General features: G+C 44.9%; 1 protein-coding gene across 1 annotated transcript; it reads left to right on the forward strand.

The window, feature by feature from the left end:
* The first annotated feature begins 19,650 nt into the window (after positions 1-19,650).
* MAML2 (mastermind like transcriptional coactivator 2) lies at positions 19,651-50,549 on the forward strand. The gene is made up of 5 exons (XM_044285396.1): positions 19,651-19,926; positions 20,809-21,401; positions 38,033-38,194; positions 39,900-40,011; positions 47,878-50,549. Exons 1-5 carry the CDS (start codon positions 19,878-19,880, stop codon positions 48,774-48,776), a joined length of 1,815 nt encoding a protein of 604 aa, XP_044141331.1. The 5' UTR covers positions 19,651-19,877; the 3' UTR covers positions 48,777-50,549.
* Positions 50,550-51,431: the final 882 nt, after the last annotated feature.

Here is a 51,431-nt window from a genome sequence, read left to right on the forward strand (position 1 = left end):
ACAGTGACTCCACCAGCAGAATAGTAAGTGCAGCTCTGGAGTATAATACAGGATATAACTTCGGGATCAGTACAGGATAAGTAATGTAATGTATGTACACAGTGACTCCACCAGCAGAATAGTGAGTGCAGCTCTGGAGTATAATACAGGATGTAACTCAGAATCAGTACAGGATAAGTAATGTATGTACACAGTGACTCCACCAGCAGAATAGTGAGTGCAGATCTGGAGTATAATACAGGATGTAACTCAGGATCAGTACAGGATAAGTAATGTAATGTATGTAACACGGTGACTGCACCAGCAGAATAGTGAGTGCAGCTCTGGGGTATAATACAGGATGTAACTCAGGATCAGTACAGGATAAGTAATGTAATGTATGTACACAGTGACTCCACCAGCAGAATAGTGAGTGCAGCTCTGGGGTATAATACAGGATGTAACTTGGGATCAGTACAGGATAAGTAATGTAATGCATGTACACAGTGACTCCACCAGCAGAATAGTGAGTGCAGCTCTGGAGTATAATACAGGATGTAATTCAGGATCAGTACAGGATAAGTAATGTATGTACACAGTGACTCCACCAGCAGAATAGTGAGTGCAGCTCTGGGGTATAATACAGGATGTAACTCAGGATCAGTACAGGATAAGTAATGTAATGCATGTACACAGTGACTCCACCAGCAGAATAGTGAGCACAGCTCTGGAGTATAATACAGGATGTAACTGTCACGCCCATGGTATGGTCGTGACTCCTTGTTCCCCTTTCATTGCAGCATGGCCTGTGAGACTCCTGTTCGTCCGCACCTAGGAGGAACAGGTCGTCTTACCCTGCTCCTAGTTCAGGGCCACCCTGAGGGCTAGTAGGGACCCCAAGGTTTCCGGTGTATGAGCCCTCCCACCATCAGGGTTGGCTCCTACGGCTAGGAGTCAGGGTCAGTATTAGGGACGCGTTAGGAGGTGACCTGCTCCCTGATCCTGTGGTCCTGGCCAAGCAGTGACCAAACATCTTCTGGCACCGCACGGCTGAGGGTTTCCCCCATCCTCAGCCGTGACAGTAACTCAGGATCAGTACAGGATAAGTAATGTATGTACACAGTGACTCCACCAGCAGAATAGTGAGTGCAGCTCTGGAGTATAATACAGGATGTAACTCGGGATCAGTACAGGATAAGTAATGTAATGCATGTACACAGTGACTGCACTAGCAGAATAATGAGTACAGATCCGGAGTGTAAGGCCTCATGCACACGGCTGTTGTTTTGGTCCACATCGATGCGGACCCATTCACTTCAATAGGACCGCAACAGATGCGGACAGCACTCCGTGTACTGTCCGCATCCATTGCTCCGTTCCGTGGCCCCGCTAAAAAAATATAACATGTCCTATTCTTGTCCGCGCTTTGCGGACAAGAATAGGCATTTATATTAAAGGCTGTCCATGCCGTTCCACAAATTGCAGAACGCGCACGGACACCATCCGTGTTTTGTGGATCCTTGATTTGCGGACCGCAAAACACACCACAGTCGTGTGCATGAAGCTTAATACAGGATGTAACTCAGGATCAGTACAGGATAAGTAATCTATGTACACAGTGAATCCACCAGCAGAATAGTGAGTACAGCTCTGGAGTATAATACAGGATATAACTCAGGATCAGTACAGAGTAAGTAATGTATGTACACAGTGACTCCACCAGCAGAATAGTGAGTGCAGCTCTGGAGTATAATACAGGATGTAACTCAGGATCAGTACAGGATAAGTAATGTAATGTATGTACACAGTGACTCCACCAGCAGAATAGTGAGTGCAGCTCTGGAGTATAATACAGGATGTAACTCAGGATCAGTACAGGATAAGTAATGTAATGTATGTACAAGGTGACTGCACCAGCAGAATACTGAGTGCAGCTCTGGAGTATAATACAGGATGTAACTCAGGATCAGTACAGGATAAGTAATGTAATGTATGTGCCCAGTGACTGCACCAGCAGAATAGTGAGTGCAGCTCTGGAGTATAATACAGGATGTAACTCAGGATCTGTACAGGATAAGTAATGTAATGTATGTACACAGTGACTGCACCAGCAGAATAGTGAGTGCAGCTCTGGTGTATAATGCAGGATGTAACTCAGGATCAGTATAGGATAGGTAATGTGATACATGTACACAGTGGGGAAGATTTACTATACGCCAGGTTTTTGACACAATTTATCATCAATGGGAATTTTGTAAAATGCTACCAACTTCTTAATTTATTAGAGGCATTAGAACAACAGGGTGAGGACTGCTGAAATGTCACCGCAATGTTTCAATTGCCCATTTCAAAAAATCCAGCCATGTTGGATCTGTTGCAGCGGCGGCACGGTGGTTTGCAGTCAGATGGGGATCATTCCTTATTTCACCTACATCTCACTGGGAAACCATCGGAAGAAACGAGACTCCATAGATTAACCGCCCACTTTTTACTTCCAGCTTCCCTACACAGACCTCATACGCATAAGACACATCTACTTCTCTTTATTTCTTGCTCTTTGCAGTAGGTTAACAGGTCTCATTGAATGCACATCCACTGCAAAGACATAACCCCGAGATCCAAAACAGCTTTTGCTGACAGGCAGCGAGGTAGGAAAAAAAAATGGAAATGAATAAGCAACCCACCAGCCGTTTGTCATAAACAATGTATTTTGGGGGGGATGATCCCCACGTTGTAGGTGCTTGCTTCCCGTAGTGGGGAAGTGAGCGCAAGACTTGAGAATGTTGCCATGTTGTTAGAGGGTGTTTTGGAAGTCGGCGCTTACTTTCATGGGAATGAAACGTGTTGCCAAGCCAAGATGCCTTAGTTTTCCCTGGAGGCTACTTCTCAGCTGGAAAGAAGGGGGAGGATTATTGTGAGAAGTCCAAGCAGGCAGCTATAAAGCTCTGGCTCTGTATCAGTGCATGTCAGTAGTAGTAGGAAGAGCGCAGCACTGCAGGGCTCGCTTCTGCTCTAGTGCATGTGGTATTCATTTATTGAAGCTTCGTTATACAAGGTCCAGCCTTAAAAATGCTCCCTGGGTCTACTTAACAGCGAAATAAGTAAAAGTATCAAGAATTAAGATGAATTTAGCTTTAAGTCAATGCTCTTCGTAAACGTGTCCTGGTCCTCGTCGCTTTAAGACCTGAGCGGTTTCCCCCCCCTCCGGGTTCAGACTGTACCTCCGTAAAACACAATCTGTTCATACAGACCTGTGAGAAGAAAACTAGTTTTGGCTTTTATCATGGAGGGCACATCGACGGGCCGCAACATCATGGGAACTGAGCGTAGTCCCATGCGACCGGCTGTCGTGTCCAATCAAAGCGTCGAGAGTCAAGGGGTTAAAATAACAGCCCAAAAAATAATAATTTAAAATCACTTCCCTTAGAATTCTGTAAGGAGTATAAATGTAGCAGCGCTAAGATAGTTTAAGAAGCCACCCTCAAAGAGTTAAGTAAGAAACTCGCCTCTGCTACATCTGCATGCCGCGCTATGGCATGGCTCGCCATAATGATTTCATACTTTTTTTTTTATTGGTTTGCAGGGCAAGCCAGCCACAAGAGCAGATGAAATCAGAGCCTCCTCTCACGGTACTAAGTTGTGGGAATGTTTTGTAGCATGTGTGGCCGGAATATGAACGCACCGAAAGGGAAGGATGGGAAATAGGGGGGAACAAAATGAAGTGATGATATAATGGGGAGGGGGAGACCACATGGGGAGCAAAAGATGATGGGCTAGCATCTTCAAGACTCAAGAAGGGATTAAGAGTAAGCTTCCAGGATCCTCTCCTCAGCTGCTGACTCTTTAGGAATGCCTGCTGTAGGGGTCGTGTAGTACCTGTTAGGGTAAATACACACGCAGCGGATTTGGGCTGAGGAGCCCATTCATCAGTATAGAATGAAGCCAGGATATGGCTGTGTGTATAAGATGGGCACTGGATGCCCCCAGAAATCAGCTGTAATCTGTGAAAGAACGTGGTAGTAGTGTTCATTTTCCCTGCAGCTCCCCCACAGGTCAAATGAAGCATTACACGATTCTCACTGAAATCACTGGGCTAACTGTGCCATATACAGAGGTTCTGGGTCCTCCAGAGTGAGGAGCACTCCTTATAGCGGCTCTTGCTGCTGAATGAGAGAAACCAGAATAATGAATTGGTGGGGGTCCGATGCCTGGGACTCCCATCGATCGAAAAAACAAGTGCTGTGTTCCCCCATGAATGGATAGGTAGTTGCACATGTCCGCTGCTGCACAGTATCCCCGATCTTGTGATTGGATAGAGGCCAACTGCTGGATTGGGGATAAATAGAGTCCCTCGAGAAAGTATTCTCCCCCTTTTGGTGGTCTTCCTGTTTTTTGTTGCGTTACAACCTGGAATTGAAATTGATTTGGGCGGTTTTTACAATTTTCTTAACACAACATGCCTAACACTTTAAAAGTGCAAATATATTTTTACTGAGACACAAACAATAAGATAAAAAAAATGTGCATAAGGCTATACTTTTGTGAAGCAATTACAGATGTAGTCACTTGTCTAGACACTGGGATTATTGCCCATTCTTCCAGGTAAAACTGCTCCAACTCTTTCAGGTTAGATGGTTGTGTTGGCGTACAGCATACTTCAAGTCAATCCACAGATTCTCCATTGGATTGACGTCAAGACTTTGGCTAGGTCATTTCAAGACATTGACATGTTTTCCCTTCCACCTCTGTAGTGTACCTTTAGCAGTATGTTTAGGGTCATCGTTTTACTGGAAGTAAACCTCCATCCCAGTCTGAAATCTCTGGCAGAGTGAAGCAGATTTTCATTTAAAACCGCCCTGTATCTACCGCCATCCATCTTTTCTTTAATCCTGAGCAGCTTTCTGGCACCTGCTGATGAAAATCATCTCCAGAGTATGATGCTGACACCAACATGCTTCACTGTGGGGATGAGGATCTTGAGGTACAGCTTAGTGTTCCTGTGGACAGATCCTTCCATCTACTCTGTCTATTGTACAGCTTATAGTGGTCCTATGGCCAGATACTTCCATCTACTCTGTGGAGGGTACGGCTTATAGTGGTCCTATGGACAGATACTTCCATCTCCTCTGTGGAGTGTACGGCTTATAGTGTCCTATGAACAGATCCTTTCATCTCCTCTGTCTAATGTACGGCTTATAGTGGTCCTATGGACAGATCCTTCCATCTACTCTGTGGAGTGTATGGCTTATAGTGTCCTATAGACAGATACTTCTATCTCCTCTGTAGTGTATGACTTATAGTGTCCTATAGACAGATACTTCCATCTCCTCTGTGGAGTGTACGGCTTATAGTGGTCCTATGGACAGATACTTCCATCTCCTCTGTGGAGTGTACGGCTTATAGTGTCCTATGAACAGATCCTTTCATCTCCTCTGTCTAATGTACGGCTTATAGTGGTCCTATGGACAGATCCTTCCATCTACTCTGTGGAGTGTATGGCTTATAGTGTCCTATAGACAGATACTTCTATCTCCTCTGTAGTGTATGACTTATAGTGTCCTATAGACAGATACTTCCATCTCCTCTGTGGAGTGTACGGCTTATAGTGTCCTATGGACAGATCCTTCCATCTCCTCTGTGGAGTGTACGGCTTATAGTGTCCTATGGACAGATCCTTCCATCTCCTCTGTGGAGTGTACGGCTTATAGTGTCCTATGGACAGATCCTTCCATCTCCTCTGTGGAGTGTACGGCTTATAGTGTTCTATGGACAGATCCTTCTATCTCCTCTGTAGAGTGTACAGTTTATAGTGATCCTATGGACAGATCCTTGCATCTGTCCTATGGACAGATACTTCCATCTCCTCTGTGGAGTGTACGGCTTATAGTGTCCTATGGACAGATACTTCCATCTCCTCTGTGGAGTGTATGGCTTATAGTGTCCTATGGACAGATCCTTCCATCTCCTCTGTAGAGTGTACAGTTTATAGTGATCCTATGGACAGATCCTTCCATCTCCTCTGTAGAGTGTATGGCTTATAGTGTCCTATGGACAGATACTTCCATCTCCTTTGTGGAGTGTACGGCTTATAGTGTCCTGTGGACAGATCCTTCCATCTCCTCTGTGGAGTGTACGGCTTATAGTGGTCCTGTGGACAGATAGTTCCATGTCTTCTGTGAAGTGTACAGCTTTTAGTGGTCCTATTGACAGATCCTTTCATCTCCTCTGTAGAGTGTACTGCTCATAGAGGTCCTTCGATCTCATAGCTATCTATCTAGACAAATGTAGAAAAATTCCACGGAATTCACAAATAATTCCAACCATTCCCACCATTCCCACCAGCTGTCTGGTGATTAAAAAACACTTTTTTAAATTTAGTTTATTTGGTAGTGTCATGGAATTTTTCTACATTTGTCTTTTTGGTTGGTGGATCGCCTCTTCAGCCGCTGACATACCGTACCCATTTGACCGCTGTGCTGCTCATACCATCTCTTGTTATTATCTATCTATCTATCTATCTATCTATCGCTTTAATCACAAGGACTGTCTCGCTGAGGGCCCCTATGACCCCACCATGCCTGCTGTAGCGTTCTGGGTTCAGTATAGTGCTGACAGGCCACATTCCTGATCCGTATACCTCCTTACACTGCAGCACTTTACAGTAAAGCTCGGTAATTTATAAGCACATTTATGAGCGTTACTTTTCCACTCATTTTTATTTAATTGGATCAGCACTTTTATTGAACAAATTCCACCAGCTAATGTACTCATTAAATCCGGCAGTGCCCGGTAACACCGCCATGTACAGGGAAAGGAGCTGTTGCTGCATTTTAAGTATGGAAAGGATTTATTTCTTGTTTGGATTTAAAGTCATGTGTAGAAACTGTGCGGTCACAGGGGGAAGGATATAGGTATGTGTATAAGATACGACCCACTTCATGAGGAGAGAGGGGAGATTTATCGCCTGGAATTTCCAACTTACTATTATAGACGACCTGTGAGCTCTTCTGTCATGTCTGCTTTATAATATACTTGTATCCTCTGTCAAACTCTGGTTCATGTGGAATGTAGAGAGTAGAGACTTTCCTCTTTTTCTGCCTGGAAAAGTATGAAGCAATTGATAACTGGGCAGGGGTGTACCCCGAAATCACTGCACGACATAGCAAGAATCTAAATTGGGCCTCCATGCCACATTCATAGCCCCTCACACTATACCTTCCTGGCCAGTATATACAGCAGTGTACTGAGATATAGTATATACAGCAGTGTACTGATATATAGTATATACAGCAGTGTACTGATATGTGAGGTATGAGGTATAATAGATACAGTGTGTACAGATATATAGTATATACAACAGTGTACTGATATGTGAGGTATGAGGTATAATAGATACAGTGTGTACAGATATATAGTATATACAGCAGTGTACTGATATGTGAGGTATGAGGTATAATAGATACAGTGTGTACAGATATATAGTATATGCATCAGTGTACTGATATGTGAGGTATGAGGTATAATAGATACAGTGTGTACAGATATATAGTATATACAGCAGTGTTCTGATATGTGAGGAACGAGGTATAATAGATGCAGTGTGTACAGATATACAGTATATACAGCAGTGTACTGATATGTGAGGTATGAGGTATAATAGATACAGTGTGTACAGATATCTAGTATATACAGCAGTGTACTGATATGTGAGGTATGAGGTATAATAGATACAGTGTGTACAGATATCTAGTATATACAGCAGTGTACTGATATGTGAGGTATGAGGTATAATAGATACAGTGTGTACAGATATATAGTATATACAGCAGTGTACTGATATGTGAGGTATGAGGTATAATAGATGCAGTGTGTACAGATATCTAGTATATACAGCAGTGTACTGATATGTGAGGTATGAGGTATAATAGATACAGGGTGAACAGATATATAGTATATACAGCAGTGTACTGATATGTGAGGTATGAGGTATAATAGATACAGTGTGTACAGATATATAGTATATACAGCAGTGTACTGATATATAGTATATACAGCAGTGTACTGATATGTGAGGTATGAGGTATAATAGATACAGTGTGTACAGATATACAGGGAGTGCAGAATTATTAGGCAAGTTGTATTTTTGAGGATTAATTTTATTATTGAACAACAACCATGTTCTCAATGAACCCAAAAAACTCATTAATATTTTTGGAAGTAGTTTTTAGTTTGTTTTTAGTTTTAGCTATTTTAGGGGGATATCTGTGTGTGCAGGTGACTATTACTGTACATAATTATTAGGCAACTTAACAAAAAACAAATATATACCCATTTCAATTATTTATTTTTACCAGTGAAACCAATATAACATCTCAACATTCACAAATATACATTTCTGACATTCAAAAACAAAACAAAAACAAATCAGTGACCAATATAGCCACCTTTCTTTGCAAGGACACTCAAAAGCCTGCCATCCATGGATTCTGTCAGTGTTTTGATCTGTTCACCATCAACATTGCGTGCAGCAGCAACCACAGCCTCCCAGTCACTGCTCATGGAGGTGTACTGTTTTCCCTCCTTGTAAATCTCACATTTGATGATGGACCACAGGTTCTCAATGGGGTTCAGATCAGGTGAACAAGGAGGCCATGTCATTAGATTTTCTTCTTTTATACCCTTTCTTGCCAGCCACTCTGTGGAGTACTTGGACGCGTGTGATGGAGCATTGTCCTGCATGAAAATCATGTTTTTCTTGAAGGATGCAGACTTCTTCCTGTATCACTGCTTGAAGAAGGTGTCTTCCAGAAACTGGCAGTAGGACTAGGAGTTGAGCTTGACTCCATCCTCAACCCAAAAAGGCCCCACAAGCTCATCTTTGATGATACCAGCCCAAACCAGTACTCCACCTCCACCTTGCTGGCGACTGAGTCGGACTGGAGCTCTCTGCCCTTTACCAATCCAGCCATCTGGCCCATCAAGACTCACTCTCATTTCATCAGTTCATAAAACCTTAGAAAAATCAGTCTTGAGATATTTCTTGGCCCAGTCTTGACGTTTCAGCTTGTGTGTCTTGTTCAGTGGTGGTCGTCTTTCAGCCTTTCTTACCTTGGCCATGTCTCTGAGTATTGCACACCTTGTGCTTTTGGGCACTCCAGTGATGTTGCAGCTCTGAAATATGGCCAAACTGGTGGCAAGTGGCAGCTGCACGCTTGACTTTTCTCAGTTCATGGGCAGTTATTTTGCGCCTTGGTTTTTCCACACGCTTCTTGCGACCCTGTTGACTATTTTGAATGAAACGCTTGATTGTTTGATGATCACGCTTCAGAAGCTTTGCAATTTTAGGAGTGCTGCATCCCTCTGCAAGATATCTCACTATTTTTGACTTTTCTGAGCCTGTCAAGTCCTTCTTTTGACCCATTTTGCCAAAGGAAAGGAAGTTGCCTAATAATTATGCACACCTGATATAGGGTGTTGATGTCATTAGACCACACCCCTTCTCATTACAGAGATGCACATCACCTAATATGCTTAATTGGTAGTAGGCTTTCGAGCCTATACAGCTTGGAGTAAGACAACATGCATAAAGAGGATGATGTGGTCAAAATACTCATTTGCCTAATAATTCTGCACGTAGTGTATAGTATATACAACAGTGTACTGATATGTGAGTTATGAGGTATAATAGATGCAGTGTGTACAGATATATAGTATATACAGCAGTGTACTGATATGTGAGGTATGAGGTATAATAGATACAGTGTGTACAGATACATAGTATATACAGCAGTGTACTGATATGTGAGGTATGAGGTATAATAGATACAGTGTGTACAGATATATAGTATATACAGCAGTGTACTGATATGTGAGGTATGAGGTATAATAGATACAGTGTGTACAGATATATAGTATATACAGCAGTGTACTGATATGTGAGTTATGAGGTATAATAGATGCAGTGTGTACAGATATATAGTATATACAGCAGTGTACTGATATGTGAGGTATGAGGTATAATAGATACAGTGTGTACAGATATATAGTATATACAGCAGTGTACTGATATGTGAGGTATGAGGTATAATAGATGCAGTGTGTACAGATATATAGTATATACAGCAGTGTACTGATATGTGAGGTACGAGGTATAATAGATACAGTGTGTACAGATACATAGTATATACAGCAGTGTACTGATATGTGAGGTATGAGGTATAATAGATACAGTGTGTACAGATATATAGTATATACAACAGTGTACTGATATGTGAGGTATGAGGTATAATAGATACAGTGTGTACAGATATCTAGTATATACAGCAGTGTACTGATATGTGAGGTATGAGGTATAATAGATACAGTGTGTACAGATATATAGTATATACAGCAGTGTACTGATATGTGAGGTATGAGGTATAATAGATACAGTGTGTACAGATATATAGTATATACAACAGTGTACTGATATGTGAGGTATGAGGTATAATAGATACAGTGTGTACAGATATATAGTATATACAACAGTGTACTGATATGTGAGGTACGAGGTATAATAGATACAGTGTGTACAGATATATAGTATATACAGCAGTGTACTGATATGTGAGGTATGAGGTATAATAGATACAGTGTGTACAGATATCTAGTATATACAGCAGTGTACTGATATGTGAGGTATGAGGTATAATAGATGCGGTGTGTACATGTATATAGTATATACAGCAGTGTACTGATATGTGAGGTATGAGGTATAATAGATGCAGTGTGTACAGATATATAGTATATACAGCAGTGTACTGATATGTGAGGTATGAGGTATAATAGATGTAGTGTGTACAGATATATAGTATATACAGCAGTGTACTGATATGTGAGGTACGAGGTATAATAGATACAGTGTGTACAGATATCTAGTATATACAGCAGTGTACTGATATGTGAGGTATGAGGTATAATAGATACAGTGTGTACAGATATATAGTATATACAGCAGTGTACTGATATGTGAGGTATGAGGTATAATAGATACAGTGTGTACAGATATATAGTATATACAGCAGTGTACTGATATGTGAGGTATGAGGTATAATAGATACAGTGTGTACAGATATATAGTATATACAGCAGTGTACTGCTATGTGAGGTACGAGGTATAATAGATGCAGTGTGTACAGATATATAGTATATACAGCAGTGTACTGATATGTGAGGTATGAGGTATAATAGATACAGTGTGTACAGATATATAGTATATACAGCAGTGTACTGATATGTGAGGTACGAGGTATAATAGATGCAGTGTGTACAGATATATAGTATATACAGCAGTGTACTGATATGTGAGGTATGAGGTATAATAGATGCAGTGTGTACAGATATATAGTATATACAGCAGTGTACTGATATGTGAGGTATGAGGTATAATGGAGCCTCATCCTCATCAAATCTGCTAACATTGGGATTTCTGTGACCTTGTTCACATGCTCTGGAAAGAATCCAGTTGAATTGCTGTCCTTGCCATAGAATGTTTTGCCTCTCATTGCCGGTGGAACTTTGGCGCGGACAACTGCGCTGGAATTTGCCAGCGGTCTCATAGTTTCTGCCTTCCGTTCATTTCAATGGGAGGCAGTGCTGAAGATAGCAGTGTGTGAATTTAAAGGGGTATTTCCATCACAGACAATGGGGGCATATCGCTAGGATATGCCCCCATTGTCTGATAGGTGCGGGTCCCAGAGGTGGAGAACGGAGAGGGTAAAGGTGGTGGAGGGCTCACCACACATGCGCAGCCGCCCTCAATTCATTTCTATGGGGCCACTGAAAATAGCCAAGCCAGGCTATTTCCGTCGGCCTCATAGAAATGAATGGGAGCGTTGGCCGCGCAAGCGCAGTGCGCTCCATACACTTGTATGGGGAGAGCGGTTGGCGGTAGCCAGACCGGAGTCCTCCAGCGACCACTCTCCCCGCTCCGTTCTCTCACCTATCAGACAATGGGGACATATTTTAACAAATTGCCTCTTCAAGAAAACGGACATGATCTTTAGCGCTGCCTCCCATTGAAATGAATGGAAGGCAGAAACTATGAGGCCGCTGGCAAAATTCGGTGCAGGTGTCCGCTCCAAAATTCAGCCTGCAAAAACTACCGTGTGAATGGGCCCCTCGTGCGGATCCGCAGCACATGAAACTGCACATCCGTGGCAGAAATTCTAGTGTCAGCCTCGGATTTCTGCCGAGATTCCTCTGGCAAATACATGTTGGATTTCGGGAATCTGAGACATGTGAACATACTCTCTGTCGTGTAATCTCCCACAATGCACTGCTCTCTGATGACCCCAGAGCCCCGCAGGATCAGTAGAGGATTGGTGCGGTTACTCCATGTTTTAAGTAGATTTGTATTGTGGAATGCTGTAAAAAATCGAAAAGCGTCTGCAGTGAATTTTATCCAAATGTCGAAATTATATTTAGTTTAACACGTGCCTAGCATTAAAAAAAGCCTAACATGGATAATGGAGAGTCCATATTCTAATTAACAACAAACTCTTAAAAATAGCTTCTTTGGGTTTAAGTCTTGGCAGAATGACCGCTTGGAAGAAGAAAAAAGTTACAAGGATGCAGCAGTTGTCCTGGCTTTCTTCCTGGCTTAGTTAATATCCTCTGTAATGGTAAAAAGTATTGTTACTCAAAGAGGTTATCCAGGATTAGAAAGCATAACTGCTTTCTTCCAAAAACAGCGCCACGCCCGTCTATTGGTTGATTCTGGTATTGCAGCTCCCTTAAGGGGGACGATGTTGAGCTGCAATAAAACACTTACAACAAAATAAAAATAAATATATATCATACACTCCTCAACGCTGAAATTGTAACACCAGGAAGGGAAAGTCATGGAATTATGGAAATCACAGGATCAATAAACATATTAATGATAGGCAGATTGTAAAAAAAAATATGGAAACAAAATACTGAAAACATTTTGATTTTATGCATTATCGAGTATGAGCGCCACACACACAAATACAATCACTTTCACGCCTTGGCATGCTACCAGTGAGGTTATTATTGGCTGTCTGAGGAATGTTTTGCCCCGCCGAATGCACATAGACACGCAAATCATCAAGATCCGCTGCTGGCGGTTCCTTTTGTAATGACCAAACAATGACATCCCAGATGTGTTCGATGGGACACATGTCCAGAGATGCTGCAGGCCACTGTAGCATATGGAGGCTGCTCACAATAGCACAAGCAACATGCGGCCTGGTGTTGTCCTGTTGAAAAACAGCTCCTGGGACACTTTGGAGACATGGCTGCACCACTGGTTCGACAACCAAATCAATGTAACGCTGAGCTGTTAGTGTAACTGAAATGAAGATTAGAGGGGTCCAGCTACATTCCCTTGTGAAAGCCTCTACATGGCTTTGCCCATGTGGTCTCCAGACCAATCTCTGGCTATCACTGCATCCAAGACAAAAGCATGACTCATCACTGAAGAGGCCTACATTCCCGTCTTGCTGTGCACTATTCTAGTCTTTGAGAGCGGTGGCGTGAAGTCAGAGGAACACCTGTAGCTGGACATCTGGCTCGTAGACCAATGTTGTGCAGACACCTTCTGATGATTTGTGTTTGCCGCCCTAGGCTTGGGATGTGACGTCCAATTTCACCTGCAGTAAAGAATTGATCACTGTGTGCCATTCTTCTAATCAGATTATCTGTCCATGCAGAGGTTCATCTCTGTGCACCTCTTGCTGTCATTCCAGTTCTTTTTTGTTCTCCCAACCACCGGGAGACACCGGGACACATTGCTGACATCTCGGCCTGGGTCCGAAGTGATCTGCTGGAGTGATAAACCAAGGTTTCTCAGTTCAAGGATTCAGTCCTTCTCAGTTTGTGATGAGTGGCGATAATGGGCCCATGGACATACAGGAGGCATTGCACAATCATCCCATATGACCGATTGGTTAGGTTTCATGTAGCTAAAAAATGTCAATCTGGCTTTTATGCCCCTCCCACATGCCACAGATTGGAGCTAGGTGCTTGAAAATGTCATCATCTGCAGATCTTAGTGACACCTGCTACTTCCTCGATTTGCATAACCTTACCTCCTGTCCTTCTTGGTGCTGTAATTTCAATGTTGAGGAGTTCATTTTACCTCTATACCTACCTGATACATTGTGAAAATGTAATCTGGTATATTGTGAAAATGCCATCAAGCACTCAAAGTGCCATCAATGCCATCAATACTCATGGCCACTATCCTGCAGTTTTGCACCAAAGCATAACATTTTGTCAAAGATGCATAAACAACTGTCTGAAAGTCTGATCCTGGCAGAGTCTGAGATTCACAAAGCCTTCTAAAAGGTAAAATAAATTTAAGATGCGCAGAGTTCATACATGCCAGTTATTTCCACGTCTGAACGCACTATTCTTCACGTGTTCACTAGAACTGAAAAGAATAAAAAAAATCTTCATCCAGATGTAATCTTTAGAGTCATGGAATTCACAAAAGTCATTTTCTCTAAGACACCCTAAATATGATAATCAGTGACCACATATCCTCTCTGATTGGTATGAAAGGTGGTCCCGCCCCAGGGTCACCGGAGACTGTACAGGGGAACAACACTGGGCTGTGATTGGTAAGACGAGTGATAACATGAATAAAAGTCCCTGTACCCGCCACCCCCAATGAAGTCATATCTGTGGTGGTGCAGTTAGTAGGAATAGGGGACTTAGGACACTCATTCTAGTGATTGTGGTGGCCTCAGTGGTAGGGTCCCTATCGATCTTACATCTCTCACCTATCCTATGGCTAGATGATGAATGTACTACATGGGAAAACCCCTTTAAACCTTCACAGAATATTGGCCAACTGTAGATGCTCTGCTTCCATCTTGTCCACCAGAGCAAGACGTAGACCGGTGCCACCTGGAGCGTAGGGCTTGCTCACACATGGAAGGAAACCACTAAATATCAAACAAAAATCTTCCAAGTAGATGTGAAAATGCTCAGAGATAAAGAATAAGGCGCTCGGCAAAGGCTTGATTGTACTTTGAAAGACAGCCAATGACTTAGTGCACAATTCCCCGAGACCTCTCTTGAGCAACATTCCAAAACCTCCTCACATTCCAATGGAGTCTTTGATCTCATCCACAAATAACCATAAATTGTAGCAAAAGATGTTCTGATGATTAAAATAAGTTTTTGCTACCTTCTTAATGCAGTTGTTATGTCAAAACTTGGACAAGTCATCTGCTAAATGAGCTGAACTGTCTCTTTCATTTACTTAAGCAATTTAAGTTTGAGCAAGACAAAAGGATGCGGCTTAATAGGTTACACTTTATAATTCACCTTTTTCCTAAAATTGCAATCCATAGAACAAACATTGAAGGTGACTTTTTTGGAAAGGACCAAAGTAGAGGAGGACCTACAAAGACGTTCACACTAGGTGGATATACCATAATACTTCTTTGGAGGGCTGGAGAAGAGCTTCACCGTGTCATCGAGAGATCCTAGAATATAATATTGGTGTGGGTCTGAGAGGTGAAACCTACAATGATACCCAGACTGAAGAGTTTACATCTGTTGCAAAACCACCCATTCACATTAAAGGTGACGTCATAGAGGTGGCTCACCTGCTCAGGACCATCCTCTGTGAGCCAGAAAATATATGCTGCTGTGGTAAACTTGAGTTGTCCATATATGACATGGACGGCCATACATCTGAATGGTCACCATGTAATAATACATTTTCTCTGCATCAGTGACTCAACAGCTTCTGAGAGTCAAGACATCTCAGACATGAGCTTGAAGGAGCTTAAAGGGGTTTCCCCATACTTCAGTCTTGATAGCCTATCTTAAGGACAGACGAGGTTGGATTTCCCTGCTGATTAGCTGCTTGAAGAGGCCACAGCGTTTCATTGGGTGCTGCAGCCTCCTTAAAGGGGTATTCCCATCTTGCTATTTCATCTTCACCTGCAGCCAGCTCTGCTGTTCACTTCCTGGTTTCCTGCTTCTAAGGCTGGACGGGCTTAGGCAGTTTGAGTGAAGTCCAGCCATGCCTCCTTATGATATCACACTGAGAACTCAGTCCTTGCGTGCTCGTTCATGTGGATAGTATGAGTCATCAGTCCCCTCTGTGTCACTCCACTGCATAACGTCTTCCCCCTGAATTCCTTTATTGTCGTATATTGTAAGATTGTTGGTGGAATTGGTGGTGCATTTATTCATATAAAAATGATACTCACCGAATTTGAAGTTAGCCTGGTCCTCCAAAATTTCTCCGGCACGTCCTCTCTCTCCATTTCTGTCTCCGAAGTCTTCGGGCATTCCTTTGTGCCGCGTCTAAAATGGAACCGTGCATGCGCAGCTCTGTTGTAGACGCGGCTAAAGGAATAAATGATCAGCGCAAGCGAGGCAGGCCGGACGAGGAGCGCAGCGGTGGGGGAGGCCGTACATGAAGAGGCTTGGGCGACGGAAGCAGAGGTGAACGGAGGGTTAAGTGTGGGAGGGGGGGGCGGGCCGGCTGAGAGGCGCGAGTTGCTAGGACAGCGGGGGGGCGCGGCCACTCCGGTGACGTCAGGAGGAGGCGGTGAGCAGGAGCATTGCGGCCAGGGAGAGAAACGGAGCAGCAGCAGCGTAATGGCGGCGCCGGCAGTTTTAATTGAGGAGATGTTGGAGCGGCTGCGGCGTGAGGCGGAGGTGCGGGGGCCTGGCTGGCTGCAGGAGCAGGTGGGTGCTTGTATGGTTGCTCCTGCTCCTGCGGTTACCCCCACGGTTCGGGCTACCCGGCCGCGGCGGAGCAAACCGCCGGAGCGCCTAAGTCCTGAATGCACCCCCCGGGCCCGGCGCCGAGTAGGGAGCCCCTCTGTGGACCCTCGGCGGCGGAGGGCGGCCGCACAGCCTTCAGCGAGCCGCTCTCGCCGCGGGAGGAATCCCGATACCCGGCGGGGCCCCGAGAGGAGCGGGACGCCCCTTCCCCCGCTCCCTGCAGCGGTGCAATTGGATGCTGGACCTGGATCGGTGGGCTGGCCCAGTCCTTCCTTGAGCGGGCGGTCCACTCAGCTTCTGGGCAATATCCCGGTCCCTCGGACTGCGCTGAGCGGAGGGGTGGATCAGCGCAGGTCCAGAGAAGAGCAGGACAGTGAGGAGGAAGGTCCCCTTGCCGTGGGGGGCGCCGAGGTCTCTTCCCGGTGTCCGTCCAGCGTGGTGCAGAGGGTCGTGCAGGTGGTCCAGGACGAAGAGCCGTCGACGTCCAGGAGCCGTGCCGGTGAAGTGTCCGTGCTGCGGGAGTCCGGATCTGCGGCAGCGGGAGTCACAGCGCCCGTGGTGCCTGGTGAGATTGCTGGGGGCTCCATGTTAGCGCAGGGTTGCCCGGGGGGGGGGTGGGGGGGCCATGGGTGATTTAGGTAAGGGGTTGGGGCAGTTGTTGGGTGGTTTGGCAGGGTGGCTGGCGGGCATGGGGGCGGGCGGTGGGTCTCCTTTGCCGGGTTGGGGGGTGATGCCGGGGTCAGTTGTGGGGCTGCAAGGGGGGGGGGCTGGGTCGGCGTCGGTTGAGACTCAGGCGGGAGGTGAGGGGTCAGTTTTGGGGCGGCAAGGGGGGGGGGCTGGGTCGGCGTCGGTTGAGACTCAGGCGGGAGGTGAGGCGGAGGTGCAGAGGTTGGACGATAGGGCGCGGGGGGAGGTGTATGTGTGCTTTGAGGGCCCTTTGGGGGCTCATTTGAAGCAGGAGGTGAGGGAGAAGATATGGAAGGGGGAATATGTGGAGATATTCTCGCTGCTTCCATTGGAGCGTTTTAACCTGGATAGGGGGAAGAAGGACGAAGGAAAAAAGGAGGATGAGGACAAGCGGCGGCATCGATTGATTCCGCGGACGTTTGCTAATTGGCTACAGGCGTTTGCCATATTAGCAAGTGTCATTGGCGAGCGGTCTCCGGAGTGTTGTTCGGCGCTGTTTTGCTACCAGGATGCTATTGGGGAAGCGTACAGGGTTTATGGTGGCGTGGGCTGGCTCAGGTATGACGAGCAGTTCCGGCAGCGTAAGGCGGTGAGGCCAGATATCCGGTGGGATCACAAGGATATCGGATTGTGGTTGAGGGTGACGGCGCCGCCTAGGGCTGGGCAGTCCTTTCGGGGGGAATCCGGGGGGTCATCCCCGGGGGCCTTGGCAGCGGCGTCCGCAAAGGGGTTGTGTTTCCTTTTCAACGAAGGGAACTGCAGATTTGGTGCTAAGTGCAAATTTAAGCACGAGTGCACAGGGTGTGGGGGGCCCCATGGAGCTAGCCGGTGCTTCAAAGGGGGTAGGCATAAAGGGGGGGACGGGGTTGGAAAAGGGTCGGACGCCGGTTCGGGTGGAAGAGATGCAGGAGTTTCTAGATAGGTATCCGGATCGGGTGGCGGCCGGGTTGTTGGGGGACGGGTTTAGGTTCGGTTTTCGGATTCCATCGGTTGTCACGGCGGGGCCTGTTGTTCTTTGGAACCTTAGGTCCGCGCTGGTTCATGCAGAGGTGGTGGCGGAGAAATTGAGGAAGGAGGTGGAGTTGGGACGGATGGCGGGTCCGTTCAAGGAACCGCCGATTTCAGGATTGATGGTGTCTCCCCTGGGGGTGGTGCCTAAGAAGGAGCCGGGCAAGTTTCGGCTCATTCATCACTTGTCTTACCCTAAAGGTGCGTCGGTCAATGATGGTATAGATCCTGAACTTTGTTCAGTGGCCTATACTTCCTTTGATGCGGCTGTTAGGTGGGTGAGGCGGTGGGGGCGGGGGACGTTGATGGCAAAGCTTGATGTGGAAGCGGCTTTTCGGTTGCTTCCGGTGCACGAAGGGAGCATGGGTTTGTTGGGTTGTTTTTGGGACGGGGAGTATTTTGTAGATCGGTGTTTGCCGATGGGGTGCTCTCTTTCGTGTGCGTATTTTGAGACCTTTAGTTCATTTTTGGAGTGGGTGGTGGTTGAGGTTTCGGGTTGCTCGTCTATTATTCATTACTTAGACGATTTTTTGTGTTTAGGGCCGGCAGGTTCGAGGGTTTGCTCGTTGTTGCTGCACACAGTGCAGTCGGTTTTTGCGCGCTTTGGCGTACCTTTGGCGCAGGAGAAGACGTTGGGTCCGGTGACGGAGTTGTGTTTTTTGGGGATTGTTATAGATACAGAGCGGATGGAGTGTAGGCTTCCGGAGGATAAGTTGGGGGATTGATAGGGCCATTGGGGGTGAGAAGATCAGGTTGCGGGATTTGCAGTCCTTGTTGGGGAAGCTGAATTTCGCGTGTCGAATTATGCCGATGGGTAGAATCTTCTGTAGACGGTTGGCCGCGGCTACGGCAGGCGTGTCTGCGCCTTATCACTTTATTAGGTTGCGTAAGGAATTGAAAGGGGATTTGAGGGTGTGGGCGGAGTTTTTGGGGCAGTACAATGGCAAGTCGTTAGTGATGGAGGAGTTGTGCGACAGTGTGGATTTCGAGTTGTATACGGACGCGTCCGGTGGGGTGGGTTTTGGGGCTTATTGCCAGGGTCAATGGTGTGCAGGAGGGTGGCCGGATGTGTGGGTGAGTCGGGGATGGGTACGGAACATGGCGTTGTTAGAGCTGTTTCCTATTGTGGTGGGGGTTGTGTTGTGGGGCAGTAAATTTGAGAACAAGAAAGTGCGGTTTTATTGTGACAATTTGGGGGTGGTGCAGGCTATCAACAGTTTGTCTGCTTCTTCCCCACCGGTGGTCAGACTTTTGCAGTTTCTGGTGTTACAATGTTTGAGGCTTAATGTGTGGTTGGTGGCGGAGCATGTGGCGGGAGTGTCTAATGCTGTGGCGGATTCTCTTTCTCGTTCGCAGTGGGAGCGGTTCCGGCTTCTCGTGCCAGAAGCGGAGGCGGAGGGTATGGAGTGTCCGGCGTGGCTTTGGGGGATCTTGGAGGAGAAGTGATGGGTTTGTTGAGGGATTCGCTGAGTCCGGGTACTTGGAGAGAGTACGGTAAGGCGTGGGCGACCTGGGAGAGTTGGAATGGGGCGTGGGGGACTGGTGGGGGGGAGGGGGACGTTCGGTTGTTGTTGTTGCTGGGTCAGTTGAAGAGTGAGGGGTGGTCGGTATCGAAGGTGAATCATTTTATTGCAGGCCTGGCGTTTGGTTTGAAGTGGCGCGGGCTTCCGGATTTGACGAAGAGTTTTTTGGTGCGGCAGGTGTTGAAGGGATGGCGGAGGAGTGCGGGCAGGGTGTTGGATAGGAGGCGGCCAGTGTCGTTTGGGCTGTTGCTTCAGTTGGGTGATAAGTTGGGTGTAGTTTGCAGCTCGGCTTGGGAGTTGGGGCTGTTTAGGGCGGCGTTTGCTTTGGCGTTTTTTGGCGCCTTCCGCTTGGGTGAGTTGGTGAGTGGCAGTGTTCACAGAGCGGGTGGGCTTAGGAGTGGGGATGTTGAGTTGGCGGGGGATAGGGTGCTTTCCGTATTCGGCGGTCGAAAACGGATCAGGAGGGCAGGGGGCAGCGTGTTACGTTGTTTTCGGTGCCGGGGTGTAGTATGTGCCCGGTTAGGTGTGCAGGTTTGTATGGCTCGGGGTTCCGCAGGGATGGGGTTCCGTTTCTTAGGCATGAGGATGGGTCCTTTTTGTCTAGGTTCCAATTTTTGGCGGTTTTTAAGAAATGTTTGCAGGGTTTGGGTGTGCCGGTTAGGGACTATTCGGGTCATTCTTTCAGAATTGGGGCGGCGACGGAGGCGGCCAGGGCAGGCGCCAGTGAGGAGGTTATTAAGAGGATAGGGCGGTGGGAGTCAGTGCGTTTTAAATCTTATGTAAGGCCTGCTTTGTTGTAGATGTGTGGCGATGGTCTGGTATGGTGTTAATTGTGTTCTTTTGTTGTTCACAGGTCTAAGGACGGCGGCTTTGGTGTGGATCTTGGGTCACTCGTATGTGTTTTGGGGTGCGATCAGAGCGGATGTCAGACCGAGCGGTCGTCAGTTGGGATTTAGTTCGGAGTTGGCTACGGTTCGGTGGTTGGGTGTGAGAGGTATGTTGTGGGGTGGAGTGCTGCGGGAGGTTCATCGTTTCGTGCGGCTGGATCGTCCTCCCGATGTGTTGGTTTTACATGTGGGAGGCAATGACTTGGGTAGGCGTCCTTTTAGGGAGTTGATTCGGGATGTAAAGTTTGACCTGCTGAGAATTTGGGCGTTGTTCCCCGGGCTGATCACGGTTTGGTCGGATATTGTTCCGCGTAAGGCTTGGAGGGGTGCGAGGTCTGTGGAGAGCCTTAATAAGGCGCGAGTTAAGGTGAATAGGGCAGTGGGACGATTTATGGCGAAGAATGGTGGTGTGGTGGTGCGGCATGAGGTGTTGGAAAAGGGCGTTGGGGAATTTTGGAGAGCGGATGGCGTGCATTTGAATGCGGTGGGGACGGATTTGTGGGCTCTGGGGCTCCAGAGTGGTGTGGAAGTGGCCTTAGGTATGTGGAGGGACGCGCAGGTTTGAGGGGGTCAAGCTGCGCGTTCTTGGAGGCGGGGGAGGTCCTTGAAGTGGAAGAATATGGTGGTACCTGAGGATGGGAGGGCCCCGCGGGAGGGGCTGGACTCTCATTGAGGAGCTAGGAGTACTAATTACGCGTCCATCAGTTGCTGCCTCCGAGCTGGGTTCAACGGCTGGGGGCAAGATGGAGACGCAGGTGTTCCGGTGTTTATGAGGTTATTGGGGCTTCTAGGACCTCCCTCGTCATTGGTTAATTTAAGTTATTATGTTATGTATTTATTTAATAAACGGCTGCTGTGGCCGATTAAATCCAAGCAGTGGTGTTGTGTGTTTATTTCTAGGGGTAAGGTGAGGGTAAGGTAGAAGGTGTTTGGTGTGACTGAGCGAGTGGCCAATGCCTTCTTCATGGCTGCCCGGCGCTGTGCGCATCCATGAATGAAATGGGAGGCTGGCCACTGGATCGCTAAGGATCATCTGCGCATGCGCGGCCCCTGCATTCGGCAGGCAAGATGTGGCCATAACTAGGGAAAGCTGAATGACAACAATGAGGTAGATGGGGATGAATTTTATCAAGAAGGGGGAATTGGCTAATAAATTATATTTACAAAAATGATCACTGTCACATTATAAACAGATTAAACAGTGATTATTGTGATGGGAATACCCCTTTAAAGCATACTAAGCACAGTGCTGTACATTGTATAGTGGCTGTGCTTGGCATTACAGCCCAAACCTGTTCACCTGAATGGGAATGAGCTGCAAATAGGCCATGTGATTGATGAATGTGCGGTCACTTACCGGAAAGCTTCAGCCTCTTCAAACAGCTGATTGGTGGGAGTGCCTGGAGTCGAACCCCCACTGATCAGATATTGATGACCATTAATATTGAACTTCCGGAAAACCCCTTTAATCATAATTGAGATTGCATGTTTTCCAACAGTGGGTTAGCTTTGAGTTTAAACTTTATAACGGGACACCTTTTATAATTCTGGTGTTTTCTTATGTGTCAGTGTGGCCTGGGTCCTACTGCTACCTCTGCACCCCTTCAGGTTTGTCTGTGCAAAGGACTTTGAAGACCAAGGAATTATTTCTTGGCATCGATGGCTCATGTTCACAGCAAAGCCGTATGCACTTACACCTCCACATAGTGTCCCGACAAGTCCATATTACAAAGTCACAGGCTCTGCACCGTCACAAGATATTACTGTGTCCTCCCCTTGGAGCAATCATTCTAGAGGAGAATACATCTATTATGCAGTGTAGTACCAACCATTTAAACCTCTCATCTGTATGGTGGAGAGAAGCTACAAAAAGTGTCCTAAGGTTTCCAAGCATGTTCATTACTATCGATGGTAACTGTAATGTTTCACTTCACCAGAGGTGGCACTGCAGAAAAATTGAACACTTGCTGTTTGATTCCTCTGCAGATTAGAACTGATTGCTGGGGTTTCCAGAAGCCGGACACTCTGTGATCAATTTATTTTTAGGGGACCCTTCTAACAAACTGGGATATTTTTTTAAAGCAAATAACCCATTTATCTAATATCAGAATATAGATATTGATGACCTGTCCATTCAAGTGAATGGAAGCTGAGCTCTATGGCCACTGCACAATGGACGGAGCTGTGCTTCCAGCTCCATCCTCTATGTTTTTTCCGGTGGCAGCTGAGCGGTGGGGGTGCCGGGTGTCGGACCCCCACCGATCTAAAATTAATGACCTTTGTAAAGGATAAGCAATCAATATGTTAAGCCAAGACTTTAATACTGATGACTTATCCTCAGGATAGGTCATCAGTATCTGATCGGTGGTGGTCCGACATCTGAAATTCCTGCTGATCAGCTGTTTAAGAAGGTAGCGGCGCTCACAGTAGAGCCACGGCCTTCTCACAGCTTTTTTCTAGGCCAAGTGATGTCACGAGGCCTAGGCGCATCTCAGTTCCATAGAAGTAAATGGGGCTGAGCTACGATACCAAGCATAGCCGCCATACATTGTATGGCACTGTGCTTGGTGTGCATGGAGAAGGCCACGGCGCTCACAGGAATGCCAGTGCCTTCTCAAACATGGTGGTCCTCGGGGGTCCTGGTTGTTGGACACCCACAGATCAGATATTGATGACCTATCCAGAGGAGAGGTCATCAGTATTAAAGTCTCAGAAAACTCTTGGCTTTGTTCATATCTCATTGAGGGCATACGTTGGAGTAGTGCGTGGAAATATTCCGCAACGTATACCTCAAATGCATACCATACAGTTTCATACATCAGCAAGAGGGCCACAATGATTAAAAAAAAAAGGTAGCTAATTGTATAGGAAAGCGCAGTCTGCTGCACTTTTCTACAATCCTCAACATTGAAATTACAATACCAAGAAGGACAAGCCATAAGGTTCTGCAAATTGAGGAAATAGTAGGTGTCACTAAGATCTCCAGATGATCAAATTGATTTTCAAGCACCTAGCTTTAATCTGTGGCATTTTTTTTTAAACCTAAAAAATTCATCAATGTGCCAGTCATCACCACTTGTCGCAAACTAAGAGGGTCAGAATCTTGGAGCTGAGAGACCTTGGTTTATCACTCCAGCAGATCGTCATGCACCTAGGCTAAGATGTCAGCACTGATCAACGTTGCGTGTCTCAGTGGTTGAGAGAACAATGACAGACTGTGATGACAGCAAGAGGCGCACAGAGGTGAACCTCTGTACAGACAGATTGTCTGATTAGAAGAATGGTGAGTAGTGATCCATTCTGTACTGCAAGTGAAACCGGACTTTATATCCCAAGCCTAGTGTGGCAAACAGAGGGTGCCATCAGAAGACATTTGCACAACATTGGGCTACGAGGCAGATGTCCAGCTACACTGATCTCAAACCACCGCTCTCAAAGGCTCATGGTCCACAGCAGACGGCAATGGAGGCTGGAATGAATGTCTATCCTATTCAGTGATGAGTCCACTTTTGTTTTGGATGCAATGATAGCTGGAGATTGGTCTGGAGACCACGTGGTCAATGCAATGAAGAGGCCTTCACAAAGGAATGTCACACTAGTCCTACTCCCGGGATTATGGTGTGGCATAATGTAGGCAGCTAAACCCCTCTAGTCTTCATTTCAGGTACACCCACAGCTCGGTGTTACATTGATTTGGTTGTGGAACCAGTGGTACGGCCATTTCTCCAAGGTGACCCATGAGATGTTTTTCCCCCTGACGACATCAGGCCCGCATGATGCTCGTGCTAGTGTTCGCAGCCTGCATGGCCTGAACATGCTACTGTGGCCTGCAGAGTCTCCGGACTTATCTTCCATCAAGCACGACTGGGATGTCATTGTTTGGCAATTGCAAACAACGGAAGATTTGCATGCCCAAGTGCATTCTGCATGGCAGAACATTCTTCAGACAACGATTAATAACTTCAATGAGACCATGCCAAGGCGTGTAAACACATGTATTTCTGCGCATGGTGCTCATACTCGATACTGAATAAACTAAGATGTTTTGAATACTTTGTTTTCAGTTTTTATCATTTGCATATCATTAACATGTCCATCGATTCTTTGATTTCCAAAAGTCCATGACTTTTCCTTCTTGGTGATGCAATTTCAATGTTAAGGAGTGTATACAGTAAAAAAAAAAAAAGTATACCACTCTGACATAGGCCAATAGGGATCAATAGTCGGATCAATAGGGATACTTTAGGCGGAACTGTCCCGACACACATGCAGAACGTGTTCACAAAACAAGATGTTAATATAACCTTACAGTGCTGCTGCACAGTTTTTGGGGCAAGAAAAATGCTTATCTTGCTCAGCATTTTTGTAGCTTTTTTGCCCACACATTGTACCACTAGAGTTCTTTTTTTTTTTAGGAAGCTATGCACCCTTTATAATGTCAATTCCTCTGTAGAGCATTATGGGGAAATACATTGGTACAAAAACCACACACATTTTTGATGGCAAAAAAAAATAAAAATGGAAGGCTATGGGATAAAAACACCAGACCCATAGCATGCTACAATTTGAAAAGAAAAACGGCATTGACCCTCAAGGGTGAAGCGATGCCGCTGCAAAAAATTTTATTTTCCCCATACATTTTCATTCAACATCTGGATTTAGCAGTTTTGCCTAAAAAAAAACACTGCAAAAAACATCAGCCTCAAATAAAACGCACCAAAAACTGTAAAAGCCCTCAAAAATGTCCCGAAAAACCTATGTGTGAAACCAGCTTTAGACAGTCTTGATAAATGTGGCTTATGTGGCCTGTTTATTCTATGAACATTGTGAGGTGTTGGTCCCAGCTTTTTTAGGTAACTGAGTAAGTTGGCAAAATAGGTGATATCGTGGTTCCCACACCGCCACCTCTTTGACTCTTATACCATGTCATTAAATTATATAATTTGCCAACCCCTTTAACCACTTGTGAATCGCCCATTGGATGTAAATGTCCAGGCGATCTGTTTCTGAACATTCTTGCAGAGTTAGCGGCTGTACAGAGACTGTGCAGCTGCGGGAGCAGAGAGCCCGCTGTCAGTGATGGTTTTTACTGTCCCTGCCTTCTCCATCACTGTATACACAGGGCTCAGTGAGTGCTATGTATACAAATCAGGAAGCAGCAATGCCACTTGCCGCTCCAGTCCTAGCGATCATGTGATCACTGGGGGCCGGGTATCTGCACAAGCAGCTCTGCAGTGAGGTTATTATGTCTAATGGCTGTATTCCCCTTGTAACTGGAGCTAATATGTCAGCCCCAATTAGATGAGAAATCAGCAGCAGAAAAAAAATATATAATGTTTAAGGCTATGTACACCTTTGGGGGCAATTTTTTTAATTATTGCATTTTACTTATTAAAGCTAAAAATACTTTTTTTAATTGGTCTTAAAAATATGGCGTCCTTTTTCCTGTACAGAGCTAGAATGCTCTAGTTAGCACCATTTGGATTTTCTGTCTCTTCCTTCAGACCAGGAGCAGACGCTCCTTATCTTTGCTCTTTGACATTATAGCTCAGTTCTTATCTTACTGATAATAATGTGGCTTTAATAAGCATTTATGACCTTTTAGTAATTTTGAGATAAGGGTTATTAGATGACCGGCACAAAGAAAAAGTACCAGTCATACAGCTAGAAAAACAGTTAACCCTTTGTGACAAAACAGCTCATCATTTTTAATAAAGGCCAATTGAAAAAATTATTTTTAGCCAAAAATTAGTGACATGCAATCCTAAAAAAAAAAATTGCCTACAAAAGGTGTACCCAGCCTTTAAATGCCCCCCACAGGTCTTGTGTGACACTGTGTATGTGTGTGTGGGGTGGGGAGTGTAAAAAAAAAAATTTTTATAAAATAAATCAAAATACTAGTTAAAAAAAACACACCGCAGCTTCTAGCCCCACCCTCGGCGATCATAACCCATACATCCTCTATATCAAAACTACCGCCACATAAAGGGCACATAATAAAAATGAATAAATAAAAAAATACAATAAAAAATATATTTTATTAGAATTTTGTGTTATGATCTGGTTCACAGGATGGTCCCGCCTGTTGACAGCTATGAGAAGGCAGCATGTAATAAATACCTCTGCTTAGTAGATGCTACCATGAAACCACTCAACCAGATTCCAAGGCTAGCTTCGTATAGCGTGCACATATTTTACGTGAATATATATGCTTCCTCTCTGGCAGGTCCATGTACATTTCTACATTTACATTTTAATAAATCTCCCTTTAATAAGCAATGTTTTCCCCCTGAACAATACAAAGCAGTATATCTTCCTGACCTTCCAGTTAGTGATTTTTGGCCGCCGTACAGAAAAGCTTACTTATAATAATTTCCAAACATCTTTGCCATAACCACAGCTTGACGGCATTAACCATAAAACTCATCTAATCCTATGAATGTATGTGCCATACACAGCCCTGCCAAGGATAGCACAGCCTTGGTGTACGGTTAAGCCTTGCTTTTCCAAGGAACAGGGGTAGAATTCCAGACCCCACATTTCTTGATACCTGACAAGTTTCTACTAAAACGTTTTACGATTGTAATTTTGCAAGAAAACTGTTAATTTTTTCCTGAATTTTAATAATGTAGTAATGAAAGAGCGACTGAAAACAGTGACTGTAGCTGCAGAAACAACACGAATGCAGAGTGGGTTTTACTAGAGTTCGTTTTAGAGGTATTTATTTTCCTCTCCAGTCAGCAGAGTCAACCCTATTAAACTGGTAGAGTTGATCCTGCTGATTAAAATTATACCAGTCTTGTAAAAATCGGTGGTAGCATTTCCAAGAAATGAGAATTTTAGTCTTATAGCAATTGAGGACTGCAGTGCACTGAGGGGTGGGGCCTAGACTCTCAGTGCACCTCAGCTTTCCAATGCTGGCCACACCCCTCAGTGCACTGAAGGCCTCATTTGCATAAAGAATAAAAGCCATTTTTCTTCAGAATGCTGCAACCGATTTTCACAAGACAGGTATCATTTTAATGAGCAGAATCATCCCTACCAAACAGTGTGTCTGGATTGACCTTGCTGACAGGTGTTCTTTAAGGCTTCAATCTACGGGCTCCAATGCAAACTCTGTATCAGGGCCTCCCCTACTATGTGTCATGTAAAAAACTAGAATCTTCTTAGGTGGCAGAGAATCCCTTGGGCCCCCGACGTGGCTGCTATCTCTACACCCCTATAGCTATCCTCATGTACATGTATACCTTGGTATGTACTGTGTTGTAAAATTCCACCAGATAGATTGCAACCCCTGCTTGTTCGACATAACCAATCAGGATTTGTGTACTAGAGATTGAACTTTGAAATGTTATATGTCCAAGTTTTCCTAATCACTGAGACCCCCACCAATCCTGAGAATGGGGGTCCTGTTTTCCTCATAGGAATGAAGCAGCAAGTTGTGCTTGCATGCCGCAACTTCATTCATTCTCTATGGGACTGCTAAAAATAACAGCAGTGGTGGGGTTGAGGTGGTCCCAACACTACAGTGGATCCAACCGACACTATCGAGGTGTCACCACATGTTGCTGCTCTCTGGAGGGGATGATAAGATGTACTGGCATTCCAGTGGGAAATAAGTCCAGAGAGTCAGGGTCTGCTTTCAACCATTGTGCTTCATTATTGGAGGACCTCAAAACAATACAGGTAATGCACTGAACTTGCTTCTCCTGGCAGAAAAAGTTTTCGTGCCGAGGAAAGGTCTGGGCTAGCTGTCATTGTCTCTCTCAGAAGACTGATTTCCTGGCCGAAGGACTGGTATCCCAGGGTCTGTGGCTCAGTCATGGAGCAGGGTATCGCAGTCTCAGCGTCTTCTTCTTTGGTCACTCGAGCAGTCTAGCAGAGTCTCTCCTACTTAACACTAATCCCTATCTGCAGACCTCTAGGAGCTCTGACTGCAGTACTTTTATAAAAATTTTAACTGATTTAGAACCTTCTAGTGGGAAGGGTGAAGCTGGAGAAGCACGCCTAACAGAAACAGTTTTGCAATTCACGCCTTACATAGATTTGTATTGTTCCTCAATACAAGTCAATGGGAATGGCTAAGCAGTTTCTAGATGTAAACAAGCATCTGACAGAGTCTGTTTTTTTCTGTATAAAACTTAGCTCTGCATAGCCCCTTATGGTAACTTAGGAAAATTACTAGCTTCTCAGTGCACAGGCTGGAAAAGCCCAGAGTCTCTCAGTATTAGCTAGCTGGCTGTGCATTAACGATTTTCACAATGCAGTTCAAATACCGAGCAATAACTACAAATAAACAGTATATATTGCAATAAACATATAAAATACAGTTTAACCGCTTCATTACCGGAATGTTTATCCCTCTTCCTTACCAGGCCATTTTTTTAGTTGTAGCAATGGGCCTGTTCTGTCCTCCTTATGTGTGAAGGTACATAGCTTGACAGACAGCTAAACCTTATCCTGGCAATGAATTGACAATGGAGTAACGTCCAACTTTATCTTTATTGCAAGGATGTAATCAGTATGCGTGGTAAAACAGCGATGCTACCGTGAGCTTAGATGTAGAGGATGACTCAAGAGACTTCCAAGCCATGTGCTATCCTCAGGCAGTGATGACTGTGAATGAAGAAAATGGCTGCTATGTGCAGGGATGATGATGTCACTAAGATATGGAAGCTGAAGTAGAACAAACTTGTAGTATGAATAGCTGCAATTGTATGTAAAACGGCCACTAGATGGAGCTGTTACACAATCAACAGAGAATGATACAGAAAACATTAACTATGTATGAAAGTTATGCATAAATTAACAATAAACTTGCTGAAGGCATGACAGGGCCTATATAACTGCAAATAACTGATTCATTTATGAGCCAACCGACATGTATTTGATATTTTTTCACGGGAAATCGTAGACTTTTCTTTTGTGCCATTAGATTATTAATATAATATTAAAAATATATATTTAAGGAAAAACTGAAAATTATGAAAAAAAAACATTTCTTTGATATTCTTAGCAATTTTCTTTCTGTTACAAAAGGTTTCAAGTCAAAACATTTCTAAAACCATTACCATACCCTGAAAATGGACGCTATTTATGTAATTTATCTACTGGCTGGACCCGCCGCAAGACTGGAGCGTATTTTGGGGTTTTGGCGGCCTATTTTTCTATTGCTGGTTCTATGGCACCATAATGCCAGAAAACTGTTGTACAGAGCCAAAACGTTACAAGCCCTTTTTTTTATGTTGTTCCCCTAAGGTATTCATCTTGGGGAAATTTGGACATTTTAAGGGTTTTAAAAAAAATATGAGTGCGTTTGTAAATTTTTCGCAGGAAAAAAACCCTGCTATACAAAATATAGCTAAAGCGAATACCTTGATTTTTTTTTAAAAAGTGTGTATGTTTGTATGTTTTACACATATAAATTCCACTATAGTATTGCTAAAACTAATAAATATAAATATTTTTTTATTTTACTTTTTATGAATGAAAAGGGGGGGTAGTCTGCTATACTATTGCTAATACTAAGACTGGTAACTATTGCTATAGCGTTAACATTTTTTAATTATTTGTTTTGCATTTCATTATTAATTACCGTACTTATTTATTTTTTATTTATTTTTGAGAATTAACCCCTTCCTGTTCATAGTCTGCAGGCTGACAGTTAATTTTACAGCCAGCAGGTGGCGTAAGGAAAAGTGCTCCCTTACGGCTTTTACATTTAAGGGCTCATTCACACGACCGTGGTTTGGTTCCGCGGCTCGGGTGCGGACCCATTCACTTCAATGGGGCCGCAAACGTTGCTCCTTTCCATGGCCCCGCAAAAAAATGTTTTGTCTTTTTTGCGGACAAGAATAGCCATTTCTTTAAAGGGCCTTCCGTTACGCAAATTGCGGAAGGCACACGGGCGGCATCTGTGTTTTGCGCATCCATAATTTGCGTACCGCAAAATACGGCACGTTCGTGTGAACAAGCCCTAACACTGTGATAGATCCTTGTAGCAGGGTGCTGCAAGGATCATTGACAGCCTGACCGCTCCTGCTGGTCTCGGCACTTCTCCCTGTGACTGCAGCTGTCTAAAGTCATGCGGCGGTTTAACAATATAAAACAGTATACCTGTAAACAAGGGCATAAATCATAGTCCAAATGGAATTTTTTATTTATTTGATTTAACCCTTCAAAGTGCAATAAAGTAGGGAGTTGATGGCTCTGCATAGCAGCAATATGGGGAAATGTCCACAAACGTCTATTCTCCAAAGTTTCTCCAGGGCACAACCAAGTATTTCACTCGACAATTGCTGGAAGCCCGTAGAAAATGAATGGAACAGGAGCCCCCATTTGTTTATCCTTCTGCCCATCTCTTACAAAAGGAACAGGTTACTCAAGATGCTTTCCCCCTCCTGTATTTGCTGGTATGGAAGAGAAGAAGCAGGGAACAACCTTCCTACAATCGGCCACCATAGGAGCCTTCATGGCTGTCTGTGTGGTATTCCTGAGATAAGTTCTGAGAATAGAATAGTGCAAAGTGTGAACACAGAGGTCCAGGTTTACTAATGTGTCTGCTCCAAAAACATGTCTCAAAAGTGGTGCAATTTGGTGCTCATGAAGCGGGCAGCGCTTAGTGGAAAGGCGACAAGCCTAAGATGCTCCATTTTGCACCAAAATTACAGCACAATTCTGGCATTAAAATCTGTCTCAGAGTAAGCCAATAGTTAGTATAGAGTTAGAGAAAAGTGTCTATCCCTGCACCACATTCATCATCCAGCCTGAGCTCCTGTGATAAATCTGCTGAAGGTCTAGACCAGTGATAGCTAACCTCCGGAACTACCACTCCCAGCATGCTCCATTCATTTCTATGGAGTTCTGAGAACAGCCAAGCAAGTTGGAGTGCCGGAGGTTAGCCATCACAGATCTAGACAGTCTGTCTAAGTGTACGCCATCTTTAGGATCCTTAAATCTGGGCCAGCATGTGCGAAATGTAGGCATCTGTCCATGACTGCCTCTGTTCTATGGGTCATTGTAGGTTTTCCCCTTACATAGATGGCCGGCACGTTGGGTAGTGTTGTTTTTACCCCAGCACCTGGTGACGCCCAGGCAGGGAGTAACTTGCCCTCCAGCATAGTTCTCAAGCAAAAAGGATAAAGAATCCAGCATGAAGACTGACATAATTTGTTACATGTGAAGAAAAGTCTAATTATGTGTCAGACCTGAATGAAAGCCAAGTGACTGCACAAATAAATAGCCCAGAATGCTTAAACGCCAGAGTGGACTCTTTCTTCTCTCTTGCAAGCACAGGAGACTCTTTACAAAAAAATGAGTATAGGATAACTGCAGAGTACGGCTCTTGGACAGCTAAAGAAGCACTCCAGCAGCAACCCTCAATGATTCCACCTTCTTACCTCACATGTATTCCATGTCCTATGATGCCTGGGCATCCTTCGGGGAGGTGTCAGACCACAACTAATCATCAAAAGCTATAATTATATTAATAACTCACAGATGCATGTAGGCACAGGAGAGGCGGTAGACTGTGCCCTACGCAGCAGCATGCATGCCGCAGGCTGTAGTCAAGTCTACTTCAGGGAGGGGCAGAGATGACTAGTTGACTACAGCAGCATTACTATAATAAATCAGAAGCATCCTGGAGGGGATTCAGTGATCGCGGTACTATTTTAGAGGTGCACATTTGCAGTTGTAACCTATAGGATTCTTGAATTGGAGCTACAGAACAGCCACATTCTGTCTGAAACCTACAAGAGACCTAAACTGATCAACAGTATATCAGCCAGAATCTGAAGGCTGAAAAAAAAAAAACAGACCGCTAAATGGCAAATATAGTATATGCTGACATTCCTCACCTTGGAAGTGTACAAAATGTGAACAGAGCCTTATAGATACTTCATGGCAGCTGTAATACATAGGGCACTTGAACTGAAAGAGTCCGCCAGCCTCAAATCTTTTTCCAGGAGAAGATACTGGTCTGTCACCAAAGCCTCAGAAATGGATTTCCCATACTGTTTCTTTACAGCACAGCTGAAAAGTGAGATGTCCAGAATGGGTTCCGCCTACAATGCCTGCTTGACTGATGTGGAAAGTGTAATATTTAAAGGGATTTTTAGGGACTTAGATGTTGATGACCGATACTCAGGTCATCAGTATCAGCATGGTGGGTGTCTGACACCCGGTACTCCCACCAATCAGCTGGAAATTATACAGTGGAGCTGGAAGCATAAGGAGTAGTGGCCATGCTGGGGTACTGCAGCTCAGCTCTTGTCAAATGAATATGAGCTGAGCTGCCGTACGCCATCGCCAGAAACCTGCCATGGTCATATTGTTGCTTGACCGTGACGTGGTTGCAGTGCAGACTAGTTGCCGGTTTGCACGTGCAGTTCCCCTTTAAGGTGTGTCTCCCTGCGGTTTGGTGAGCAAGGGGTTATTCCTATAGCTAGTGGGGATTTAGGTGTGTCCTGGGTGTGGCCACTGGCTTGATTTTATCTGTAGCTTCCTGGCTGGGGGCAGTGGTACTCCAGCCTTGTTTGCTGTTGGAGCTCTGCTCCTTTCCTGCGTGAACTTGCCCAGTCCATGAGGTCCACCTTGTTGGACATAAATTGTCTTCCTTTTGAATGCTCCTTATACCCTACCTCACTTGTTGTATGTTAGGTGTGGGTTTATGTTCAGGATGTGTTGTACGGGCTGTTGATGGTGTTTGTCCCTGCATGTACAGTACAGACCAAAAGTTTGGACACACCTTCTCATTCAAAGAGTTTTCTTTATTTTCATGACTATGAAAATTGTAGATTCACACTGAAGGCATCAAAACTATGAATTAACACATGTGGAATTATATACATAACAAAAAAGTGTGAAACAACTGAAAATATGTCATATTCTAGGTTCTTCAAAGTAGCCACCTTTTGCTTTGATTACTGCTTTGCACACTCTTGGCATTCTCTTGATGAGCTTCAAGAGGTAGTCACCTGAAATGGTCTTCCAACAGTCTTGAAGGAGTTCCCAGAGATGCTTAGCACTTGTTGGCCCTTTTGCCTTCACTCTGCGGTCCAGCTCATCCCAAACCATCTCGATTGGGTTCAGGTCCGGTGACTGTGGAGGCCAGGTCATCTGGCGCAGCACCCCATCACTCTCCTTCATGGTCAAATAGCCCTTACACAGCCTGGAGGTGTGTTTGGGGTCATTGTGCTGTTGAAAAATAAATGATGGTCCAACTAAACGCAAACCGGATGGAATAGCATGCCGCTGCAAGATGCTGTGGTAGCCATGCTGGTTCAGTATGCCTTCAATTTTGAATAAATCCCCAACAGTGTCACCAGCAAAGCACCCCCACACCATCACACCTCCTCCTCCATGCTTCACGGTGGGAACCCGGCATGTAGAGTCCAACCGTTCACCTTTTCTGCGTTGCACAGATGTGTCTGCTGCTAGAACTCTGTGTGGCATTGACCTGATCTGAGCTGCTGTTAACCTGCGATTTCTGAGGCTGGTGACTCGGATGAACTTATCCTCCGCAGCAGAGGTGACTCTTGGTCTTCCTTTCCTGGGGCGGTCCGCATGTGAGCCAGTTTCTTTGTAGCGCTTGATGGTTTTTGTGACTGCACTTGGGGACACTTTCAAAGTTTTCCCAATTTTTCGGACTGACTGACCTTCATTTCTTAAAGTAATGATGGCCACTCGTTTTTCTTTACTTAGCTTCTTTTTTCTTGCCATAATACAAATTCTAACAGTCTATTCAGTAGGACTATCAGCTGTGTATCCGCCTGACTTCTCTACAACGCAACTGATGGTCCCAACCCCATTTATAAGGCAAGAAATCCCACTTATTAAACCTGACAGGGCACACCTGTGAAGTGAAAACCATTTCAGGTGACTACCTCTTGAAGCTCATCAAGAGAATGCCAAGAGTGTGCAAAGCAGTAATCAAAGCAAAAGGTGGCTACTTTGAAGATTCTAGAATATGACATATTTTCAGTTGTTTCACACTTTTTTGTTATGTATATAATTCCACATGTGTTAATTCATAGTTTTGATGCCTTCAGTGTGAATCTACAATTTTCATAGTCATGAAAATAAAGAAAACTCTTTGAACGAGAAGGTGTGTCCAAACTTTTGGTCTGTACTGTATGTAAGATGTTTTCCCTGTGTGCTGTGTCCTCCGGAAGGGGGTTGGTTTCCCAGAGGGGTGAACCACTAGCCTGTATGCAGCACTACCTGGGGCTGCCATGCACCTTGCGGCATGGGGGTCCTGGCAGAGTCTGGAGTGCTGGATACCTGTGTGAGTTGTTGGTACGGCGTCCTGTTTGGTGTTAGGGCTCCTGTACGTATGCACGGGTTCCAGTCGTGTAGACTTCGGCAGGTAAGTGTGTTGTCTTGAGTCCTTACCTGCTGATCCTCTTGCTGCGTATGGTCTCTCCTTTTTCCTGCTACTAGACGTTTTGAGACTCCTGTTCTTCCGTGTCCTGGAAGAACAGGGCGCCTCTCCTCAGCTCCTTTGTGAAGTATTTTCAGGGTGACTCAGGGCCTCAGGTATCCAGGGTATGAGCCGTCCTACCATCCAGGTCCGCTCATACGGTGAGGAGTTAGCGAGAGGATTAGGGACGCTATAGGAGGTGACCTGCTTCCCTTTTCCTGGCTTCTTGACCTAGCAGCTATCCTTTATCCCTTTACATTGTACGGTGGGGGGTTTCTCCCACTCCCCACCGTGACAAAACCACACATTGGACGAAGCCTTTTGTCCCCAGATCTGATATTGATAAATTGATCCAACCAGAAGATAGGCCATAAATATCTAATTCCTAAAAAAAACATTTAAGAGAGTAAGTTCATCTTTTTATGAACAGTTACAAAGTTATTAAAGGGAGTCTGTCCGCAGATTTACCCCTTTTTAACAGTTGCCATACCGCTGTAGCCGCAAAACAGATGATTAACACAGTACCTTTATATGCTTTGGTGGACTTTTAAATATGCCAAAAACGAACTTTGATGAGGGCTCGCAAGTGCCCAGGGCGGAGTCCACCGTGTTGGAGCCCAGGCAGCTCTGCCTCTTCGGCTCTTATCCCCGCCCAGCCTCCTCCTCTGCTCGCCTATCTGTTGTCTCTCCCCCTCAGCGAGATCCCGCGCCGATGCGATAACTTCCTTGGCCGGGGCATGCGCACTGCCATGCCCATTGCTGACACGGCATCGCAGTAGCTTATGCGCATGCCCCGGCCAAGGAAGTCATCGCGTCGGCGCGGGATCTCGCTGAGGGGGAGAGACAACAGATAGGCGAGCAGAGGAGGAGGCTGGGCGGGGATAAGAGCCGAAGAGGCAGAGCTGCCTGGGCTCCAACACGGTGGACTCCGCCCTGGGCACTTGCGAGCCCTCATCAAAGTTCGTTTTTGGCATATTTAAAAGTCCACCAAAGCATATAAAGGTACTGTGTTAATCATCTGTTTTGCGGCTACAGCGGTATGGCAACTGTTAAAAAGGGGTAAATCTGCTGACAGACTCCCTTTAAAGAAATTTTTTTAAATAAATTTCCTTAAATTTTGAAAAACCAGTGCTATCTCCATGCACATATATGAATTATATTATGACATTTGGCAGAGGGCGGGGGGGACTAAATAATAAATGACTTGGGCTGGAACTATAAACAGGAAAATTCCATGATATGCCAGGACTACTGTAGTTTACTGTGTGTATGAATTCACCGTTTTGGGAAATATAACACATAGCGTCATTTTCCACAGCAGCCTCCTACGGTCATATGTAGACCCTGGAGAGGTCGTGAATCAGTCAGAGCTCCTGTAAAGTTCACGTCATGAAACATTCGCGGGTATTCACTTTAGATGTCCACATTTATAATATTCTAACCACGTCTCACTGCTAATTAGTAATTTGATTTAAAGTGTAATCATTATTGGCAGTTCTATATAAATCAGTAGGGTGAAAAGTGGTGTCTTCTCCTTCCATCAGTCTGTACTCTAGAAGTTTGAACTTTTTTGTCCCCAAAAACCCAAATCCCTTCAATAATAGCACAGTAAATGGTATAAAGACAGGGAGGAGGGGAATGCAGCTGCAGCTTCTCTCTCTCTCTCTCTTGTGCAACATCATAGCTAGTGGTAAGCTTGTGGGCATGTGTTGGGTCCACTCTGGATCCACTCTGCCTTTGATAGGTTATTAAGATACAGGTTGAGGATCCCATCAACAAAAACACAGCAAATATTAAAAAGACAAGAAGGAGGGGTATGTGGCTTCTCTCTCCCTCTCTCTGTCTGTGCATTATCATAGCTAGTAGTAAGCTTGTGGGCATTGGGTATCGAGTGGAGGGAAAACTATCCACTCTACATTGGATAGGCTATTAAGATAGAGGACTTAAGAACCCCAAATCCCATCAACAATATCACAGTAAATAGTAAAAAGACAGGGAGGAGGGGGATGCTGCTGCAGCTTCCCTCTCTCTCTGTAAATTATCATAGCTAGTGGTAAGCTTGTGGACATGTGTTGGGTACTGGGTAGAGGAAAAAGATCCACTCTGCCTTGGATTGGTTATTAAGATGCAGGACTAGGAAAACCCAAATCCCATCAACAATATCACAGAAAATAGTAAAAAGACAGGGAGGAGGGGGATGCTGCTGCAGCTTCTCTGTCTCTCTGTGTGCATTATAATAGTCAGTAGTAAGCGTGTGGGCATTTGTTGGGTACCAGGTGGTGGCAGAAGGATCTACTCTACCTTGGATAGGTTATTAAGCAGTGAGCTAAGTCTTTACCCTGAGGTCACCATCCATGAACTGGACACTATTGTTATGAAATCAATTAATATGCCAAAAATGTGTGTAATGAAAAAGCCCTCGTAAAGGAATATTCCAGCCAAAAAGATTTATTACCTATTCACAAGATAGCTGATAAATGGTAGATCCTTGGGGTCTGACCAACGGCAACCCAACCAAGTGCTCAGATGTTTTAGTCACTTCCATAAAGTTGGAATGGGATGGCAGCACACATGCTCCAGCTCGCTTCCTTGCTGCAGATGCGGGACCAGTGTCTTCGGCTCTATCAGTCAGTGGGGGTCTTATCAGTCAAACCTTCACTAATATAACTCCCTTGGTTATTCGGCTATTGAAATTTCATTATAATACTTGTGCATACCGTTACAAGGTCGTTTTGTTGAGGTTGTGATTTTTTTATTGGTTTTTTTAGGACCAGCAGTGTAACACTACCAGCCTCGGGAACAGCTCAAGCGCTGCTTCTTGTTCAAGTCCAAATGGTTACAACACTCAGCAAGCATTATTAAACCAGCAAATGATGGAGAAGACAAGCATTATGCAGAGACAGATGCAGCAACAGATGTTATCCGGAACGGTAATGGGCCCATCAGAAACAGTGTTTTACCCTAAAATAAAAGATATAATTCAAATTGGGGGACAACCAACGTGGCTGCCATTATATCTCCTGTATGGGTTGTTACAGAGCTTTCCCAGACTCCTGGAGGCCAACTCTGCGTTGTTTTGCACTGTTATCGCTCCTACTTTCTCACATGTGTGCCGTGGCCACAGCAAACGTGTGTCATGCTGTGACCCTATTCATTTATATGGTAGCACTGCTACACTGTGATCCTTGGGTGAGACAATTGTTGCACGACCAAGATCGCCATGTACCCGAACCCTAAAGGGATTCTGCCAATAAGATATCCCCATTCGATATTACTTATGATGGCATATGGACCTGATAGAGGTGCGACATTGATTCAGGACACATACTATTTGCCAGAGTGAAGAACCTTTCACATAGGGTGACTGTCTTTGAAAGTCCTCATTCATCCAGGTACTGGTATATCAGTAGTAATAAGTCAAAGCAACTGGACTTGTATTTCTTCTTGAAGACATTTTCCTGGTCGTCCGACTGGTTTGCTCAATTGGAATAACTTGTACAAAGAATCTCTGGCATTAAATACTGCTGCCTGATGCATTAGCTACCAGCATTTAAAGCCAGAGATTCCTTGTAAAAGTTACTATAGTTGATAAAGTCGGTTGGATAAGCAGTGAAACAGCTTCAAGAAAGCAGATGCTTTCATGACAACTAGTAAACTGAATTATCTCACCACCTCCCCATGTAAGAGTCACAGACAATTCAAAAAGGGCTGATGACCCCGATCCTAATCTCCGGGACTCTTTCTATTCTAGTCTTTCTCACTGGTGGGTTTGGGGGTGACTGTCTGGACTTCTACTACTGCCTGGACGGACTAAGGTCTGTGTGCATCCCGTACTTTTCGCGGGCCCCATTGTAAAAATGGTAATATAACATGGCATCCGTGTGCTGTCCGCATTTTTTTTCGGCCCCAGATAAATTAATGGGTCCACAAATATTGTGGATCAGATCAAAAATAAGGTCGTGTGAATGCACCGTAATCCTGAGAAGGAAGGGGTCACAGTGCAGGGGTTTCTCAGATGAGAAAAGTTGAAAACCACCAATGATGCTTGCTTTGATGGGAAGAGATGTAATATCTAATTATGCAATGTGCCTGATCCGTTGCATGACGGACACCGGCAGCATTCAACGGACCTTGTTGACTTATTATTGGGTCTGTTAGGTTCTGGTGAGGTGTCCATCTTTATGTGACAGAATCTGCAGAATCTGCAGTTTTAGGAAACTGCTGGTACCAGAAAGACTCCACTGTGTAGTTTCTGGTGAGGGCATACTGAAGCTCAGCTCCGATTTACATGAAGTGAGCTGAGCTGCTGTACCCCATCACATGCACTAAGCGGTGGCTGGAGCCTTCTGCCTTCTCCGGCTCCATTCACTATGTTGTTTCTGGCTCTATCCAAACCAGCTAATTGGTAAGGGTGTCAGGCGTTGGACCCTCACCGACCTGACACTGATAATCTGTCCTGAAAATGGGTCATCAATATCCAAGTCTCGGAAAACCCATTTAAGTTGGAAAAGCAAGTGGTGGTAAATGTAATGTCCTACAAGAGAAGTTCATCTGTTCCATACTAGACTTGATTTTGTAAAGATTGTAATATTTCCATCGGTGATGCTCAAAGAATTGTATTTTTTTCTGTTCAAGGAGAAGTGTAACAAAGGGGATCAATTAAGCAGGCATCTGACCAGACCTCCACCTGACTATAAAGATCAGAGAAGAAGCACAGTCGGCGTTCAGCAGGCCACTCAGTTTACCGGTAAGTTGTCTTCACTTAGGCTGAGGTACCACAGGTCCGGAAAAAATGGCATGTTACTGTGACCATTTCTTCACCTATGGGGGAATAAGAGACCACTTGCAAACTGCAAGAAGTCCGGCCATGTGAAATTTCCCCCATAGGAAACAACCAATATGTGCAACGATCGCAGTAACTTGCCATAAACCCCTAGAAGATAGAGCGATTTTCTGTTCTTTTTATTTTTCTATTCACATAGCTGTATGAGGGCTATCTTTTACGAGACAAGTTGTATTTTCTAATGGCACCATTTAATATTGTATACAATGTATTGGGAAGCTGGAAATTCTTTTTTCCAAATGGGTGAAATTGGCAAAAATCCCACAATTCCGCCATAGTTTTATGGGTTTCGTTTTTACGACGTCCCTCGTTAAGACTGACCTGTAATCTTCCTTCCCCAAGTCAGTATAATTGTGTTTTAATTCAATTTAAAAAAAAAGAAAGTATTTTCTTCTTTGCATTGCCATATTCTCACCCATATAATCTCTTTATAGTCACATCTACAGAGCTGAGTGAGGGCTCTTTTTTTTTGCGTGTTGATCTGTAGTTTTTATTGATACCATTTTGGAGTGTGTATGACTTTTTGATCACTTTTGATAAATTATTTTGATAATTGGGTTGAAGTGAAGTGACAAAAAAGCAGCCAATTGGCCATTTACATTTTTCTTTCCTTTTACAGCGTTCACTGCACATTTATATTTTAATAATATGGGCAGTTTGGAACATGCCGGTGCAAATGATTTTTTATAGTTTCATTTTTATTATGGGGAAAGAGGGTGATTTGAACTTTTATTTTTATTTATTTTTTCATACACTGAACAAAAATATAAATTCAACACTTTCAGTTTTGCTCCCATTTTGCATGAGCTGAACTCAAAGATCTGAAACATTTTCTACGTACACAAAAGACCCATTACTCTCAAATATTGTTCACAAATCTGTCTAAATCTGTGTTCGCGAGTACTTCTCCTTTGCCAAGATAATCCATCCCACCTCACAGGTGTGGCGTATCAAGGTGCTGATTAGACAGCATGAATATTGCACAGGTGTGCCTTAGACTGCCCACAATAAAAGGACACTCTGAAATGTGCAGTTTGATCACACAGCACAATGCCACAGATGTCGCAATGTTTGAGGGAGCGTGCAATTGGCATGCTGACTGCAGGAATGTCTACCAGAGCTGTTGCCCGTTCAATGAATGTTCATTTCTCTACCATAAGCTGTCTCCAAAGACGTTTCAGAGAATTTGGCAGTACATCCAACCGGCCTCACAACCGCAGACCACGTGTAACTACACCAGCCGAGGACCTCCACATCCAGCATGTTCACCTTCATGATCGTCTGAGACCAGCCACCCGGACAGCTGCAGCAACAATCGTTTGCATAACCAAAGAATTTCTGCACAAACTGTCAGAAACCGTCTCAGGGAAGCTCATCTGCATGCTCGTCATCCTCATCGGGGTCTGGACCTGACTGCAGTTCGTCGTCGTAACAGTCTTGAGTGGGCAAATGCTCACATTCGATGGCGCCTGGCACGTTAGAGAGGCGCTCTGTTCACGGATGAGTCACGGTTTTCACTGTTCAGGGCAGATGGCAGACAGCATGTGTGGCGTTGTGTGGGTGAGCGGTTTGCTGACGTCAACATTGTGGATCGAGTGTCCCATGGTGGTGGTGGGGTTATGGTATGGGCAGGCGTATGTTATGGACAACGAACACAGGTACATTTTCTTGATGGCATTTTGAATGCACAGAGATACCGTGATGAGATCCTGAGGCCCATGTTGAGCCATTCATCCACGACCATCACCTCATGTTACAGCATAATAATGCACGGCCACATATTGCAAGGATCTGTACACAATTCCTGGAAGCTGAAAACATTCCAGTTCTTGCATGGCCAGCATACTCACCGGACATGTCACCCATTGAGCATGTTTGGGATGCTCTGGATCGGCGTCTACGACAGCGTGTTCCAGTTCCTGCCAATATTCTGCAACTTTGCACAGCTATTAAAGAGCAGTGGACCAACATTCAACAGACCACAACAACAACCTGATCAACTTTATGCAACGGAGATGTGTTGCACTGCGTGAGGCAAATGGTGGCCACACCAGATACTGACTGGTTTTCTGACAACCCCCCCCCCAACCCAGTAAGGAAAAACTGTGCACATTTCAGAGTGACCTTTTATTGTGAGCAGTCTAAGGCACACCTGTGCAATATTCACGCTGTCTAATTGGCACCTTGATACGCCACACCTGTGAGGTGGGATGGATTATCTTGGCAAAGGAGAAGTGCTCACTAACACAGATTTAGGCCTCATGCACACGACCGTTGTGTGCACCCGTGGCCGTTGTTCCGTTTTCCGTGATTTTCTGCGGATCCATTGACTTTCAATGGGTCCGTTGAAAACTCGGGAAATGCACCGTTTGTCATCCGCCTCCGTGATCCGTGTATCATGTCCGTCCAAAAAATATGACCTGCCTATTTTTTGGACGGACAACGGTTCACGGACCCATTCAAGTCAATGGGTCCGTGAAAAAACACGGATGCACACAAGATTGGCATCCGTGTCCGTGATCCGTGATCCGTAGGTTACTTTCATACAGACGGATCCGAAGATCCGTCTGCATAAAAGCTTTTTCAGAGCTGAGTTTTCACTTCGTGAAAACTCAGATCCGACAGTATATTCTAACACAGAGGCGTTCCCATAGTGATGGGGACGCTTCTAGTTAGAATATACTACGAACTGTGTACATGACTGCCCCCTGCTGCCTGGCAGCACCCGATCTCTTACAGGGGGCTGTGATCCGTACAATTAACCCCTCATGTGCCGCACCTGAAGGGGTTAATTGTACGTATCATAGCCCCCTATAAGAGATCAGGGGCTGCCAGGCAGCAGGGGGCAGACCCCCTCCCTCCCCAGTTTCAATTTCATTGGTGGCCAGTGCGTCCCCCCCTCCCTCCCTCTATTGTATTAATAACATTGGTTGCACAGTGTGCGCCCCCCTCCCTCCCTCTATTGTATTAATAACATTGGTGGCAGTGTGCGCCCCCCTCCCTCCCTCTATTGTATTAATAACATTGGTGGCACAGTGTGCGGCCCCCCCTCCCTCCCTCTATTGTATTAATAACATTGGTGGCAGTGTGTGGCCCCCCCGGCCCCCCCTTCCTCCCTCTATTGTATTAATAACATTGGTGGCAGTGTGCGGCCTCCCCTCTCCCCCCCCTTCCCCCGATCATTGGTGGCAGCGGATCATACTTACCTGCTGGCTGCTGCGCTGTCTGTGATCGGCCGGGAGCTCCTCCTACTGGTAAGTGACAGATCATTAGGCAATGCACCGCACAGACCTGTCACTTACCAGTAGGAGGAGCTCCCGGCCGGTCACAGACAGCGCAGCAGCCAGCAGGTAAGTATGATGCTTCTAATATTGCTAAGTAACCATGGCAACCAGGACTGCAGTAGCGTCCTGGTTTCCATGGTTACCGGTCGGAGCCCCAGCGATTAAACCAGGACTCCGATCGGAACTCCGCTGCCACCAATAATCGGGGGGGGGGGGGGAGAGGGGAGGCCGCACACTGCCACCAATGTTATTAATACAATAGAGGGAGGGAGGGGGGGCCGCACACTGTGCCACCAATGATATTAATACAATAGAGAGGGGCGGGGGGGCCGCACACTGTGCCACCAATGTTATTAATACAATAGAGGGAGGGAGGGGGGCTGCACACTGTGCCACCAATGATAATACAATAGAGGGAGGGAGCCGCACTGGCCACCAATGATATTCAAACTAGGGAGGGGGGTCTGCCCCCTGCTGCCTGGCAGCCCCTGATCTCTTACAGGGGGATATGATACGCACAATTAACCCCTTCAGGTGTGGCACCTGAGGGGTTAATTGTATGAATCACAGCCCCCTGTAAGAGATCGGGTGCTGCCAGGCAGCAGGGGGCAGTCATGTACACAGTTCGTAGTATATTCTAACTAGAAGCGTTCCCATCACCATGGGAACGCCTCTGTGTTAGAATATACTGTCGGATCTGAGTTTTCACGATCTAACTCAAATCCGATGGTATATTCTAACATAGAGGTGTTCCCATGGTGATGGGGACGCTTCAAGTTAAAATATACCATCGGATTGGAAAAAACTCCGATCCGATGGTATAAAAGGGACTCCTGACTTTACACTGAAAGTCAATGGGGGACGGATCCGTTTGCAATTGCACCATATTGTGTCAACGTCAAACGGATCCGTCCCCATTGACTTGCATTGTAATTCAGGACGGATCCGTTTGGCTCCGCACGGCCAGGCGGACACAAAAACAAAAACTTTTTTTCATGTCCGTGGATCCTCCAAAAATCAAGGAAGACCCACAGACGAAAAAACGGTCACGGATCACAGACCTACGGAACCCGTTTTTGCGGACCGTGAAAAAATACTGTCGTGTGCATGAGGCCTTAGACAGATTTGTGAACAATATTTGAGAGTAATGGGTCTTTTGTGTATGTAGAAAATGTTTTGGATCTTTGAGTTCAGCTCATGCAAAATGGAAGCAAAACTGAAAGTGTTGCGTTTATATTTTTGTTCAGTGTATACAGTATATATACTTTTCTATTTACACATATTACATATTTTAATATGGGACTTGAACATGCGATCATTAGTCGCTTGTCCCATAGCCTGCAATGAATTACCTTTGCAGCCTATGGGACATTCAGTTCGTTCCTAACTATTTCTGTGGTAGCCTTTAGAGGAACCGAGGCTACCACAACAAATTAATGCTCTCCCTAATCGCCACGCAGAGGAGCTGTTCACACCCCTGGAGAGCAGCTCTCCCGAGGAAAGCCACCTCAGATACTTTGGTCCCAATTGACCACAGCATTTAAAGGGGTTCTCCCGGAATTTAGAAAATTAAAATACTTAAATATTACTTTCTTATAAATATATTCCCAAATACCTCTCATTAGTTTTAATGGCTCATTTTTTTAGAGAGCAATCATTAGCAAAAACAAAATGGCCGACATCCTATTAGTACACACAAAACCTATCCTAATCACACAGCAGGACAAGTTACTTCACAACATTGAGATAGAGGAGGCTGAGACAGCTCTTTCCTACTTGTCAGGGATTATGATCCTGAATACAGATCATAAGATCTTCAGCTGAATCTCTGTAGGGATGGAGTTCATGAGGAGACATGAAGTACAGAGAGGACGTACTATAGCCCAGTGTTGTGAAGTAACTTGTCCTCCTGTGTGATTAGGACAGGTTTTGTGTGTACTGATAGGACGGCGGCCATTTTATTTCCCCTGATGATTGCTCCCTAAAAAAAAAACAAGCCATTATAACTAATGAAAGGTATTTGGGAATATATTTACAATGAAGCAATATTTAAGTATTTTCATTTTCTTAATTCCCAGAGAACTCCTTTAAGGTGCTAAAGGTCTGCAATCGGCGTCATCGCTCGATCGCGGACATTTGCTTCGGGTGTCTGCTGGTTAATACAACAAAACCCAGCAGCTAACTTGATAGATTTTTTTCATTTTAGATTCCCTGAAGCAATAAAGATAGGTAGCATTAAACAAATGCCAACATAATGTATCCCCTTATATAGGTCCACACAAAAAAATATGCTTGCTAAAAATGTATATAGAAATGTATTTGTAGAATCCAGACAACAGTGGTTATGTAGCTTGGTTATTGTCAAAGCCAAATTCACCTCAAACATCTTATGGCCTTGGTGTGTTTCCAACACAGACATGGAGATCTCAGTTCTTCTTGACTTCTGTGGGGGAGGTGGGGGTCAGGAAGGGACAATGACTAGAAGTTTCTTGGATATTCTGTTTATTTCCGTTTAGATAAATTTTTTGCAGCCCTAAATTTTCACTGTGAAGAAGCAGAACAATAATGCACCTCAGTATAGCTTCGTACATAGACATACAACCAGCACAAACAAGTGCAAAGTTTTAATTTTTTTTTCAGATCTCACAGTGACATTTTTATTGGCTGGCTGCACATAACTTTAATTTATGACCGTCTCGGACAGCCTTACTGAACTTGTTAAATCAGCTCTTGTCCCTGCTGCCAAAACAGAAGAGAGGAATCCTTGTAGAAATACGTTAGTAAATAGAGAGCTGAAAATTCTGAATAAAATTAGCGATTCATCCAAGTCCCCTGACAGCTGCTCTTTCATTTGAATAGTAGCAAGAAATATGGCAGCCAATATACATCGTGGTCTATTTTATGTAGAGAATAGTTAATTTGCAAGAGAAAAAAAAAGAGTAATGCTTGCTGGGAAATAAAAGTTAAGGACTCATGCACATAGAAGAGTGTACATAGCCTGTACGGCAGTGCATGGGGCCTGTACGGCGGCGTACAAATCCTGTACGGCACTGCCCAAAGCCTGAACAGTGGTGCACAGAGCATTATGGCAGTGCACGAATTCTGTATGGCAGAGCATGTATCCAGTATGGCAGTGCACAAATCCTGTACAGCAGTGCACGTAGACGTAGTCTTTACAGCAGTGCACGAATCCTCTACGGCAGTGTTTGGAGCCTGCACGGCAGTGCACAATTCTTGTACGACAGTTTGGAGCCTGTACGGCAGTGCATGAATCCTGTGCAGCAGTGCGCGAATCCTGTATGGCAGTGCATGAATCCTGTACAGCAGTGCGCAAATCCTGTATGGCAGTGCATGGCGCCTGAACGGCAGTGCACAATTCTTGTACAGCAGTTCAAAGATCCTGTACAGCAGTGCACAGGGCCTGTATGGCGCTGCCCATAGTCTGTACAGCGGTGCACAGATCCTTAAGACAGTGCACTTAGCCTGTACGGCACTGCCCAAAGCCGGAACAGTGGTGCACAAAGCATTATGGCATTTCACAAATCCTGTATGGCAGTGCATGTATTCTGTATGAGAAAGCACAGAACCTTATAATAATGCGTAGAAGCTGTGCGGCAGTGCACAAAGCCTGTGCAGCAACGCACGGAGCCATACAGCCTCCTTTTAATGCCATATATGATCTGTAGGTCTTATAGGTGAAAAAAAAAACCTTTGTACATATGGAGTCCGATGGAGCATACAATTTTTTTATATCTGACTGTAAAAGAAAACCATCAATATGAAATCTGACTGCAAAGACAGAGGTTCTTGGCAAATACATTTTGTACAAGATTATTTGTGCCTGTCCACCCCAGCAAGGCGATCTCTTTAAGACAGGAACCAGCACTAAATACTACCTCCTCTGGTGCCATATCAGCCTCCATTAAATTCAGGGAATGCAGGTTCCGCATGCATAGTGAGCCCACGCTATATTATACTACTTTTGGTGTCACAATGGCCTCCATTAAATTAACCAAAAGAGGTATAATATAGTGTGGGCTCAGCATGCATGTGGGACATGCATTCCCTGAATTTAATGAAGGCCGGTACGACACCAGCGGAGGTAGTATTTAGTGTAGGTTTTTGTCCTAAAGAGATCACCTTGCCAGTGGTGGACAGGCACAAATAATTTTGTACAAAATCTATTTGCCAAGAATCTCACATTTCACGTAGCATTAGTACATCTTCTATAGTGAGTATGGCACTAATCTATTTACTTTATTATTTGTGTTTGCAGAGTGCTGTTGCATTATGTTTGTTTTTGTATAACCCATGATTTGAATCTGAGAGCTTTTGTGTCATCTGACAACTATAACTATTGAACTTACAAAATAGTTGAAAAGTAAACAATTTATTTTCATACACATGTAGCTGTATGTACATATACTGTATATTTCATATATTTTATATGGTTTATATGTGTTAATTGACACTTTTTATTTGGCAGGTGGCTTGCCAACAGTAGGTGTTAACCCAGACCCTACTCTCCCAAATTCTCCTTCAACAAATTTGACACCCCAGAATCAAACTCATTCTACAACAAACCACGGATCTCGAATGCCACCTCTTCAGGGAAGTCCAAACATGTATGGTAATGTACCATGTCCTCAGCAACCTATGTATAACGGTATAAACCAAACCAGTCCAAACCAGATGGGAACAATCCAAAATGGTACCGGGGTGCCACGCCAACCAACAGTTACATCTGGGAATAATATGTCACCCTTCGGTACCCAATCTGGAAATAATGGTCCACCATTTAGACCCAATGGACCAACCTCAGCGGGACAAAGACCTCAAAATGTCATCAATAATTCACCTCCCACCCAGAAGTGGATGAGCCCAGAAGTAAAACGGCAAGATATGGTAGGCTATACCAATACCAACCAGTATTCTAGCCATACGGTTCAAGGTATGATAGGTCATCAGCAGTTCCCTCAACGTGCTCTGTCGATGCCCAACCAAGTCAACCCTGGGGTCCAGATGACTCCTTTAAATACAATGGCACCATCGAATAGCGGGCAAACTATCGAAACACTACGGGGCTTTAATCATGGGCAATCTCCATTGAGATCTCAGATGTTGCCAAGCATGAGCCAAAGTGGTGGAGGGTTGAACATGCCAGCCAATACATTTAATTCCAGCAATCAAATTTCTCGAGCGTTTCCACGAAGTGACTCTACCAGTGACTTGGGTTCCTTTGATTTTCTTTCTCAAAATGGTGGACTGGGTTCATCTCCCAATGGTGACTCTGACTTTATTGATGCATTACTGAAAACTGGCCACATCAATGATGACTGGATGAAAGATATTAACCTGGATGAGATTCTTAAAGGCCACTCCTGAAATCCTTTTCAGATTGTTGTAAACATTTTCAAAATATTGTACATGTTGCATGGTATTCCTGAAAAAAAAAAAAAGTATAGTCACTAGATTTTAAAAGGTAAGTTTCTCTTTTGGTGGCATTTGCTAAGGCAGGGGTGGGATTAAACTCCATCAGGGAGGGATGATGTCCCACCCCAAAGCAACCATAAGCCCGATTGTAAGCGAGACTTATTTTCACTTCAACTATGGAGAGCGCAGTCCAGTCTCTGGGGGCCAATTTTAAAGGGGTTGTGCAATGGAATTATATTGATGACCTATCCTCGGGATAGATCATCAATATCAGATCGCTGGGGTTCTGACACTCTGTAGTGGCAGCACAAGTGCTGTAATTACTCTAGGCCGTCTCTACAAAGCGAGACAATGCGCAGCTCTTGCTCAAGCGGCACCTCCTCTTCAAACAGCTGATCGGCGGGGTTCCGGGTGTCGGACCATCATGGATCTGATATTAATGACCTATCCTAAAGATAGATCATCCATATAAACCCACTGCACAATCCCTTTAAGTTTTGGGCCTGGAGGACAAGATGATACTGCATTTTGTACATACAGTAGCAGTCTATTTCTAATATTTCCGTGTATATAGTTTTGAAGTTCATCATTAAAAATAATGCATTTTCCAGTAATATGTAAAATTTCTGTATATTTTCTTGTTACGTCATACTGCAGCATGTCTGCCTCTGCTTGTTGTATTACTGGCCAATAATCTGTAATACATTATGGCCAATACTTTACCTTCACCGATCAGCTGTTTTGGGCAGCCACTGGAAATTATACAGTGGATAGAAGGCTCTGTTCACTGTGAAGTTTCCTGCACTGGTGTATTCAATGGGAGCTGAGCGGCAGAACCCCGGCCACGGCCACTACAGAATGGATGGAACCTTGAGCTTCTAGTTTCGAGCTAGTTATCTAAGTCCCCTTTAAGTAAATTTGTATGGTCTGTATAAAGGTTGATTTTCAATCCAAATACACTTTGGGGGGAAAAAAAAACATATTTGGGAAGAGTGCCCTTTCGAGGGTTTTGGCCCATCTTAGACATTTATGGCATTCGCTAGGATATGCCATCAATGTTAGTCAGGAGCGGGTCCCATGTGGAATCCGCACTTGTCTCCGGAATGTGGCCCCTGAAATAAACAGAGAGCAGCCACGCATGCCTGGCCACCCTCCGTTCACCGCCATTAGAGTTCTAAAATATCCAAGCGCTGTCTCGGCTATTTCCAACTGTCACATAGAGATGAATGGAGCAGTGGATGCACTTGCACTGTCCCCTCTCTATTCACCACTATGGGACTTCTGAAAACAGCCGAGGGCATTTGCTTGGCTACTTTTGGAACTCCCATAGCAATGGAGAGTATGCTGCGCATGCGCGGTGTGCTCTTCTTCACTTTGGGTGCCTTGTTCTGGAGATAGAAGCAGCTCCTAGAGGTGGAACCTGCAACTATCTGACATTAATGGCATATCCTAACAATATGCCATCATTGTCTGAGATGACACAACCCCTTTAACCAACTCAACCAAGTTTTTTGAAGGGATTCCTCCCAGCATCCAGGGACCTCAAGCCAATGTTGGCCAGAATGGATGAGAGAATTGGTCAGAAGGTTACTACTTCTGGCTATGCATGTTCAAAGGGGTTTTCCGTGAGTTGGATATTGATGACCTATCCTCCGCATATCATCAGTATCAGATCAGCGAGGGTCCAACTCCCAGCACCGCTGCCAATAAGCTGTGAGCACTGCGGCCTGCTCACATCTTACCAAGCACAGCATTGTCCATTGGATAGTGACTGTGCTGCTTGGTATTGCAGCTCAGCCCTATTCACTTGAATGAGACTGAGCTGCGCCTAGGCCATGACCAATGAACATGACCTCACATGACGTAGGAAGAGCTCACCAGTGTGCTGTGGTCTCTTCAGACAGCTGATCAGCAGTGGTGCCAGGAGTCGGACCTCGAAGCCGATCTGATACTGGAGTCGGACCCCAGGAGTCGTACCCCGAAGCCGATCTGATACTGATGACCTATGGATAGATGATCCATATCAAAATCTAGAAGACTTGCAGAATGATCCTGGAAGTCTCACCAAGCATAGAAATCAGTGTTAGGTCTTCTACATCTATAGGCCACAAGCATATGGAGGGGGTCTGCATTGCCACAAAATATTAAGACTAAGGCTGCTGTGGGGCCCCTGGAGGAGTGAAGCCCAATGTTAGGATAGATCTCTTCCATGAAGGAACTCTGTATCCATAAGACATAACAAGGTTGGCTCATCCAGGTTACCGGGATCTGTAACCAGGAAGTAGAGTGGGTTTTTATTTTTGTCGTGCAGACCCTCTTCCCACCTTTGACTGATTGACTTCCTGTCTGGCTCGCCAACAGTTGAAAACCTTTATTTGCATGGAGTCTCTTCCGTAATTAGTGAAAATGGTACTGGCAGAGTGCATGGTACTGTTAGGTTGACATTATACCCTGGTGCTGTTTGACTGCATCGACGACTGACAGGTGGGGTCTGTCGAGCGACTTTGGCGTCTGTTGTGTGACTTTGTGGCTTCAGTGTCACAATGATGTGAACAGAGCCTTACATTGACCCCTGCTGCCAATGGTAGAAATCCCAACAACATTGCA

The sequence above is a fragment of the Bufo gargarizans genome, chromosome 3, assembly GCF_014858855.1.
Source record: "Bufo gargarizans isolate SCDJY-AF-19 chromosome 3, ASM1485885v1, whole genome shotgun sequence".
Classification (NCBI taxonomy): Eukaryota; Metazoa; Chordata; class Amphibia; order Anura; family Bufonidae; genus Bufo; species Bufo gargarizans.

Excerpts from the sequence above, each read along its gene's own strand:
- MAML2 (XM_044285396.1), top strand. The coding sequence starts at position 19,878 with ATGGGTTTGTTGAGGGATTCGCTGAGTCCGGGTACTTGGAGAGAGTAC. Across the intron at positions 19,927-20,808 it reads GGGTACTTGGAGAGAGTACG|GTCTAAGGACGGCGGCTTTG; the intron begins GTAAGGCGTGGG and ends TGTTGTTCACAG. Across the intron at positions 21,402-38,032 it reads GTATGTGGAGGGACGCGCAG|GACCAGCAGTGTAACACTAC; the intron begins GTTTGAGGGGGT and ends TGGTTTTTTTAG.